The sequence below is a fragment of the Alosa alosa genome, chromosome 23 (genome assembly GCF_017589495.1).
Source record: "Alosa alosa isolate M-15738 ecotype Scorff River chromosome 23, AALO_Geno_1.1, whole genome shotgun sequence".
NCBI classification, from domain to species: Eukaryota; Metazoa; Chordata; class Actinopteri; order Clupeiformes; family Clupeidae; genus Alosa; species Alosa alosa.
Window position 1 is genome coordinate 4,044,009 of NC_063211.1, and position 60,948 is coordinate 4,104,956.

Here is a 60,948-nt window from a genome sequence, read left to right on the forward strand (position 1 = left end):
CTGAAGATAGGGGCGATTAAAGCAGAATAATATTGCATTTTCATTTTTTACCGGGAGGGTGCAAATCACAAATGAGTGATTATGGGCCAGGTTGATGTGGGCCCTTGAGACCAACATACCATAAAAGATTCTTCATCCTCAGTGCCATGGTTCAGGTAGTTATTTAGGAAAAACTGCTTTTTTTGCGGTTCGGGGGGTCCAGGGGGGGAGGGCCCCCGGGGATGAAACGAAATGTTTCCGTAAAAGTCTAGTGGGGCTACATACCCACCAAATTTCATGTGCCCCGTGGTTCGGGTGTCCCGGTATCGTTGACCAAAAATTCAGGAAGTAGATGACGGGGGGAAAAAAAAAAACTTTGACAATCCCTATATGAGCGCTTCGCTAGCGGCGGTCATAATAATAAGTTTATTTTATATAGCGCCTTTCTCAAACCCAAGGTCGCTTTACATAGTAGGAAGGCAGGGAAACACAATAACAAACAAACAAACAAACAAACAATACAACAGAGACAAAGGCAGGGAAATACAATAACAAACAAACAAAACAATACAACAAAGACAAGTTATCTGTAGGAACTATGTGTTGGGTGTGGAGGAGAAGTGATCATTAAACAGAAAGGTCTTGAGATGTGCTTTTGAAGAAAGGAAGAGAAGGACAGGCTGTAAGGGGTTGGGGGAGGAAGTTCCAGAGTTTGGGGGCCAAGGCACTGAAGGACCTGCCACCCAGGGTGGAGAGTCTGGAGCGGGGGATAGCCAAGGAGGTTTTGGTCAGAGGATCTGAGTGAGCGGGAAGGAGTATAAGGGGTCAGGAGGTCAAATGATCAAAACTGGGATACGCCTCATAACCAGGAGACTTGTAAACGCAGTCAGTGTTCAAAATGAATGACCTGCTGTATAAGCCCTCATTCATTTGTCTGTGTTTTCAGGGTCGTTCACATACGCCATATTGGGTGAGTACAGGTTGAAGGAAAATTAAGTAATCTCACCTTAGAGATGTAGTTTCATCATATTACTGAGTGCTAGCCTCCCAGAATGCAATGTGTGTGAATGCTGGTTTGTGTAATGTCGGTTTTAGTTAGTGTAATTGCGTTTTTCTTGTCATGTATGTGTTAGCTTGTGTAGTCTTTCTTTAGATTTTACCTCATGTGTTTTACCCAGTGTATTGTATGTGACTACCCTGCTTGTGTATCGTGCTTGTTTTCTTGACTTCCCTTGTGTTTCCTATGTAATGGTGTCTTGGTCTATGTGTTTGGCTGATTCCCACTTCCGCGAACAAACCTTTGATTGGACAACTGAGTGTGTCGCTATCAAATCGTTACATTGGTGTCAGAAGCGACTTTCGAACATAGCTTCCGCCCAGCGAGAGAAGCTGGGAATGGAAGACCATGCCACTGGGTGGAGGCCCATGCAAGAGGATCCAGAGAGAGCCCTTGTAAGGGCTGCTAAAAAGCTTGGGGCCTTCTATCGCAGACGTGATGTCTACCGTAGTGCTAAGTCCACGTTGTACAGTAGACAGTTTGGTTCTCGGATTGGCCCAGAGTCTACCTTCACTGTAGACTCTGAGCCAATCAGAGAGCCAAACTGTCTACGATCGCGGCGGCCAACGTAGACTACCAGTTAAAGTAAAGGGGCCTGACTCAAGGCCCAGCGGGCTACGCTTTTGGCAAATCATTGGCCCAGAGTCTACATTCATCGTAGACTTGGAACATACCAGAGAGCAGAACTCATCTTTGGCGGTCGTTAACGTTAGTTAATAGTCAGCCTCCGATTGCGCCAGAGTCTACGTTTATATCCAATCCGATAGCGAGACTGTCTATAAAAACATTTCAGGCAGGTGCGCAAACCCTTTCATCGACCCAACGGACGAGAACCCAAGCAACGGCAAGACGAGTCAAAACAGCAATCAAATTCTACAAACACATACCGCAAGGTAATGACTATTATGAAGCTAATTCCTTCTAAATGAATGTTTAAGTACAGGAATGATAACTTAATTTGAAAGAAAGGTTAGCCTACCTGCATGCATGCATCCAATGTAGCTTAACGTTAACGTTAGCATCCTGCATCTTCTCAGCATAGCATTTATAACTCTGCTATTACATGCTCGACATGCTCAGTTAAGGGTTTAATTTGTTTAATCTCATTTATGTAGGTATTGATTTTTTCTATAGTGTTTGCGTTGTAATTCGGTTTTATGCTTACCTTGGTGAATTAGACCAATTTCAAAGCCAATTTCGTTAGCACGGGAAAGCCATAGTTGGGGGGGGGGAAAAGTAAAACTACATAGAAATGATAAAAAATGGACATTTATTTTGTATAAAATTGTGCAAAATTGTATATTTCCTTGATATTTCCTTAGTTAGAGAACAGTGCAGCTGCCGCTTGTTCAGGCTGCGCGGGAACTTGAGTAGCAGCTAGAGAGAGATGCTCTCAGTAGGGAGAATGAGAGCGCGCACTGGTTATCTGTTGACTAACGTAAAGTAAAGCATAATGATTTTAATGTTTTAATGTTATTGACTGTTACCAAGTGATGAGTAAAGCATAATGACGAGTAAAGCATAATGGTTTTAATGTTTTAATGTTAATTGACTGTTACCAATGTCAGATATGGATCCACTGCTGCCAGTGTTAGAGATACTGGACACTAGCGTGCCAGTAGAGAGGCAACAATGCATGCTACGGGCCTCAAAAGAGGCCAAGGCCGCGCAGGGCAAAAGCCTGAGTGTTAACAAGCTGCTGCGGGAGCCAAAGACGGCCTACAGAGAAGGTAACATCATGGCATAATGACAACCTAATGCACTGCAGTAGAGCTTTTGCTGGCTTGCTCACTAAGGTAATAAAATGTTCAAAATGTTTTTTTTTGTCTCCAGCAAAAAGCGGCTGTCACATTGACAACTTAACGGAGGCCCAGTACCTGGGACAACTGGTTCTGACATTCGGCTGGTACTTTGGGAGGAGCTTCAAGTGGCTGGTCGAAAATGATGTCGGCTACATCAAATAGTAAGTACATTGCAGAAAACATTGAAGAAAACCAAACCAAACAGCGTACAGTTGTCCGTTTCTTAAACTAACCATGACGTGTGTGTGTGTGTGTGTGTGTGTGTGTGTGTGTTTCAGTGTTTTTGACCGCCACTTGGAGGAGACCCAGGACCCAAAGAGAAAAACTCCCATCAATGACGGGTGGCTGAAGGACAGCCTGATGAGCTATGTGACGCTGTTCCCCCCCGTCTCTTGTCACCTTGAGGTCAACGTGGATCGGGCCATTTACGGCCAGGGGCAGTTCAAGTCCTTCACCTTCCTTGAAATGTGGAGCTGGTACAGCCTGCATACACGCCACCAGGCTGACCCACAAGCTGGGAGTGAACAAGAAAGAAAGAAGGCGCGGGATGCTCATGCCGCTGTGAAGCAGTGGCTGCTTAAAAAGGAGGGTGACATCACCACCAAGTCCCTCAAGCGCTTCCGGGCGTACATTTTGGAGAAAGAGGTATGCTTGTTGAGTTGTCCTAATTCTCCTAATAACACTGTAACATGTGATGCATAACAGAAAACATAAAGCTGATACCTACCTGTATTTCATAGAAGTCTCAGTCGGGCGCCGCTCGTCCTGCTGCCACTCCGTCTGCTGCTGCGGCCACTCCATCTGCTCCTCCTACAGCCACTCCGTCGGCTGCTGCCGCTGCTACATCCTGCGCGTCGTGGTGTGATGACGATGACATCATGCTAGATGCCCTCGTCACCTTTGAGAGTAGTCAAGGGAAGCCAGCTGACGAGCTGTCCACCAGCCAGCCACAGCCTGCTCCTCCTGCCGCTGCTCCTCCTCCTGCCGCTGCTCCTCCTGCCGCTGCTCCTCCTGCGTCTCCTGGGCCTCCACTCCTCACTGAATCTGGGCAGCGGGCCAAGAAGTCTGCCAAGAAGAGTCAGAAACGGCAGCCTGCTCCTCCTGCTGCCGCTGCTCCTCCTGCGTCTCCTGAGCCTCCACTCCTCACTGAGAAGCGGGCCAAGAAGAGTCAGAAACAGCAGCAGCCTGCTCCTCCTGCTGCCGCTGCTCCTCCTACTCCTGAGCGTCCACTCCTCGCTGCATCCGAGAAGCGGGCCAAGAAGTCCGCCAAGAGTCAGACACTGAAGACCACACTGGCCTCCAAGTCCGCAAAGAGTCAGACACAGCCGCCGCCGTCGCCCAGTCAGCCTGCGCCCAAACCGTCCTCCAGGTCCGCAAAGCGTCAGACGCAGCAGCCAGCGCCATCCACCGAGCAGCCTGCGCCCAAACGGCCCTCCAGGTCCGCCAAGAGTCAGACACGGCCGCCGTCGTCGCCCAGTCAGCCTGCGCCCAAACGGCCCTCCAGGACCTCCAAGCGTCAGACGCAGCAGCCAGCGCCATCCTCGCCAAGTCAGCCTGAAGCGCAGCAGCCCGAGACGTCCACCAGCCAGGTCGCTCCTGACGCTCGCCCTGAGCCGCAGCCGTCACCGTCGCCCTCCAACAGCCAGTCTCAGCCTGCCTCTGCCGCCGCGTTGTCGCAGAGCGACTCTCCTGTAAGTGTAAAAATGACAGTGTGATGCATGCATCTTACAAAATACCTCAGTCACAATCTAATTATGCACTGTTTATATATATATATATATATATATATGCTGTTTGTGTTGTGTGTCTTTTAGGTGGAGCTGGAAGGCTGGGTGAGGCTATGGGAGGACCCTAGCGGCATCCCAGCGGCAGACGTCACCTGGTTGAAGGAGGACAGCGAGCGAGGGCTTTTCACCTCGGTGCAGACCTTCAAGGACGTCAGGGGGCAAATCAAGAGGCGGCGGGTCCTGAAGTCGGACCGCATGTGGTTTTACCCACCCGAGCCACCTGGCTACCTCGGCGGCGGCGTTCCCTCTCCTCAGCCCTTTTTCCGGAGCCGCTTGTTCTTCTGGCGCCCTGTTGGCGTGTGGCGGTGCTCCATCAGCTGCCCGCGTGGTGACGCGTGCGCGGGGGCCGGACGCAACACCCATCTCTCCAAATCGGGTTACCACATTCGGGTAAGCTTTGTGGTCCCTTCGCGTGAGTGCTACGTGCACGTCTGGCCCATGCCGATCTGTAATTGTGACATTTCCTCTCTCTCAGGTGCGGCACATCTGCGATGTGTCGGGGTGGTACTCCATGTGCTGCGAAGTGCTCTGCTGCGGGCCGTGCCTCAAGGCAGCCAGGGGGGGAGACGGTGGCCCCATGGGCCGTTGGCTGGCCTGGGACGACGCCATCCTGCGCCAGCTGAGCGAGGCTCACCAGGCCATGTTTCCGGCTGTCCTCACGGCCAAGCGCGGGGTCGACAAGAGCGTTCTCAACCTGTTGCGCGACCGCACAGAGGGCAACACCATGGCCAAGGTGTGGCGGCAGGTGCGGGAGAACCACATGGAGGAGCACAACCGCAGGCGGGACCTCTACACCACGCTCCTCATGGCTTTGGTGCGACCGGGCAGCATCGTGTCCGCGCTCGGCCACGGAGAGTTTCGGCCGCCTCCTCCTCCCAGGGAGCTTCCCTGCGAGCGGCTCCTGCGGCACGCCTTTCTCCTGGCGGAGGCCAACAACGTCCAGGATTACCGGAGCCAAATTCTGTCCACGTTTGGCACGGTCCTGAAAATGGACTCCACAAAGAAGGCAAGTTAACCAAGAGTGTGTTGCACGCATACAAGTACTCACAGGAAAAACACCACATCATGCAAACCTAAACTGTACTCGTATTTGTTTGTTTGTTTTGTCGTAGGTGGTGAAGAAGCTCTCTGGGAGGGCAAGGGGCTCGCCGGCCAGTGGTTCACCAGCATCGGCAACGAACTCTCCCAGATCGTGTCCTTTGTTCTCACCTGCGAGGAGTCCGTAGAGAAGTTGGAGCCCATGTGCCGTGGAGTTATGGAGAGATTCCGCCTCGCCAACCAGCCCGTCCCCCAGATCCTTTACATCGACCGGGGATGCTGCAGGGCGCAGGGTCCGACGGCTGTGGAGACCCTCTTCCAGCCTTGGGTGGACAACGGGATGGTGGTGAGGCTGGATATCTTCCACTGGCTCCATCGCTTCGACGCCGCTCTGCGGACAGAGGCTCACTCCAAGTACCCCGCCTTGAAGTCTGCGCTGGCCGGGGCGGTGTTGGCCTACAACCGCCAGGACCTGGATCTGCTCATCGCGGCCGTCAGGGCCAGAGACTCGTCCGTCATGGAGGCCGTGTCGGACGAGGATGTGGTCCGACGCTACATCTCGCGGGAGCAGCTAAAGCACCAAGTCCGACGGGTCACCCTCGGCGCCCATGAGACGTTTCGCCTCATTCACCTCATCATCGAGGAGCTGAAGGGTCCGGCTGGGCTCGATGAGAGTGGCGTCAGCCTCTTCAAGTCCACTGGTACGACAAAACACACACACACACACACACACACACACACACAAACACACACAAACACACACACGCTCAAAGTCAATTATGTGCTAAATGAATGCATGTTTGTGTGCTTACAGCTGCCATCAATGAGATGTGGGCCAGCCAGCAGCGACACCTGGAATGCATCCAGGATCCATCAGGCATGAGCATGTACCGTGTTGTCCGCACCACCACCATCAACGGTGTGGATGTCCCGTATTACAAGTTCCAGGTGACCTAGAAAACACAACAAATACTTGCACTCAACAAAAAAAAAAAAACCCACACAACAATACCGCTCATATCATGCCTGTTGTTGTGATGTGCCTGCAGGTCCCCACACCAGCGGCGCGGCCCTACCAGGTGTACTTGGTCAGCGGCATCGCGCGTTGGAACGCCGACAGGAGCTCGGCGGCTGTGTTTGGAGGTCGGCAGAGGTCCAGCGTCTACTCTGCGCCGCTCGTGGACCGCCTCAACGCTCGCTGCCAGCTGCTCTTTTCGGGAGGCCGTCGATCAGAATTTCCGCCCCGCCCAGCGTTCGATCCGGCCGAGCTGCCGGGCTCGAATACTTGTTTCGCCAGAGCACGGGGAGTCTGGAGGCTTTCTCCCTCGACGGTCTCGGCCGACGATGGCCCGGCCCGAGGAGGAGGTGTATCGGCCTGGTGAGGGGCGATCCCGCCGAGGCAGACGGCCTACCAAAGCGGCGAGGACCTGGAAGACATAGATGCTGCCCGCATCACGCTGACCAACAACGAGACGGCCACTGTCCATCCGCCAGCCTTTGTGAGTCTCACCGACATGCTGCTGAACCACAAAGACATTTTTATATACACATTTATAGACATATATAGACATTCATATTAGACATTTATTTTAGAAAGAACATTGTTTACATTTCAAGTGACACTCTCTCTCTCTCTCTCTCTCTCTCTCTCTCTCCCCCTCTCTCTCCCTCTCGCTGTTTTGCAGGAGGACGCCTGCAGTGCCAATCCCCTCCCTGGGTTCCAGGAGCTGGAGGCCTTCTGCGCTACGCTAGTGCAGCTTGGGGGTGCTGACCAGAAGCTCCAGCTCACCACCGACCAGCGCAACGCCATCCTCGACGCCTGGAATGCGGTGGAGGAGCATGACAAGCAGCCACAGAAGTACCACCAGCTGTACCGCACGCACTGGGGCAACACCTTGTACTGCCGTACAAAGAGGGATGACCTCGGCGAAGCCGCCCTGATCCAGCGGGTGAAGATGGCCAGGAGGTACGCGCCGGCCCAGCAGGACATCAGCGCGCAGCACAACCGCCTCATGTACGTGCTGGTCAGGCTGCTTTGGTTGAGTCCTCTCGAACCAGCCCGGAAAAGGCCAGCATCCTCAAGGCCTATGAACTCATACAGCACAGGGTGTTGGTGGACGACCCGGTGCTGTCCAAGGCGGGCATCCCTCTCCCCAAGATCAACGTCAAAACGGTCAGGGACTTTATCCGACAGCAAGAGAGGCTGGTCAACTTTCACGCCACGAGGCAACCTTCGGTGATCTCAAAGACCACCTCCGTATCGTCCACAGAGCTTCCTCCAGCGCCACGGCAACCCGACGTCCTCCCTCCGCCCGACTACCCGGTGATGGAGTACGTACCAACGGCCAGCACGGCCGGCACCAAGAAGCTGAGGGGACGGGCTGACATGGCGGCGCCGTCGCAGCTTCCTCCTCCTCAGCCGCTGCTTCCTCCTCCTCAGCCACTGCCTCTTGTGCGGCCGCTGCAGAGACCCCCCGCCACCTTCAGCATCACCGAGCCTGTGCCCACCCCCGCGCAGTCTGTGGCGGGCCCCTCCTCCACACAGACCGCGCCGACTGCTGCGCCCTTGGCTCGGCTTGTGCCCATCCTGCCTGCCCCTGCTCTCGCTGGGCCTTCCTCCAGCCAGACCCACGCTGCTCCAGCTTCCTGGTCCAGGTCGACCCATTACAAAAGGAAGCTGGTGGCAGACCAACCCACCCAAGTTGGGGCGAAGCTTTTCAGGGTCCAGCACATCCCCAATTGCAAGGTGTGTGGCCAACCTATACAGGGACATAAAAAATACAAAAAGAAAACGTATTGCCCTGTGAAAGACATGTCACCCTCCAAGGGCCTGGACAACAGGTTTACAGAAACTTTGCCCAATTTGTCGCCGTCATAGATGGCTTGGAGGACTGACACTGTACAAATTGTAAATACTTTTTTACCTGTAATCTGTGTTATGGTCTTACAAGTGCCCGTTATCATGGCACGTTTTTCTCTGTTGTGCACCGTTCTGTTTTATGCACTTTCTAACTTGTTATCTATGTTCTGGTCTTACAAAAGCCCGTTGCCTTGGCACTTTTCGCTGTGCTTTGCAGTGTTTTGACTGTACAAACTGTACAATAGTTTTTGACTTGTTATCTATGTTCTGGTCTTACAAATGCCCGTTACCTTGGCACCGTTCGCTGTGTTTTGCAGTGTTCTCCTATTTTATGCACTTTCTGACTTGTGTTTTGCAGTGTTCTCCTATTATGCACTTTCTGACTTGTTATCTATGTTCTGGTCTTACAAATGCCCGTTACCTGTGTTTTGCAGTGTTCTCTATTTTATGCTGACTTGTTATCTATGTTCTGGTCTTACAAAAGCCCGTTGCCTTGGTGTTTTCGCAGTGTTCTCCTATTTTATGCACTTTCTGACTTGTGTTTTGCAGTGTTCTCCTATTATGCACTTTCTGACTTGTTATCTATGTTCTGGTCTTACAAATGCCTGTTACCTTGGCACCGTTCGCTGTGTTTCACAGTGTTCTCCTATTTTATGCACTTTCTGACTTGTGTTTTGCAGTGTTCTCCTATTTTATGCACTTTCTGACTTGTTATCTATGTTCTGGTCTTACAAAAGCCCGTTGCCTTGGCACCTTTTGCTGTGCTTTGCAGTGTTTTGACTGTACAAACTGTAAAATAGTTTTTGACTTGTTATCCATGTTCTGGTCTTACAAATGCCCGTTGTCTTGGCACCGTTTGCTGAGTTTTGCAGTGTTCTCCTATTTTATGCACTTTCTGACTTATCTGTTATCTGTTTGCTGGTCTTACTGAATAAAAATGGTCAATCAGTAACAATGCCTTGTTGAGTGTCTGTACATTTATTTTACACACACACTAGAACTAGGTTTCTAAAGGGTCAAAATCTTCAATCTAAATTAGTTTAAAGCCTTAAAAGTCTTTAATTGTGCACTAGGTCAAAATACATTTAGTTTAATTTAGTGGTTTTTAAGGAGAAATAAAGTTGGTATTTGTTGTCTATACCAAAAAGCGTATGCTTAGAATTTCAATCACAATGGTCTTCAAAAGTCTTACATTTAACTTCTTCAAACCTAAATTTAAACACTTTCTTTCTTTAAATGTAAACACTTTTCATAATAGTTGAAAGCATAAAGGACATAGGATGGGGGAAAAAACTCATCTCACACAAGCTGGCATTTGTGATAAATCCAATACTTTATTGAAAGAAAGGGAGCAAACTAACTACAATTTTTTTTTTTTACTAAAAAACTTTTCAATAGCTTGGAACTTGTGTACAACAAAGGTGAATAAAAGGCATTAAAATGAATGCGGGGGAGCTTATGCTTGGTGAAACTGTGTGATTGTGTTATAATCTAGCTATAAAAATCCTATTTGCAACAGCACCTTTTCAGGTGATGTTCAGTAAAACACACGGGATTGCTGACACAAGTTTGTTTGTTTTGGATGATGTCAGAGCCACGTGTAGCGCTCCCTGCGGGATTCCTCATACTTCCTGGTCCAGCAAACCTGGGGGAAGGCATAAGATAATCATATGCTAATCAGGATTTTGACACAAGCATCGATTTCACATCTGTAGACTCTCTGCCAATTACCTGTCTAATCAATTGCACTTCAGTCCTGCGCACCCCCTATCGCTGCTGCCGACGGAGGAGAGGTGCTATCGTCTGGACCTGCCTGCTGCCATGGGAGATTTTGTGATCAAATTGTGATCAGAAGCGGATTGCTTCTTTCTAGTGATGGGACAACCGACTCTTATACGCAAGTCGGTTCAACCGGACAGTCGTTGGTTGGCCTACCGAGTTAATAGATTCGGTCACCGGTTCGGGCGACGGGGGGGGGTTATATCGCGCGTTTCTTTCCCCGCCATAGTCGCTCCAAGACATGTAGCCTCAAGCTGCAAATGTCATGCTCTCCATGTCTCTGAAATTAGCTGACATACACACTCATATTGACCTACACTAGACTCAAGCACTGCCCATGGTTACATTCGGTCTTGTTCTGTAGGCTGTGCGCGGTCTCCTTGTGAGCCTACCTACCAATATTCACTTCTAACATTTAACTTCACTACCAAGATAACATAGCCTATGTCATATAATATTTCCCCCCTTTGTAATTTAGGATATGAATTTCAATGAACAATTCCAAGATGCACGAAACATAAAGGCTTTTGGGATCAGTTGATCTCAACTTACCAAGAACCTAGACACCCGTTTGATTACTCATGCATTAGCACGGTTACGGTCTCCAACCTGTAGCCTACAGTCTCCTCGTGACAGCCTACCTACCAACAGACATCTCATTTAACATAACTACCAAGATAACGTGACGTGTTTTGTATTTTATATCCATCGGTAATGTAGCCTATGAACCTCTATGTAGGCTACACAATCACCTAAGATGCACGAGAAATAAATAGGTTTCTGCGATCGGTTGAAACTTGCGATAACACCCGTTTGATTAGACTCCTCGATTACGGTCTCCTTCAGTAGCCTGGCGCGCGGTCACTTCGTGAACCTATGAAGCCAGCAACATTCACCTCTCTAACATTGAACTTTCTAACAAAGATAACATGACGTGTATTTGTAGGCTATGTAATGAACTTCCCCATCGATATATGAATGGCCATGAACACAAGCATCTACGATGCACTAAAAACAAGGCATGGTTAATAACTTGCCGCGAACCTAGACAACCGTTTTGATTACATACTCAGCCTATACCTCGGTTACGGTCTCGTTTAGATGCGCGGTCTCTTCGTGACAAACAAAGCCAGCAACATTTAACTTTATAACTAGGCTACCCAGATAACGTGTAGCCTATTTGAAGCTTGTGATGTAGGCTACTTCCCCATCAATAATGTGTAAATTGCCATGAACACAATCATCTATGATACTAGAATAAGGTTTGGTTAATAACTAACTTGTCGAGAACCTAGACCGTTTGATAACATTTTCGGTGCCGTTTAAGTTGTATAGTCTATAGTATACTACTTAAATGGCACCGACAATCAAAAAATCCAGTGGAAACTAGATGGCAGAAGTGTGTAGGCCAATCTGCCCACCAGCTTTTTCTACTTCGCTACCTACAGATGTTTTACCGGTATGATATTTCGAAACGCCATGTTATTTCCCATAGACAATCGACGCCCGGAAGTTGGATGGATACGGAAGTTACGGAGGCGGGACTTATTCTGGAGAGGTCTATGAGGCCCAGAGCCATACAGGCTCATCATGATTTGACTGATTATTCAACCACTCCAGTAGAGGCGCCAATACGCGATACGATGACAGAGTAGCGACGAGAACACTCGAGCACAGCCAATCAAGCCAGTGTTGGTCTGTATGTGAAAACGAATGATGTTAGGAACACTGAGTCGGTTTTTGACGTTTGGCCCTCGATTCTCCTGGCTCAGTAACACGAACCAGGTTATTTAACCGACACGGTCAGTTCCTCAACACTACTTCTTTCAGCATACTATTCACAATCCCCATCAATACCATCCCCTCTTCAGCAAACTTGTGTAAACTGCACGGACTGCAGACAATCCCCACAGGCGTTTAAATATTACCATTGTTATGAGGTGACTAACATTTAAACGCGTCTGTGATAGTCACCTTTTCCTTTCATGGGTTTATTACTCACATCAGACAGCTGATCTTCACTTGCACCCGCATGGCTTATGATGGATCAGACTGCATGGCCAGATAAACAGGTGCTAATCACTCGTTATTTGCACTCATCATCTCTGTTTAGCTCTGTTTGTTTCTGTTCAGGGAGTGTACACATTCGGTTACACATTTAAGACTTGTGGTTTGGGGTGTTACCCCGTTAACAGCAATACTGTGATGTAGCCTATGACGGGTGAAGTCTATCAAGATTGCCCTAGTAAAGACAATCTTGTTAGTTAACTCTGTTATTGTATCTTTGGCAGACTAGTGAATTGAATGGCTATTATAGACTTATGTTATTCAGCAGCAGTGCACCACCAACATTAAAGGATTAATGACACATTATTTCCGTGTTCCTCCTGTTGTTTTATAAATTAAACTGAGTCTGAGCTATTTTCTCATGTTTTGCTGTGCCCCTCGGAATACTCCGAAATTCACGCCCTTCGTTCTGAGAATTTTCAAGGATGCATCTGTGGATCCTCAGGTGAACATAAATACCCAAAATTCTCTGCGTTGACATGCATTGGAGCAGCACCATTGTCAAAACGGAAGCGTGCAGTTAAAAGTGGAAGTGCTCAGGCAGAACCGTGGTGATGTGCACGTCCACAAGCTAGTCTGTTCCAAAGCAGAGTCCGAAAATGCTAGGGACTCCAGTCAGATCTTCGTAGAACCAGACTCACAAGGAAATATTCTATCAGGGAAGCATGCGCGACTTTAGGACACAGCAAAAGTGTTTCATTCCCTACGTTCTAATTCGCTACACCGGTGACGGAAAACCAACTAGCGTGTCAGAAAAAAAGGCTTTAACATGGGGCTTTATGACATCATTTTAATTCACTAGAATCGTTCTGTTAATGGAAAACCGTTTTGATGCTTCTTATGTAATAATCAAAATTAAATGGATATAAGAGTTAGTTCGCTTGAAACTCTGATGGAAAAGGGGCGACAAGGGATTCATGCTCTACTCATTTTAGAGAGGAGAGATTTAGTCTGCGTGTGTCAAATTTTTTTTAAAAAGCTTTTGCTCATTAGGTACATGTAAACATAGACTTATACCAGTTTGTAGGTGTTCTTTTTAACTTTGTCCTTCAAAGTTTGGTTTAGTTTTCAAAATTTCTCATGTGTCATCATGGTAAGGACAGATGGTCAAGTCTCGCTACATCTTTACTGGAGAACCTCATTGCTTGTTACTTAATTCCCTCTTCTTTCTTTTGATAAAAGCATCTGCTAAATAAATAACCATGATTGAAAGTTATTGCTGTATTAGATTGAAAGTTCCCTAATACAACTAAAGTAATTCAGTTCTAATTTGTTCTTATACAGCAAAATGTAATTGTTCTAAAAAAGTGCACAGTGGTTTGTTAGTGCGGATTTATTTGTGTGTATAACTTTGCATAACTACTTAGTATGCGTTCTGCTTGTGCCTGCAGGATCAACCGTCTATTTATGCTTCATGGTTGTGATTGATTGATTCTAGTTAATGAAAATAATTATGCTTCTAGATTATGCCATTTCCAGACACTTCCTTCTGCACCCTTTTCGCACACTTCCCTCTGCACCTGCTTTTCACATTTGCTGTCCGACAATTGTATAAATCTGCCGCCCACTGCAAGCCAAATTCCACCACGCGAACTTTTTTTTATTTTATTTCTGTTGCGCACCAGAAACTTTCACATGCTCACCAGAAACTCAAAGCCCCTAAGAGGACATGGGGAAAACATTTCTTTGTTGAGAAGTGCGCACCAGATAGTTTCTCGTGCTCACCAAAAATTTTCCTTTTAGGGGCTGCGTTGATATTGTGTGAGTATATTGTAATTCTTTTCCCGAGCAAAATGAAGCCTTTTATCTCATTCAGACCCATGATGATGGCAAAGGTGTGGGCAGCAACGACAGCTCCCTTGGACTCCAAAACTCTGAGGCGAATTATTCGCGACAGGATGACCCTCCCAGGAGTGCGTGCCGTTCTGGAATGCCTTCTACAGTACCTCATCCAGGAGTTATCCAACAGAAACAACCTGCAGAATGACAAGAAGAGCCAAGAAAGGTCGGAACCAAAACACATCATCAAAGATGGAGCACAAGAAAGCAGTGACATTAGACATATAACATCATTCCAGCTCCTTCGAGCCAAGTAACTGCAAGTGAACTGTCAGGTGAGGATGTACAAGAGAAAAGCTCAGATAATTGCAGGCACATCTCACCTCAGACAGCTCAGCAAGTGAAATGGGCCAATGTGGAGGAAGATGGTGTCTGTGAGGTGGTTCAACAGAACAGCTCTGAACCTCACAGTAATCTGTGCATCACTGTTGAACCACAGAACACACAGAGGGTTGCCATTCTATCGTATCCCCAGGTCTGGTGGTTGCCCACTACTGAATTGCCATTAGTGACACCGCTGAGTATAGATTCACAACATTGCACTACCAATCATCATTAGTATTAGATTATTTGGAAACCCAATCCACAGATCTTACTGGGGAGGCTGATGGAAAGCAAGTCACTAAATGTTTACATGCAGCAGAGTCACATGACTCCAAACCTTGCCAGGACCTCTGTGAACAACCACAACTCTGTGAGTCAGATCCACAGGAATTCCTATACGAGTGTCCGTCTGTTCCAGGTGGTTCCTTCCACCCTCAACCAGATTTACAGCCCCAGGAATCAGAATTCCAGAGCGAGGCTTCTGTCTCACAGAAAAACCTGAATCACAATTCAGACTCCGTAGATTCCAATAGACTCCTAACTCAATCTCAAAATGATCTCATCACAAAAGCACAGCTATCAGAATTCCAGAGTGAGGCGTCTGTCTCACAGAAAAACCTGAATCACAATACAGACTCCGTAGATTCCAATAGACCCCTAACTCAGTCTCAAAATGATCTTATCACAAACCCACAGCTGTCAGAGTTAGAGACTAAGGAGTCTGTCTCACAGAAAAACCTGAATTGTAATTCAGCCTCAGTAGAACATGGATGCCAATCAAATAGACCTCAACCTCAGTCTCAAAATGAACTCATCCCAACTCACGCTAAGATGTCAGAAAGTGATGAAACGAGTTCACCTCCTGAAGCCGCCACATCACAATCAGAAGGACCAGACACCAAACACATGTGACGTGTGCTGAACTATCTGACACTTCAACAACCCAGTTGTGTAGACAGATAATTAATAAAACATTTAATGCCGGTTCTCCTCACACAGCAAGTCATGGACAAGGTGAATGCAACAATAAGCCAGCCATTGTACATACAAACGAAGGTGGGAGGTTGTCTATACCAGTGGAAAATAAGACATTGCAAGGGGATGAGCATGAAGGTATCATCCTATGCCAAAAGAAAGAGGATCATTTGAAAACAGAGATTCCGACTAAAAGTACTTCACAGAATGAGGAAGCCGAAAGCTGCCGTCTACAAGCCCGGTCTGGTAGAGCAAAATATAGAACATTTCAATATGAAGATCCATGCAAGGAGAAGAAGTACATTCTCAAGACAATTAGATTCACAGACACATTTTCATTTTTAAATTATATTTAATGATAGTATACATATCTTAGAAGCTATTATTGTCTAACTACACATTGTATTTTGTGACATATTTGTTTTGTAATACAATTGATATGCTTTAATTTAATATATGTATGTTCAATATTTCATGTGGACCTCATTTATCAAGATCAGAACACCCACTGTACAAAAGTGTGTGTTTGCTGTATGCTGTGCCTAACTTGTGATTCCCTCAATTGTTTATATGATTGTTTTTCCTCAACCGACTTAAATGAATAGCAAGCTTGCATCCTGACGGGAAAATCCAGGGCAGAACAATGCTAATCATGACAGATCCTGGAATTAAAAGAATTCATGGACTTGCATTTCCACCGTAGAGAAACTATTTAAGCTTCTTTAGCCCCCCCTTCCCGCTCTCTGCGCATGCGCTACCGAACCTCCCGTGTCAGAATCAGAACAACCAGACAGAAGCAGCTTCTTTCCCATTGCCATCACCCTCATAAATAGCTGACCAGTATACGCCATACACCTATTTTTGGTTCTTCTGACAGCTATTAACACTCTGTTTCAATCTACAAATACTACAGTATTACACAGGCACTCACACATCTCATCCTATTTCATTACATGATGCATGAGTTGCAAAACATTGCACCTTATGTACATTGTTTGTATATAATTTGCTTATTTATTGTGACTTGTTTAAATGTCTATACTTTGCTTTGTATATTGCATGTTTATACAGTTTTGTATTGTCTAGTGTCAGAGTGACACCAACAGCCAGAACCAAATTTCTAATTTGTGTGAATGTACTGTACTTGCATTAAAGGTGCGATTTGTAGGATTGTTACCGAATGTTCTGTTGGCCAAAATCAAAACACTGGTGAACGTTCTCAAGACTACCAGACGCGAGCCTCTTCTGGGTTGCCAGATGCAATGAAGACTTAGCTAACGTTAGTTGACCTGCAGCTGCTTTAACGTTTCTCCAACCATGACCCAGCTACACATTACGGAAACAGTGAAAACAAAAAATACCTCTCTAACCAACGTAACATATTTAGCTGAAGTTAGCGATGCAGATGAAGTTTAGCATAGGCTACCTGTTGTGGAGAAATATGGCCAGCTCTGCGTCAGACTTGATACTCTTCGTTTGACGAAGACGTCACCATCTCAGGAAGCACCTCCGATGTCCACTTAATTTGTTTCTTGTTTTAATTTTGGAAATGTGCCTGCCTCTTGTAGGCGTTCATGACTACAACTGACAGCTGTTGACAGTTGGCCTTTGCTAATTTGGCAACCCAAATAGGAGGATGCGCTAGCCCATTATTCTAGAATGAATCGTTCGAAATATAAACGAAAATTCCAAGAGATTCCGCCCCGTAACTGATTTTTTTCATGGGTTTTACGGGGTTTCACGGGTTAGAGTAATGTTGTCAAATAAGCCTTTACTTCAATTCATCGTGTTTCCTCACTCTCTGACAACATATGGTGATCATTTTTGGAATGGTTACAGTTTATTTTCCATTATTTCCTACATACTGGACCTTTAAAGCTGATTCCGATTCTCATAGGCATTACAGCCATCAAGGCCAGGGCATTTAGTAGACTCTTTTCTCCAAAGCGACTTTCAGAAATTCACTAGCCCAATCGCTTACAAACTGGTAATACAAATCATGAGCTCAACACCTCATACCATTGGACATGAAGAACAATAAGGCACGGATAGAATCATGGAAGTAGACCTGGGGAGAGTGAGGAAGCTTCCACTACCATTCATGTCGATGGCCGATGCTAGGCTAGCTACTTAAGCTGAATAGTTGGCTGCCGTCATTTTTGAAGGTGGCGACCCACTTACGGCCCCATTTTTACAACTAACCAGTCAGGTGCCACATTAAAGGTTGCCACAAATTATATTGTCCATGTGCATTGGCTGATTTCCCAGCCAATCCACATACCTGGTGGTGGCGACCAACTTGGAGACTAATTGATGCTAACCGCCCAATTCTGACCCTCTGGATAGGATAGCTCCTCTGACATACTCACCAACTGATAGAAATCATTCCTCAATGCCTGTTGCACACTGTTTCTGTCACTGCGGTCCTCTGATGCATGTTCTGTGACCAACATATTTGACATGTTTCTGCCATATAGCCTAGATCAGTGTTTTTCAACCACTTATCTAGGCTATAGAGGCTATAGTGTGCCGTGAGAGATCATCAGGTGTGCCGCAGAAAATTACCCAAATGTCACTCACTGGTCCAGAAAAGCAACTGTTGCATCAAAGAATGTATAACCACATGCTCTCATTGATTGTATGATTGCATTTGTGGTATGCAGGCATTGTACAACGGGGGGCCCCATTTCCAGTATTCACAGAATCATCACATATCCAGTTTATAACAACAATTAAATTAGATATAGTCACCTACAAATGAAACAGAGGGCGCTTGTTTTATTGAGCAGGTCTTGCATAGAAGCCATAACAAGGCCATATCTGTGTATTATTTGAAATTTTAGGCTATGGTATGTTTATTTTTTCTTCACACAGGATGTTAGTGTGCCGTGGGACATTTTAAGTGTCAAAAGTGCCGTGGCACAAAAAAGCATGAAAAACACTGGCCGATAATGATAATGATGTTGAAAATAACGTGTCACAGAGACAGGATCATTATTTGTCTGAGTTTCCTGTCGGAGTAAATCTGTGGTGCACTGTGCGATGTCCGTCTTGGCCCATTTCTGCGCAGGAGTTTTTTTTTCCAAGTTCAAGCTGGGTTCTGTGAACTGAATTTAATTGATAAATGTTAATTAAAGATGATGAAGTCACCTGTGTCTGTGATAGCTCTAATATCTTTACTGGAGCTGATAAAACCTAATGTACAACAAAATTTCAACATGTTTGTCTTAATACATCTATGAAATTTTATCCATATTGAACAAAATGATGAATGGAGAGGGAGCAAGAAGCTGCAACATAATTCCTTCAAATTTGCTTTATTCAATACACAACTTATTTATTAAAGGTGTTCTAAGTGATGTTATGCGGTTTCTAAGCTAAAATATTTTTTGTCACATACAGCAAACATCACCATCCGCTAGCTGCCTATGCCCCGAATACACTGTAAAAAAAAAAAAAACATGGTCTCTGTGGACAGCCCAGGCTCCAAAAGCGGCAACAAAAACAACTTGTTCCAGCTTGGGGGGCATTCCAAGTACATTTAGTGACAAACCTAGGTAAGTTAACTTGGTGTCCTCCTACAACAAGAGCCCTATGGCATTGTTTTGTTAGGAGAATGAAACCACAGCTCTTCTATTAGGAGGTTTATCCCTTACTATGAGTTAACTTACCCAGGTTTGTCACTAAACCACGTACTTGGAATAGCCTCCTGGACCATAAAAACATAACAAACTGTTCCAGCCAATCACCGACGAGATGTTGCATTTAGAAGAGTTTCAATTGCACAGGAGGGAGGGGGAGGGAGTAGCGAGCTAGCTCTCTGAGGTAGGACCAAGTCACTGTTTGGCAAGTCACAAGTAAGTCCCAAGTCTTAGCAGTCAAGTCCAAATCAAGTCCCAAGTAAATACAGAGAAGGGTAAGTCGAGTCCAAGTCCAAGTCACATCAAAGCCAAGTCGAGTCCAAGTCCAAGTCCCAATCTTTTCAAGTCCTGAACAAGTCATCAGGTACTCTTCATTTAATAATGCCATTATTAGACTATCGATCATAATTTTAGCACTTCCATCTAATCCACAGTATTTTTTTATAAATACATATTAAAATATGTTCAAAGTTTCTGTCTTCTGTAATCTTTTACGACATATGCATGCGCATACCCGTGTAATATACACATGTGCATACCTGAGTAATCTGTACAAAACGGATAGCTACATGACACTCAGCACAGCTGCAAATATATATATTGTTTTTCCAAATTGCAGAGCCCACTATAAGGATGAGTAATAATTTGACTGGCATTTCACTGCGCTAGGCCACAGATTTGCCTGCAAACAATGTATTAGGCTGTCTGCCAGTGGCGACTCATAAGGGAAGCCAAGGTCAACACTTTTATATTATTTAAAAGATAATAATGACACAGTAATTTTGTTTTAAAGTATTCATTTCTTAAGAAATACTACACATTTGATGCTGTTTATCTCATTTGTAAATGGTGCACTGTCACTTTAAGCCCATTGTGTGCCACTCTCCACACTTTCTCATAATGCATATAGCCTATGGCTAGTCCACAAACTTAAACATTGTTTGTGCCACATGTATAGCACAATATTAACAATGATAAGCATGATATTAAAGTTGGCACAAACAGCTTTCATTCCTTTGGAAAGAGAAGCATGTATGACATGATGCTTGCTTGACATTTTCTGTTTGCAATTAAAAGTGAATTATGAGCCTGGTAGCCAGTAGCCACCAAGCTAGCTAAGTGAAATGCTTTTCAATCGGCATATCATGTGCTTCATGTAAATAAATGATTGAAGACTTCAAGACTCACCAGTTCCATTACACAAAGGCAAAGACAATTCTTCATATTCTTGTCCACTTTCCAAATCACAGTGAGTGCAGCTAGTATGTCTTAGTGACCTGGATCTTATAGTTTATAACAGTATAGGCTAGTGAGAACCGGGTAAATTCATAATCTCCTCTAATCAGTATTTGTTGCCTTCACGATTTTTTTTTTATCGTTTCTTATATTTAAAAGAAGATATCGATCATCATCAACAATGACAAGCCAGCTGGAACCTACTCGTTTTCTCTCCCTCTCGTGCGTGCTTAGATGTGTTCTCAATTAAATACAGTAGGCTAGCATAAGTTCAATTTGGATCTTAATGGAGAGGACTCGTATCATCTATGTAACATGCTGTTGGTGCATTTTGACATTAAACGTTCTCTAACAAGAGTGCAAATCAGTTTGCAGTAAAGCTACTAGTTATTGGCTAAATGTTGGTCCTTCCTCTGTCTCTTGGTGCCCTACACACAGTGTGTAACGCGTGTGGGGGTAGCGGCAGCACTGAACTGTGCTCTGGCCGCTTGTCTCCGCTATTTTTTTATTTTTAGTCGTGGAGGGAAAGCGTCTCTGGGGTGACTGGTCCACGATCAGAACATTTCGTTTTTGATTCGAGACATGTCAAGTCATCACAAGTCAAAGAGGCAAAGTCCGAGTCAAGTATCGAGTGAATAGAATTCAAGTCCAAGTCGAGTCCCAAGTCTTGCCGAATTTTATCAAGTCAAGTCTGAAGTCATTAAAATCATGACTTGAGTCTGACTTGAGTCCAAGTCATGTGACTCGAGTCCACATGTCTGGATGTTACCCAACATCACTTAGAGCACCTTTAAAGTTAATTTACAATAATGAAACTTCTTGTATTGGCATTAACTTACATACTGGTGCTGTAGCCTACTATTCGACTTATTCAGGCGGCGGCCATTGTGTAAACCAAAATGAGGCTACAGCAAAGATGGTTGATTACGAAGATACTTCCTGAGAGGCCATTTCCTGTCCCCGGTAATGTATGCAAATAGGGTAGCAGTAGTACACGCCCCACACAAGGGTGCACTATCCCCCATTTATGCAGTGATCGGGCACCCAATTTCCCAGAATTTGTCAAAGCCTTATTTTTCTGAGCAATGGATGCACATTTCGGACACGGTATCATGATCTCCAAACCCTCCTCCCCATTTCAAGAGAATGTTGTGACAGTATGACCCTCCAGTTGGGAGAAAATCAACATTAATGAAGGTGTACACCAAGTTTGTTTTGTACTCCGGCTTATGTCTGGCGTGGAACCGAGTCTTTCAAACGTCAGTCATACGTTAGTGACACGCCCCTGTGCAGGCGGGGACTGAACCAGAGCCAGTCTCTGACTGAAACACTTTGCCCTCATAGACATGAACTAGGACGACCCATCTTGCTATGCATTAATTATCTTTGGCTACAGGGTATAATGATCATTAATGCATTTTCGCCACCGACTGGGGAATACATAGAACTCAATAATCCTATGGTTTGTGTACCCTGTAGCCTCGTTTTGGTTTACAATGGCCTCCACCTAAATAAGGCAACTAGGGCCTATATGCCACCAGTGAGTAAATATAGGCTAAACTAAGATTATATCATTGACATAAAATTGTAAATGCCGAAAACAAAAATGTCAATAATAAATTTGCAGTGTTGATGTTTCAATCACTGTGATTGAATCTTTAGAAGTTCTACTCAAAAGGTTTTACACTGGTTTGACATTTTTCCTGATTGAATGACACAGTGTACAATGGTGTGGGCTTTGTTTTCTTTCGTTTGGTGGTGTGTAGATCTACCAGGGTCTGGATTTTCCAGGCTAGTGTAGAGGTGCAATCCTATCAGCAACATAGGTGCAATCCTGAACATTTTGCTAAAAAATGTATTCCCATCGATTTGATCAGGCTCGGAAAAAATGCGAACAATGGCAAAAAGCAAACAATGGCAAATGCCTTTTCCCAAACAGTCTTCGGTACATCAATACACCACTGTTAGCATTAAATCAAACATTTTGCAAAGTGTTATCCGTCTTGAACTCACCCAAGGTTACTTGGTTGGAGCATGAGCTCCGTGTTGTCTCGAACGCTGCAATAGTGCGCAGCTTCCGTGTTTTGCGTAGTAGCCTACGGTAGCCTACAACGTCCATACACGACGTCAAACTGCTTCCCACTGTATGCAGGGACGATTCAAATTCAGAGGTGCAAATGGCAAAGTCAAACGTAATTGCTCTCCTGACCATTTATTTTCAGCGTGTTTGATTGCATAGGCTAAATAGATGCGTGAATTGCTAGGATATAGCCTACACAATCTATCAGTGAGGTGACGTAGGTTGTTGTTTTAGTATCAAGAAAATGAGGACAAACGTGACATTTCTGACGTACGTTTGGAAATGCACATCAAAATATGTCACGTTGAATAACAGTCACACTCGTCACTCTTGCAAAACCATAGTTAGACCACACTGTGTTAGTACTAGTCGGTCTAGTGAGAAAAAATGGTTGAAGCCATCGGGATCTGATACAGGAATAAAGGTATACAACAGCCTAACCAAACAGAAAGAGCCACTTATATTGGCTGATGAGGGGATCGCCAAATGGTATGTATGTAGCTTAATGTGTAAGAAAATCTGACCCCATTAAGTTTTCGATTGACGTGTTGCTGTTCCTGCATTTATCATGTACATGTTGTACTTTGAAGGTACTCCTGTGGACCTACTGTGTACGACCATGCGCATCTTGGACATGCGTGGTAATGATTCGCCCTTTGCACTATACCAAAACAAAACACTCTGATAATGTTCACAAGTGCTGGTGTTTTTCATTACGTACCCTAATCATGTGTGGGAAACTGTTGTTGACTATAGTTAAACATTATAACCTGTCTGAATCTATTTATGACTGTCTTTCTTCATAGCTCCTATGTTAGATTTGACATTCTGCAAAGGATTCTGTCAAAAGTTTTTGGAATAAATGTTATCCACGTCATGGTCATCACTGATATTGATGATAAAATCATAAGGAGAAGTGCAGAGGTAAGCTACTAAGAAGTCTGTTGGGCAAGTTAATTGTTTAATAGAGCTGAACTTTAACCTACCTAAAAGAGCACTCCGTTCGAACTGCCCAAGCTCATTTCCAGCTATATTCATGGCACAGCAAATGACCTGACTGAAGCTTCTAAAACATCCCCCACCTTTGGAGGTCTGGTATGGACTCTTAGACCTCAAGTCCTGTAAGTTGTGATGGGCCCTCCATGTATCAGACTTCCCACACAGCTCGCTTGGATTGAGATGTGGGGAGTTTGGACTGAAATCATGCAAGGCCTTTACACCGTCTCGGTTTATTACAATACAGTAATTCTCAAGCATCAGCCTCTGTGTGCACTGCAGTTTCCCTTTTTCACCTGCCCACTGGAGCTGCCTTTGGATTCCACCAGGCAAAACACTTTTGTATGCAGACTTGAATATAAGGAGCAGACACAACTCTTGCACTAACATCCACATGATGTAAAAGAAAATGTGATTCATCAGACCAGGCCTATTGCAGCAGGTGCTTTTCAGGGTGCACAGAGATCAGTATGGGTCAATTAGACCCTTGTGAAAGTCTCTCACATCCTAACACTACCCATTTGCCATGCCTCCAACACATCACTTCGAGGACAAACAGTTGATTTGCTGCCTAGTATATTCCACCCACAGGTATATTCCGTCCCCGCTCGTCACCAGCTCCCTCTCAGCAGCCGCCCTCAGGCTGCACTTTCCGCTGCGTGTCACCGCGGCACTGCTCCTCTCCTGGCGGGGCCCTAAGTGGCCTTTTCAACCGTCGACACTGTACCAAGCACCGGGGTTCGAGGGGGGTCAGATGAAGCTGCACCAACGCCACTCCGCTCCGTCGATTCACAGACCAGGACAGACAGGCACCGACTCCGCAGCAACCGGACCGCGCTGAGCTCTCCCGCTGCAGCTACCGTCTTCGGCGTCCCTCCTCGTGTTGCCTCCTCGCAGAGCCGACCTGCTCTGCTCCCGGCCCGTTCCACTCCCTCGCGGCCTAAGCGAAGGCACGAGATGGCCATGTTATCGAACTCCACACAACAAACTCTTTTTTTTTTTTTTTTTTTTTTTTTTTGAAGGCGCCGGCCAACTAGAACGGGCGCCCACACAGCACGGTGCCTCTCACACGCACCCAAAAGTTTTAAAGTTCAGAGGGCCATTCCGTCGAAGCTGCCCCACCGTCGTGAGTTCGCTGCCCCCAGCGCCTCTGCCAACCGTCCGTCGTCCAGGAACCTCTTCCTCGCCGCTCTCCCTCGGCTCTGCTCACGCGTCGCGGCCACCGCCAGCTTCAGCCTCGAACTGCCCGGCGCGGAGTCACTGCCCAGGCCAGCGTCGTCTTCTCCGCGAACGCTTCTTCAGGCCCCTCTTCCGGCAAGATCTCCTCCCAGGTCCAGACGACAGCACCTCTCCTCCGTCGGCAGTAGCGATAGAAGGCCTCAAGCTTTTTAGCAGCCCTTACAAGGGCTCTCCCCAGATCCTCTTGCGTTGGCCTCCACCCAGTGGTGAGGTCTCCCACTCCCAGCTTCTCTCGCTGAGCGGAGGCCATGTTCGAAAGTCACTTCTGCAGTCTTCTGCAATCCATTCTAATCCATTTGGCTACATTTTATTAACCTGACTCTCGCCAGATGAATTTTGTTCCGCCTAGCTCCACTCACATCCATCTGGGATTGGTTCCGTTGAGAGTGATTTCGGCACCAGATTGTATGGTAGAGCCAATCAGGGCCTTAGGCGGGAGTTTCATAGATGTGGCGTAAGCGTAGAAGCGACTGTGAGATTGTTCTCAGTGTCGCGGGTTGGCCGATGTGAGTGGTTGAAGTATACGTCAATAGATGACGGACAAGTAGCTTATCAATCATATGCAAGGATTTTTTGATAAGGCCCAGCCTTCTGAAGCACCACTCCAATGGATCGATCCCAGATGGATGAGTGGAGCTAGGCGGAACGAAATTCATCTGGCGAGAGTCAGGTTAACATGTTATGTCAGATTCAACAAATTGCTTGTCATGGTTCTCTAGCTGTCTGTTCTGTTTGGGCGCTGAAAAACAAAACTCTGACCTTGCTTTTAAAACAGGAAACACAGCTTGATTGGGCTGATCCATACACTACTAAAAGGGTTCAACACAGCAGGATGTGTATTTAAACAGAGGATGTGTGTTTAAACTGAGGATGTGTATTTAAACAGAGGCAGTGTGGTTAAACTGAGGCTAGGTGTGTTTAAACTGAGGATGTGTGTTTAAATTGAGGATGTGTGTTTACACTGAGGATGTGTGTTTGAACTGAGGATGTGTGTTTAAATTGAGGATGTGTGTTTACACTGAGGATGTGTGTTTAAACTGAGGCTAGATGTTTTTAAACTGAGGATGTGCGTTTAAACCGAGGCAGTGTGTTTAAACTGAGGCTAGATGTGTTTAAACTGAGGATGTGCGTTTAAACCGAGGCAGTGTGTTTAAACTGAGGCTAGATGTGTTTAAACTGAGGATGTGCGTTTAAACCGAGGCAGTGTGTTTAAACCGAGGCAGTGTGTTTAAACCGAGGCAGTGTGTTTAAACCGAGGCAGTGTGTTTAAATTGAGGCTAGATGTGTTTAAACCGAGGCAGTGTGTTTAAACCGAGGCAGTGTGTTTAAACTGAGGCTAGATGTGTTTAAACCGAGGCAGTGTGTTTAAACCGAGGCAGTGTGTTTAAACTGAGGCTAGATGTGTTTAAACTGAGGCTGTGTTGATTTACAGGAGAACATCTCTCCCACCGTGCTTGCCAGAATGTATGAGGAGGACTTCAAACAGGACATGTTATCCATGAAGGTAAATACCTTAGTAGGCACCTAGTTTGCAAATACTCCATAATAAGGACAAGTTTGTATGGCATTGGGTTTAATGTGTTCCTATGCATGAAGAAATTCTAAACATAACTGATCATGTTTTCCCGGTGTCTGTCACCTGTTACTAGTCGTAGGACTTTCCCCTCAAATACAGCAGATTGTTTAGATTTAGAAGGTAATAGATTGCTAAAGCACCAAAATCAGGTTAAAGGTAGACTATGCAAGATTTTCACCTTAATATAACCTTTACGAAGCCAATTTGATGGTAAACAAACTTGTAATAGGGGAATCGTTCACCTAGCATAGCCATTCAGCATAGCCGTAGCAAGAGAGAACCAGCCATGCAACTTCAAGAATAGTCGACCCAAAGACATCTCGCGAGAATCGTGAAACATTACCTTGTCAGTAGTTATAGCTCTTTGGCTGTTGTTAATCCTTCGCCTCCACAACAAAAGCATTTTCATTGTGTGCAGGGGGAACAAGTCGCGAGAAGTAGGCTATTTACAATGGCAGAGTAAAATATAAATATATTGCGACTCTAGGGGGAGCTCTACAGTCTCTAATACCTTAGAACATTACTTATTTAATCTAATATTATTAGATAATACTTTTGAAATGTTGTGCTCCTAGGTTATTCCTCCTGTTGTTTATATGCGTGTGACTGAGAACATTGCCCATATTGTGGCATTCATCGAACGCATCATACAAAATGGACATGCCTACGCAACAGCGAGTGGTGAGTCCTGTCAGACCAAATTGATCACACTGTGGTTGAAAGAATCCCAAAATGTTGCATTATCCCAACATTTCATTTTTGTTGTTGTTTGTACAGGAGATGTTTACTTCGATGTGGGTTCTATAGGTCACCGCTATGGCAAACTTATGAACCTAGGAGACACAGTTGGAGAATCAGGTATTTCTTTGATTTTCTTTCAGTGTTTTGGCTGAAACTGGATTTGATACTGTGGAAGTTCACCTTGGCAGTGCCATCTATCTGTATGTACAGTATGTCTATATCTCTGTCCATTCTTTGCATATCTCTCAAATGGGTGTCAGACCAACTTCAGAATTGGCAGGCATCTTCCCAAGGGCTCAATTGAGAGCAGTGTTGAGTGTAGCTTGACATTGTTTGGATTAGAAATGTGAAATATGTTGCTAAAAGAATGATTTATCGGCTCGATCGGTGTAGGCTAGGCTTTCCAGGGGCCTCTCACAGTCTTAGACCAATGCCCGCGGGCCGTGTCAGCTTGGCTAGTTTATAGTATTTAAAGTGAGAGTTTGAGGTTAACATAGAATGTCTTTAACTAGAGGAGATGTTATATATGACTCTCATGTGTGTACAGAGGGGACAAATAAACGGGATATCAGGGACTTCGCACTATGGAAGGCATCTAAACCGCAAGAGCCTTTCTGGGAGTCACCATGGGGACCTGGAAGGCCCGGGTGGCACATTGAATGTTCCACTGTTGCTAGGTAGGTTATCGATATCAAACATCACATCTTTTAAACTCTAAAGTACTGTATGTAGGGCTACAAATTTAAGTGCAATTATGGCTGAACAGATTAATGAGATGATTTTAAGAAGTCATCTTGTTTTACTTTTGGGGTTCTAACTACAGCTGTGATAAATATATCTGTTTGAATAAGTATATAAAAGTTTGCACAATCGAGCTCCATTTCAATGACGTTTCTAGCTTTATGCTCTTCTTCGGACTGTATTGTCTTCTACAGTAAACAATAGAAAGTTGGCATAAATAGTTTGCATAGCTCACAGTAGCTTTATATGTACACACGGTTGCTATATTTTTATATTTATTTTATTTTTTCAGCTCTGTATTTGGGAGTCAGCTGGACATCCATTCGGGAGGAATCGATCTCGCCTTCCCTCACCATGAGAATGAGATTGCCCAGTGTGAGGCTCATCATCTGTGCCAACAGTGGGGCAACTACTTTCTGCACTCCGGTACTTGCATCAGCCTTTACATTTAAGAGGGATAGTGCACGCTGAATTTGATCAGTTAGCTTTGAGCCACAGTATGCTACTTCAGATGTAGACAAGTATTACTTATCAATCATACAAAACAAATGCGGAGATGAAAATGGTTATATGAAAGTTTGCATGTGCACATTTGCCCTTGTCTTACCATGAATATTAAAGGAGTCATGTCGTAGGAAGCCATTTTTTCTTGTTGGCTGTGATATAAGATAGGTTAATGTGATTATATAAGTAAGTATAAGTATAAGCATATATACTCTTTTGATCCCGTGAAGGAAATTTGGTCTGTGCATTTATCCCAATCCGTGAAATAGTGAAACACACTCAGCACACAGTGAGGTGAAGCACACACTAATCCCGACGCAACAGCGCAATCAGAGTGATCCCAATCATGTCTGTAAATTTCAAAATATTGAAATGAAAACTCAGCTGCAATATCAGCTTATTTTGTGCTACAGTATAGGTATTTCAGAGCATGTAAGAAAATCATAACACAATCATGAAATCATGAGATATTTTTTTCAATAAGTATCTAGGGAATGTTATGACATAATTAAAATGCATGGTATGACTTTAAATACTGTTAATTATGGTAATAAACAAACAAACTAACTAAAGCAACCATTTTTTGTGCCTTCCAGGTCATCTTCATTTAAAAGGAGGTGTAGAGAAGATGTCAAAGTCTTTGAAGAATTATATAACTATTAAGGTAAGGCATTTAGCACTTGCATAAAACAGAACAGCTGTGCTCTTCTCATTAAATAATTTTTTTTTTTGTCTTTTTGTGAGATTTCTAAAGTGGGAAATAATTCATCAAGCAAAAAATAAGAAGTTGAGACAATGTAAAAGTGGTTAGTTAAAGGAGAATTCCGGTGTGATATTGACCTAAAGTGTGTTGAAACATCCAAAAATAATTCCGTGGAAATGCATGGATTCCAGTTGCTGCTACTGGAAGAAACTGGAATCCATCCATTTCCACTGAATTATTTTTGGAATCTGATCCCTTATCATACCTGTTCATTCTTACTTGTCGCTCGACTTATCGTGACTAAATTCAAGATGGCTGCAAACGCTAAACTTCGTGAAGATACTGTCTGCATAAATAGTCTTGTAAGTAAACTACCAGTGCTTTTTCAAAGTTCTCAATGTCTCGTTTTAAATGTCAGGGCCCTCGGAAGTCTACCAATGAAGTGTGGAGATACATTGAGCCTCGTAAATGGTGTAAAACAGTGATTTATTTGCATGGTTAGCCCGATGCCGAAGCACCACCATTGAAAAAGCTGTTGGTAGCATCGGCTAACTAGCGCCAGATTTTGGAGTGCAGGGGACAAGCCGAGATGGGCTATGAGACATACGTTCACACTCGGTATCATGTTTCAACACACTTTAGGTCAACATCACACCGGAATTCTCCTTTAAAGGTTTTTCACATACTGTAGATCTCCGTTTCTCAAAGTCACCGAAAAAAAACCCGAAAAACAATCTACCTAGCTCAAGTTGCAGCTGCCAGGTAGAGAAGCCAGGCAGCTACAGTGCTACACTCTGGGGGCATGAACATGGGGCAGCTACAGTGCTACACTCTGGGGGCATGAACAGGGGGCAGCTACAACGCTACACTCTGGAGACATGAACATGGGGCAGCTACAGTGCTACACTCTGGGGGCACGATTTTAAAGATGCCCTTAGAGTGTAGCACTGTAGCTGCTTTTTCTTGTACCGGCAGGACTCATGACCTCGAGAAACGGAGATATATGTGAAAAATGGCCAGAGTTCTCCTTTAAGGACTGCAAAACATTAATAAACATGGCAGCATGCTTCCAACTGCACCAAAGCACACAGTCATATGCAATAGTGGTTTATAACATTATAACATGTTGTAGATAGGAGGGATGTCTTGAAGGACAGAAAACTGGAGCCTATACTGATATGGCCAAGAGCACGAGACGCCTTGACTCACACATGATTGCATTAGGAGATGGAGAGGCACCTCTTGGTGTGGCTGTGACGCCTTGACGCATAAACTAGTACATCTGTATCTTACTGTTTGATTTTGCACATGTAATGTGCTCAACATATTTAGTGTCTGGCTTTAGCTGAATACATGGCCTGAATTAGTGAGACTAACCCCCGTGCTCACATTTTTAGGTGCATGTGAGATACATTTGAATTCTACAAGATCAAAACACATTAATACACATGTCTTATCTGTCTACATACAGGATTTTCTACAGTCCTATACAGCAAATGAATTTCGTGTGTTCTGTCTCTTAACAAAATACAGATCAGGTAAGTTAAATTACACATAAGCTAACACAAACTTGAGTTCAAAATCCAGGTCTTTCCAGATATAGTCCATGTAAATTCAGTCTGTCCAACCTGAGTGAGTGTAGGCAGCCATTTTATCTCAATAATCCCACTGGCAACCTGACTCTGTAAGAATATCATCCATTCACTATCTGTCTCAGCCATAGCCACATACTCTGCTTATGAATCAATTATGAGACAATAAAAGCTTACCTCTGTGATGGCACCTCATAGGATGAGAATGTGAATAAAAGGTTTGTATGTTTGTTTGTGTATTTTCTACAGGAATAGAGTACAGTGATGAAAGCATGAATGAAGCACGCAGTTCAATGGCCACAATCTCTTCTTTTACCCATAATGCTCAGGCTTACATTCTGGGCCATTTGTTGTGCCAACCTATAGAGGAGACAGTGCTTTGGGAGAGGTACACTTTCCAATACCTATTTCCTGATATTTCTTGTTTTCCCAAACAACTTTGTGCACAGTCTAATCAGTAATTACGTAACGGATAATGGACAACACGACGTTCGGGTATCAGAGATATAATGCACTCCGAAGTGTAACGGCTGCGCGTCGTGGCCACATTGCCACCTCGAATGTGCATTATTTTTCTGATACCTTAACGCTGTGTTGTCCATTTCATTCCCTTGCATCATAGTCTGTCTGTTCTCTCTTGAAATGCTACCATGCTCAGAAACGTTCTAATGAGGAGACACAGCACTCAAAAAATCCTCCATAGAAATGCATAGGGCTAGTTTGTAATGCCAATATGGCAGTTGTCTACACATATCCCGCCCCTTCCGCAGCAAAAAAATCGACATTTGAATACATTGTGCCAATCATGTGGTGTGTTGTGAATACATTGTGTCAATCATGTGTTGTGATCTTGCTGCTGGAGCAAGGTTGGTGTAGTGTAGCCTTGCACACGCGCATTTCGGGCGAAATAGATGCCCGATAAGTGCCCAAAAAGCGTTACAATCCATCCATACACAAAACAAAATACCAGTCCTGTAGGTTTAAGTAAACACATTTCCTCATTGAATGCAGTATGATTGCTAATCTTACGGTACAAGAAGACACTTTCCATAATTCTATATTCCCTCCCTATTTTTAAGGCTAGCTTCTACGCAAACCATTGTGCGGGCTGCTTTGGCTGATGATTTTGACACACCAAGAGCAGTGGATGCCATCATGAACCTTATTCACCAATGCAACTCCCAGCTTCAGACTGTCTCTAAGGTAACCTCCTGACCAACACTTCATGCATGTCTCACTGTGAATAGCAGTTTATTTTCCGAGTGACATGACCTGTCTGATGAACATTCTACACAGGCTACAGACTAAGGGCCATGTGCAAGTGGGAGAATATGGCCCTAAGTGAATAGTCATTTTTATCCTCACTGGCTGAACTTGTAATTGTTTAAATATGACCAAATTCAGATTTAATGTGCTTCAGGATTGATGCAGGTTTTATAAATGTGTCATGTACCCATCCTTCCAATAAAATCTTCTTACTTAAGAGCAGGATACGGGACTGCAATCTGGTGGATTTAAATTGTTAAAATATTATATCATATATTGAAATGGTATGTATTTTTTTTTCTATGGTAAGACTGCAGGACTGTCAAGGAGTCCAGCTGTGTTTGGGGCCGTACTCTCCTACATTAGGGAAACAATGGAGGTATTTGGAGTTGACCTGCTGGACAGAAAGGTATGAGCTTTGCTTGCACAATGTCTTCCCTAAAGCGTGATGATCAGGGTTGTTATGTACAGCCATGCAGTGATATGACAATAGATAATAGATACTACAAAATTTCCCAGAGAGGTTGTCATTAGCAAAAAAGCATCATCATAATCAGGTGTATTCTTTCCCCTGTTCCATAGGTCTCTAGCAGTGAAGATAGCTCCAGAGTCCTTGAGAATGTGGTGGAACAGTTGGTGCATTTCCGCAGAGAAATACGCAACTTTGCTCTCGAGCCTGTTGCTGGTGGCTCGTCTGGTACGCCGAACAAGAAGAAGCGGTTACATCCAGATCGGTTACCTCTGCTGACAGCATGCGATGCCTTACGGAACGACCTGACTCCATTAGGGGTTCATATCAAAGTAAGCGTCTGTACCTTCAATTCACTGACAGACATTATTGCCTCTAATAATTGCCCTGATATTCAGAAAGACTTTGAAATCGATAACATATACGGAGAGTTTTGAGGGACTTTGATGTAACAAGTACCAGTAGGCTGAGTTTCATACTTTTAAGAAACCAGGATGTGGTTAATGTTGGTGCACATAATTAGCTTGTGACCAAGAAATAGATTTGCTTCAGTATCTGATTGATGTTTATTCTTTCTTTCCAAATGTGTCTAAAATCGGTGGAGGCACCCCTCCATCCTTCCAACATTAATAACTTGGGGTGTTTTGCTCTCATTATAGGACAGAGGCACCACCTCCACTTGGGAGATCACACAGTTAAGAAGAGGCAAGGAAGAGAAAAAATAGCTGTCTATTGCTTGTGAACGCGTTTTAACAAATCTTGTGTTATGTTGGGGTGATGTACATAACAGCAACAGATGACTGTAGTAGTTGTCTTTTTCCTGTGTCTATGATGTTGTTGGGACAGCCGTTTAGTGAAACAGTGTTTTTCCGGTCCAATAAACTATTTGTGTCATTAAACTACAAGTATATATACTCTTTTGATCCCATGAGGGAAATTTGGTCTCTGCATTTATCCCAATCCGTGAATTAGTGAAACACACTCGGCACACAGTGAGGTGAAGCACACACTAATCCCGGCGCAGTCAGCTGCCTGCAACAACAGCGGCGCTCAGGGAGCAGTGAGGGGTTAGGTGCCTTGCTCAAGGGCACTTCAGCCATGCCTACTGGTCGGGGTTCGAACCGGCAACAATGGCTGCTTCACCAAACCGTCAGGTTATGGATTCCTAGTACCTTTCTCTCTCACACGGTCCCAACCATAGACATAATGGAGAGTAGACGCCGCATCGACCGCTACTGCCTACTGGCGCTGAAGAGCCATGGGGGCCGCCGTCTTGGATCGGTCCCCCACTCCACTCAGTGTAATCTGTTTGGCCGGTGCAATGAGCCGTCAGCGCATTTAATTAATCATACCTCACTGAATACCGAACTGATTTTCAGTTTGTTTTGCTGCAAAGGTCATACATGTAGCTGATACAGGACACATAGTTCGGCGTATTTTAATATTCATAGTGGGCTTTCACAGTAATAGAATATTCTGATATATGATATAAAGTGACCAGACGTCCGAGATCAAAACTGGGAACATAATCCCCGAAAAAAGGGGACATTTCTAGTGTGACCATAAATCTGATGGAAAAAACCTAATGCTGTGTCTTCAAAAACAAAACAGGGACAGAGGTATTTTTTTTCCTGTATTTAGCCAGGGACAGGCAATCAGATATGGGGACTGTCCCCTGAAACCAGGGACGTCTGTTCACTATGATTGTGATGTAGGCTACGAAAGGCATTTTGCAAATCACACACTATAATAGAACAGAATAGAATAGAATTCTTTAATTTTATTGCACAGAATACAACGAAACTGGATGGCAGTCCTCTTGGTGCTGATAAAAAAAAATAGAGTTCTAAAATATATTTCTAAAATAATATAAGACAATACAAAACATACATGTCCAGCTGTTGACAGACAGCCCCCCCTCTCTAGCCTCCCGTTATCCCCACATACATTCATATAAATATGATAGAGAAGCAGAAACAGATAGTGGCAGTAAATTCAGATATTTTAATAAGTTGAAGAAACAATACATGATTATATTAGAGTCTACTTGAAGCTTTTTATATTTGCCTCTCTGTCACACACACACACACACACACACACACACTGTACTACCACATTCTTCTGCAACCATCTCCTCCCTGCCCTTGACATTTAGCAGCCACCCTCCCAACACACACACACACACACACACGAAAGCTTTGAATGAGGACCGTTTTGTAGAGCTTTTCTCGTGCTCCCTTTCTGCAGTTCAAGAGAGGGGAGTTTGGCAATGTGGTGCAGCCTTATCTTGAGAAACACAGACACAACCAATGACAAGCCAAACTGTCTCCTCAATGTGTTCCCCAAGCAGAAAAACATCCTCCGTTCCAACCTTCCCATACGATGTGTGTGACTGTCAACACTTTAGGAGATTAAAAAAGCAAGATAATAAAATCAAACCTTCACTGTGCCTTGTGTTGGAATCACTAGGCCGCCGTTGTTTTTCAGGGCTAGAAGGTGGTAGCTCTTGTCAAATGAAGATGGTTCAGCATCTCTGACCAAGCTCGCACGGCACATATCACAGGACAGCTTTCATAGAATCTGCCGGACTACAAACCCTGCTATGTAGACCAAAACATTTTCCACCAGACCATTAAACCGAGTGGGGAGATAACTGTGGTCACACACAAAGGGCCGAAATGTTGGCCAATGGAGATAGGTGCTCTTCAGCAGAGGACATCTCCACAGCAGACAGGGACACAGTGCTGTCTTGGGCCGCCACATTGCTTGCCTCACCAGGCGAGACACCACACCGAACCTTCAGACGGCGGAAGATGGTCTGGAACTGGCGTGCCGATGGATTCCAGCCGCCTTGTATGGAAAACATGCACACAATACATACATTACTCACAAGACATAACAAAGATATTCATTAGGTATATTTTCAGAATTTATTGTAATTAAAAGCACACCAACCCTACCTGACGCTCTGATTGAATTAAATAGGAGCTCCAAGTGACCCTGGTGGAACCTGTAGGTGAGCATACCACTGAACTTGGAGCAGTTCAGGAATCCGACAAATCTGATGACCGACAAAGTTTTATTACTCTGATCATGGCGAAACAAGACACCCCAAGAAAGCACCATGTCATTTTGTTCAATTCAAAGCAGTAAAGTGAATTTTTCATCACATCCATCGGCAATGTGTAATCACCCATTCTTGAGTGCCTTCCTTGGTACCTTCATTGACAACCTTCGGTAATGATGTTCTTTAAATCCCCCAAAAGACTCTTCACCGCCGTCTTTGCCCTCTTTTCTCTGGCCACAGCATTCTTTTTCTCTCGCTCCAGACTTTCCACTCTTGCCAAGGCTTCATTGAGTCTGCTCTTAAGAGCGCTAGGAGAAGCAGGCAAGGCATAGCCATGATCCTAGTAGAAAGAGAGATGAACATGAGTAATGTTTCACTTTGACACCACTAGTTTATGGCCCACATTTTATAGTTATCACCTATCAAAGCCACTGCCAGCACTGTGTATTTGTGTGTGTGTGTGTGTGTGTGTGTCAGGAATGCATGTTCAACGTGTCTTTAATTGTGTGTATAGGTTTATTTGTGAGTGTTTAATATGAGTGGCAGGAAATAAGTGAGATTTTAATATGTCCAGGAACGTTATGATATGATGTTTAAAGTAGAAATATTCACATCGTTAGGCTGAGGTTGTGGGTGTGAGGTTGCCATTTCTTGGGAATCCTGAGAGGCAACGGGCAGCCTTTCTTTAGCTCTTCTGTAGGTAGATGTAGCCCTGCCCTTTTCCAACAAAAATGAAGAAGCATAATGCATAATACAATATATATAAAGGGATAAGTATTTCACCCTGCCCTGTGATTGATAATATTTACATTTATGAATGCTAATAGCCGTATGATGATACACCTACTCTTTTGAGGCGAACCGGGAAGCTGAAGACGGATGGAATAACACCATCTCGAAGTCGGACAGTCTGACCCGTCCTATCAAAATCGCCCTGCTTAAAATGCTGAGAGCAAAGCACTGATGAAGCACTTGCAGTGAATCCTTCTCTCCTCAAAGCCACTTCCCACTTTTTCCTCACATCTTTGTCCTTGGGAAACCTTCAAAATTAAAACAGACGATTTGGGAGTCTACACAAAAACATTTCACAAAGGAGGTCAAGCTTCCCTTACAAAAATGAAGTGTTTGCCGCAGATTTGCAGCAAACTTGTGGGTGATAAAATTAGTTCACTACAATATATTGCCAGACGTTTGCCAATGTTGTCCAGCAATAATGGCAAACTTCAAGTAAACTTCTGGTTACAAACCTAATTTGTATATTACATTGCTGCAAATTTGCTACAACATTGCCAAAAGTTAATCACAACTGTTTGCCAGAAACTTAATTTGCATGTGAAAATATGACCTTGCGGCAACTGTTCGCCAGAAACCTGACATTTCTGTAAGGGTTATTTTCTTCCGTCACACATTTCTTAGAACCTTTCCTCAACAAAACTCTAAAAATATTTTGATGCATATCTGTTGATAATAAACCAAAGTTGCTGAAATTGTGAATAAGCTTGTTTGCAAATCATTCTACAGTCAGATGTTCTGTTGCCTTTAAGCAAGTGGGGTGGGTATGAGACATGATAGGGTGAATTACATGTAAACTAGATGTACCGCCGAGCGGTACAAAATTTGAGCGCCGCCCAGTCCAGCACATTTTTTCCACAAAAAATAAATCACGCTGAAAGGCCTATATGATTCTAACTGTCTCACTAAATTGCATTATCCACACTCAATTCTCACTGGTATCTGCTAGACAACAAGTACCAAAACATGATTAGTTCATAGATTTCACATGTAAAATTAATTTTATACAACCCCACCCCCATGCCTGTTCATAATTCTGAGAAATTCTTGAATTGTGTGCATGTACATGTTTATGTGTGTGTGTGTGTGTGTGTGTGTGTGTGTGCGTGCTTGTGTGTTTGCCTGCGTATGTGTGTTTGTGCATGTGCATGCATGCGTACATATGTCTACTGTGTGAGTATGTGTCATACGTATGATTACTGTGAATGTATGTGTGTGCATGTGTATCTGTTTATGCACATGTGTGCACATGGAATGGGTTAACATGACCCCTGGAGGCAAACATACGGAAAAAAGTGGTCATCCTAGGCCCTACGGTTCTCAAGATATTCACAGAAAACTGTGTCTGCCCTACCCTCATTTCGGGGGGTCCAGTACAGCGGGGGGGCTACACAGATCAAAACAAAAAACGATGGTTCCATGCTATCCATGTGGGGTTACATGCCCACCAAGTTTCGTGTACCCCAGTCTTTCAGTGTCCCGGGAATCCTTGTTGGTGTACGGTCACTAAATGTACACATAAATTATTTTATTGTAAGGCCCCCCCATGAACGAAAGTTCACAAAACTTGGCATGCATTCGGAGGGTGTCATAATGATCCTACACTTTCAATTTCGTGCAGTTTTGACCATGTCAGCCAGAGATATTGTGGTGAAAACACCTCATGTTTTGCTTTTTAATTTTTAACTAGGTGGCGCTATACATGAAATAAGTGGTAATGGGATGGGTTGACATGGCCCCTTAAGACCAACATACAAAAAAAAGGTGGACCTCCTAGGCCCTACGGTTCTCGAGATATTCACAGAAAACTGTCTTCGGCCACCTTCAGGCCAGTTGGTGTATAGTAACATAAATTAATTTATTGTGTGGCCCCCCATGAACGGAATTCCACGAAACTTGGCGTGCATTCAAAGGGTGTCATAATGATCCTACACTTCCAATTTCGTGCAGTTTTGACTATGTTAGGTCACAGATACCTGCGATTACAACACCTCATTTTTACTTTTTTGTATTTAACTAGGTGGCGCTATACATGAAATGAGTGGTTATGGAATGGGTTGACATGGCCCCTTGAGATCAACATACAAAAAAAAATGGTCCTCCTAAACCTTACGGTTCTCGAGATATTCACAGAAAACTGGTGCAGTCCAGCGGGGGGGCTACAGATTAAAACGAAAAACGATGGTTCCATGCTATCCATGTGGGGTTACATGCCCACCAAGTTTCGTCTACCCCGGTCTTTCAGGGTCCCTGGAATCCTTGACGGAAATTTGGGACATGCGAAAAAAAAATCTGACTAAACCGCTTCGCTGCGCGGCGATCCTAATAATACCAGAGAATGTCTAATAAACGGGCTCTGATTATACACAGTGCTGGGAAAGCTGTGCCACTTAAATTCGCTGGCCAATGTTATAGGCCTACCAGTAATAGTTGTTTTATTTCTACAATAACATTGTGTCAGTTGTAATTTAAGTCAGTGTTACTGTTATGGAATATGACTTGATCAAGTGTCTGAATTCATAGCCGTCTGGGTGAACACCAGTTCAGTTCAGTAGTCTAGAACTAATATAAGAGATCTTTGCTAGTTCTCAACTCTCTGGTAATATTCTATTCACAAAATACAACGAATACGGTAATGTTAAATCTTACTTGTGAAAAGTAATCCCCCGAGCCCTGTTGGCGATGGTACGCCGATTTGAGCAGGAATGTGCTGCACAGTGCTCTGGCATCTTGCTTCTTCTTCTTCTTCTGCTACGCAACTAGGACGAGAAAATGTCTAATAGAATGTCTAATCAAAGAGTATAGAAGTTACTCTTTGGTCTAATAGGAAACGGACTCTGCTCATAGACAGTAAAAGCAGAAAATGTCTAATAAAATCCGTAAACGGGATCTGGTAAAAGAAAGACTCTGCTGGGACTATGACCGGTCAAAGATGGCGACCACATCAAACATCCTTGATTACTAGCTCCGCTTTAACCCTCTCTGACCACATGTAGCACATAGCAGCCAGGAAGTGACGTCAATTCCGGAAATAAGTACATCATTTACTTTACTCTTTATGTAAAATACAGTGGGAGAAAACGTGTTTTCTTTTACAGTTCATGGAAAAAATAGTCACATTAGGTAGAAGCTTTTTATTATTATTCGTAATTCACATTTATTTATTAAATAATCGATCGCGACTGACTGTCCACGTGATCTGCCAGAGTCAGCTGGGGGGAGCTCGTGACTATGGTGCTTTCTATTTGTCTTGTAAATCATCGTACACCCACTCGTACAACATGTACGAATGAGTGGCTATAGGGAGGGAAAGTAATCTCATCGCCATCTAGTGGTTGCGTTCCTAGAGTTTAGCGGAGTGGATGGGATTTTTTTTTTTTTTTAGAAAAAATATATCTCGGTGCACATTGGGATCTTAATTTAATGCCTTCCATATGTTAGGCACTGAGGTGACCTCTATTGCTTCAAGTGGTCATACCTTATTTTTAGGATCAGTTGAATTGTTTTGAGTTTTTGTCTTAACATGGCAGGAACTACAGCTGCATGTGACGTCACATGTTTGGGCGCTTAATCTCTAACTGATCAATATGCAATTTGCTTAACTGGCTTAACATATTTTTGTAATAACGGAACGTGATGTAAACCGCGTGGATAACCTTTATGTCAGGATAACTGGTGTGCTTCTACTCACATGAAGAGCTAGCTGTAAGTGTTAAGTGTCAATGCTAACCAGGCTAATAAACAAACCATGCTACCAGAGAGAAGGTTGATAAAAATGTATATTAAGGATCTTTGATTATTAAGGATCTTTGATGCTACCGTGAGTAACGTTGAAGGGTAAAGTCACGTGACTTATTTTGTAGTTCGTTTATGAAACAAAAGGAGCAATTTCGATTTTCTTAAATAAGGCAAAATAGGGTCTGACATTTTCACAGTTAGAATATTATTATTGTATAGACACTGAAAAATATTTTTGGTGGATAACATCGCTGATTTGGCTTCACAATATTTTTTAAAATAGGTCTATGGGACTTAACATTGGAGCTGCTCTTCGATAGGAACGCAACCACTTGGGGCGCTGGTTTTCACTTTCCCTCCCTACAGGAACGCGTTTCTCTCGAGCCACGAGGGGCACTAGCAGGAGGTTAGTCATTGTTATTGTTTTGTGCTACATGTAGCCTCTAGCTCAGTGGTCCCCAAACTTTTTCTTCCGAGGGCCAACTCACTATGCCTGGCACTAAGAGAGGGCCAGAGACTCGGAGTATATCAGTAACCATAAATAGTTTAGCGCTGTGAACAAAGGCAGTCTACCTTAGTTGAATATTCCATTACATTTAATCTATAGGCTATTGCAATTTAATACCATTGTTATCTGTGTTTATATTGCCATCATGCCATATCAGTGTAAAATGTAGCTCAAATGAAATAATACTAATAATAGCATTCTCAAAACTATAAGCAGGGAGTCCCAAAAGTATATTTTGAACTCTGAACTTTGCATACACAGCTCAAGTTGTGAACAAGCAATATCCTACAAATAATTTAAAGTTCTCAAACCATGAGTTTTATGAAGTGGTGGCAGAAACATCTGAAATGACCACCATTCTAACTTTCACTCACCTGATGAGAACTTTGTGAACTCAGTATGAACATTTGAACGAGTGAATAGAAAATATAAATAATTATACCAGAAAGTTCCAGAATTATGACTTGAATAGAAGTTAGTTAGTTATTAACAATTAATTGATACATTTTTAGAATACTTTGAGCACTGATGCAGTCAGCAGAGGCCTCTTACATTGTTTGCAGGTAGGCCTACTATACTATGGGTTGAACACAATGGAGCTCTCCGACGACTTAACTCCCTCTCCCCAACTGGTTGCAACCATGGTTGCAACAACCACTGACTTTCAAAAGTGGTTAGTGTACTCAGTAATGAAATAATAGAAAGAAGTGAATGACACCAAGTTTTTTTTGTTTTGTTATATAACTAGATAGGGTTAACCTTACTCGTTATTATTATTATTATTATTATTATTATTATTATTATTATTATTATTATTATTATTTAAAACCCATATTTACATCGATCGCTTAGGAATTCTTCGAAAAGAAAGGTATGCGCACCACTGTGCCGAACGTTTTGCCGAACGTACCCCATATTTGCTGTATCCTGTGTCATAACTGCTGCAAAATTATAAGTCCTATGCATAAATAAAATGCATTTCAAGTTGTTTGGCTTGGCTAGTTTTTATTTTGTAACCTTTGCGTCAGTGTACCTTTTTGAAGCCATGTTTGTTAGAAGTCTGTATTTTTTCTTACTTGATGTTGTATTTTGTGAAGCTTAAACTTTTATTTTGAAAACTTAAAAAGCATGGCTTAGCGATGGGTGCATTGGCGGGCTAAACATATGGGCCACCACACATTTTAGTGCTCCGTAAATTTCACTGAAGTACTTTCTAGCATGGGTACTGTTCTTTCAGAATACATACAGAAAGGATAAGAACCACTGCGAGTGTTTGAGGTAAGCAATGTGATGCGTATGAGTATATAATTGGTGCGTTTCACTTCTGTAAAATGCTAATGTCACGTTAACTTGCACAGGAGTATGTTCAGTTCAGTTTCTCCAGTGCACACCTAACATTAGCTATGTGGCCTTGTTTACCCAGTGATTTTAGTTAACGTAGTAGTATACGAAAAGGTGGGTTCTTGTGGTAGTTGCACCAGAGAGGAATCTTTGGTTGCACTGTTGTAGCAGAGGGTTGGAGGATCTTTGGTTGTAGGCTACGCTACTCTTAGGTGGGCCTAACTAGTTTGTAACACTAATTGTTATTATAACACGACTCGGGGCACGTATAACTACACTGTGGCAAGTTGACCGGTGTGTCAGGCACACCAACGCAGATTTGCCTTCTGATGGATAGTCAGACGCGGAACACCGACGTGTGGATTCGTAGCTAGCAACAAGACCAACAGATAGCCTAGAGATACCTTGTCTCTGCTGAATGATTGAAGATAGGTTAAGCAGGTGCGGGCTTGGCAAGTACTTTGAGACCTCCTGAAAAACGAAAAACTTAAGATCCTGCTGGAAGTGGTGTTGAACTAGTCGGGGGCAATCTTCCCCCTGGTTAAAGACCAATCTCAATCACTCATACCAGTGACGGGGACACTGCTGTAGGAGATGCGTCCTTTGAGGTCCTTTGGACCGCACCGAGGTAATAAAAAAGACCCTGTGACACTCATCTCAAACACTAGGGAAGGGGTTTCCTGGTGTTATGGCTAAATTCCTAACCAGACCCATTCCGCCTGGCCAAATAATCATGATGTTAACATTAACCATCTTACTGTTTTTCAGGTTTAAACAGACACCCTGAAGAGAAACATGGCACACATAACAATTAACCAGTACCTACAACAGGTCTGTGAAGTAACTTCTTCTTGTGTTTAATAATTTGTAATGATAATGTAATGTTCACTGATATGGCTTTAAGTCGCTATGGACAAAAGCAGAGAGCATTTGCTTTACAAGGAGATGTTAACACATTTTTATTTTGTTTCAAAGGTGGTGGAGGCTATCGAAACACGTGATGGGGCATTCTGTGCAGAACTGCTGTCTTTTAAACACCCACATGTAGCCAATCCAAGGCTTCAGGTAATACTGATGCATGCATGGCCACTTACCTGATCAAGGAGGTTTAGAAACAAATCCACAACAACAAACAACAAGCCCTTTTATACTTTCAATTGTTATTTTAAGTTTAATAAATGGCAATAACAAAGCCAGATTGGAACACAACAGTCATCTTTGATTTTGTCAGAAAGACTAAATCGGCAGACCAACACGTTTGTAGGGTTTTTCATATTGTCACTGAATATGGTGGTTTCAATTTAGTTTTCCAAACTTGTTACGTATAAAATTATGTTTTTTATTCACAGCTTTCAACTCCAGAGGAAAAATGCCAGCAGGTGCTTGAACCGCCATATGATGAGATGGTAGCTGCTCACTTGAGGTATATTATGTCACAGTAGCCACATTTACATCGACAGTTTTGTTGTCGTTCCGATTAACCTATTCCGATTGAAAAATGTTTGCCATCTGTTTACATGGGGTAAAACAGAGTTCTATTCCAATCAGGTGCTCTCAAGCATTTTAGAGTCTTTGATCGGAATAGCTTTTGTGGCATACTTTTCAGAAGATACAGCAGGCGATATACATAGCTGTTCAATCGGAATAGGAACGGACTACACCACCTCTATATATATATATATATAGCTGACTAGTGTGAATTTAGGCTTCAACTAGTTTACTAGGATACATTTATGACCTCACTAGTTAACTAGTTTGGACAAAGGATGCATCAACTAGTTAACTAGTGAGCCTGCTGCCACCACCTACAGTAGCACACAGCTATATATATATACTTTTTTGATCCCGTGAGGGGGTCTCTGCATTTAACCCAATCGGTGAATTAGTGAAACACAAACGGCACACAGTGAACACACAGTGAGGTGAAGCACACACTAATCCCAGCGCAGTGAGCTGCCTGCTACAACGGCGGCGCTCGGGGAGCAGTGAGGGGTTAGGTGCCTTGCTCAAGGGCACTTCAGCCGCGGCCCACTGGTCGGGGCTCGAACCGGCAACCCTCCGGTTACAAGTCCAGAGTGCTAACCAGTGGGCCACGGCTGCCCCAATCACTCTTTCATTCCAATTAAAATTCTGATCGGTGTTTATATGAGAAATTTTATTCAGATTGAGCATTTCTTCGTTTCTAATCGGAATAGAAGTGTCCATGTAAACGTGGCACAGTTTTATGATTGAATGTTTGCATGATATTGTATTTGAAATAGAAAGAGCTCAATCATTTCAAAATCCAATTAATAAACACATATTAAACAGGCTTATTTACCACAAACAAAGCATTTATAACTGTATAATCAACATGTCCTAAGTTTCAGTTTGTGATCATGTCATTTGTCAGGTTTTCTAAAATATAGAAATCTCCTATTTCTGTTTCTGAATACCAGATATTCAACTAGAATGTTTTTTGTTGTTGTTGTTTTGCTCTTCTTGATCTGTTATTCATCTCAACTGGAACTTAACCCCCAAAAATGATTATTTATTACGATTTTTCACAGGTGCGTATATGCGGTCTCCAATCATGATTTTGTGGATGCTTACAAATGTCAGACTGTGGTAGTCCAATATCCTTTCAGTAAGGCAGAAAAAATAATCTGCATATTGTGAGAATTGTGCCACATTGCTGAATGTGTTGTGTGAGTGGCCTCTTATCCAAAAATTATCTTTAACATCTCACATCATTTCTGAAGGCTTTCCAAGCTCACAAAGAAGAAAACTGGTGAGTTTCTAAGATATATTATTAGAAGTGTTGTAGTTTACATTTTAGGCTAAACTATGATGAGACCTGTCTTGAGGTTGAGTCACAATTAGTCACAAAATTCACTTTGTTCACCCATCATCACATTCCAATTTGATGTGCGATGTACCGCGTTGTGTATACTGGTGCAGCTCCTAACTAAGGGATAACAGCCGCTGAGGTAGCAACACATTTCAAGTTCAAGTTTCAAGTTCAAGTTTTATTTAATACTCACATGGCAATTTTACCATGTGCGCTTTTACGGTCTGACCTATAGAGTTAAAAGAAAAATAGGTTAAATGTATACATAAGTTTAGGATGAGATACAAGGTATTTAAAACTACTAAAAATAATCGCCAGTACACCTTTTTTTTTGCGACCACTTCTTTACCTGTCAGTCGCCAGTGGTGACACAAAATACTTCAAACTTTAATTTCTTTTCAGATCAGGGTAAACTTAACAATGACCCTAGCTGACGAAGTACCTGTTTGAGAAGACATGATTGTAAACATTTACCAGAATATCCCATAGCATCTGTGTCTCCAGTCTTCTCTTGTGACGTTGATTTGTGATTTTGCTCTAAGTAATACTGTCTGGTATTTGCAGGGCGTTGCCAATGATGTTTGCCGTTGCATTGGACTTACGGATATTTGCCAACAATGTGAGTTATCTTTGAATAATTCAGTTGTGGGCTAAAGACATAAATTCCTGCACTTGTTGTTATGCGGTGTTTTCATCTTGAGCCAATGCATGGTCTGAGGCAGCATTGAATAAATGTAGATCTGGACAACATGCGGATGCTGTGTCAGCAGCAGACCCTGGGTCACTTCAGATGACTGAACCCTGGGAAAATGTTCTCCTTCAAACAGAATTTATGGTCAAATCAGTGAATGCTCAGTCTCAGTCAATGTTCAGTCAATTATTGCACAATGGACAGCAATTGGCAAACAGGTTTGAACAGGAGCAGGCTCTGCCTTGATTTTTGTTATGTCTGTGCTGTTTGTTGATGCTTAAGCTAAAGTTTGGATTTTTTAAATTTATTTCTTTTCAGTTTTTTGAGATTAACCATGTAGCTTCATTTGGTCAGGCTGAACAGCAGCTGCTGAAGAAAAGCAAAGGAAAGCTGGGAGACATGCTGGAGAAAGCTGCTGAACAGTTGATGAGCTGCTTCAGAGTGTGTGCCAGTGACAAGTAAGAATACACACTGCTGATCTCCAAGGCCAAACACACCATGCACAGGGTACACACACCATACACAGGGTTCCCACAAGTCTGTTCCAGTCATGGAATATTTATTCATATTTGGAGCAAAGTCATGGAATATCAGTGAATTTTGTTGTAGCTGTTTGTACATGTACTTTCCAAAATACATGAATACAAATATATTTCCACACAGAATTTATGTACAGTCTATCTGGTTATTAGCTTCACTGCTTGCTTGAGTGGTTGTGGTAAGCCCAACTTTGTTTATTCAATGCCCATTTATATTCATCTTTCGCTCTAAAAGAAGTCAGATTCTTGAACGCTATACGACTGCTCAGAAATCTTTGGTCAGTATATTGTACCATTCATTATAGGTCATGGAAATTATTTTTTTTTGTCAGAGAAAGTCATGGAATTTTATTTGACTTAGAGTGGGAACCCTGCATACATCACAATCCCCTCCTCATCTCTCACTGCTACCAAGGTTGCGAGAAACCTGGATTTTATGATTGATGACTATCTTGCCTTCTCTGACCATGTTTCCTCTGTGGCGCAGTCGTGCCAATTTCACCCTATTCAACATACTGTAAGAAAAAGGTCGTACCTAACTCTGTATACCGTTCATGTCTAGGCCATGGTTATCTCACATCTTGACTGTTTAGTCGATCTGAAAAGGCACATGTTCACCCGAATCCTCATTGAGATCCATTGGCTACATATAGCCAATATGTGTGGGGGTGGTGGTAGTGTAGTGGTTAAGGAGCTGGGCTAGCGTGCAGTAGCCTGAAAGTTGTCGGTTCAATTCCCGGCTTCCACCGTTGTGCCCTTGAGCAAGGCACTTAACCCCAAGTTGCTCCGGGGACAATGTGATCCCTTGTAATATAGCTGACATATGTAAGTCACTTGGTCAACAAGTGTCTGCTAAATGTAATGTAATGTAATATAATATAGCTATCGTGCATAATAATGCAAGATGCCATATAAAATATACAGTAGTGATTTGGTTATGTTTTTGTTTTTTATTGTTCAAGTACATATTTTTGAACTTGAACTCATGTCTTTAACTTTATAAATACACATTCAAACATTATAAAAATGTGAACACACACACGTCCAAGTTTCAAACTCAGTGGCAGCAGTGGTTTCTTACCCCCTCTAACACCCCAATAATTAATTCTCTAATGTTCTCCAGCCGTGCTGGCATTGATGACTCTAAGAAGTGGGGCATGCTCTTCCTCATCAACCAGCTCTTCAAGATCTACTTCAAGGTGTGAGGTCTATTTATCATAGTTTTTGTTCCCATGTTGTTGTACATATTAGGGCTGCATCATTTGGGGAAAATATCTAATTATGATTTTTCTGGAAGATTTTGTGATTTGCGCTATGATTTTTGAATGTCAATGTCAAGATTCAGTTCAATATTTCAAATGTCAAATATCCCAAAAGTTGTGCCAGAATCAGAAGTGCATGAGAAGCATGTCACTTTTGAATGGTGAGTTTCACTGTCTGTCATGTGACTAAATTATTTGTAGCCAAATAATTAGTTCACATTGCGATTGTGATACTTTTGCAGCCCTAGTGCATATAATTACCTTGGAGTGTTTTTAAGAAGATGCATACTTTTCTGAATATTTCTTCTTTGTATTTGCATTCATCTTTGTGTTTTATAAACCTTCCATAGATCAGTAAGCTGCACTTGTGCAAACCTCTTATTCGGGCGATTGACAGCTCCAACCTTAAGGATGAATACAGCATGGCACAGAGGATCACCTACAAATACTACGTTGGAAGGAAGGCCATGTTCGACAGCGACTTCAAGCTTGGTAAGAGGCCTTTACCTCTGCCAATAACTGTTTCCTAAATGGTTTCATCCAGTACATATAACTGGGAATGGAACACAATGCAATGTGAGAACCTTAGTTATGTCTGAGAATAGCCAAGTACACTTTTATTGTGGTGACCAAGTGTTTGTTATTTGCTCCTGTTTGAAGGCTAGTATAAGTATAAGTGACTAGCTGAATAGGCTAGTATAAGTATAAGTATACTCTTTTGATCCCGTGAGGGAAATTTGGTCTCTGCATTTATCCCAAGTGGCACACAGTGAACACACAGTGAGGTGAAGTACACACTAATCCCGGCGCAGTGAGCTGCCTGCAACAACAGCAGCGCTCGGGGAGCAGTGAGGGTTTAGGTGCCTTGCTCAAGGGCTCTTCAGCCGTGCCTACTGGTCGGGGTTTCGAACCGGCAACCCTCTGGTTACTAGTCCGAAGCGCTAACCAGTAGGCCACGGGTGCCCAAGGCTACTCGAAACGTTAATGAAGGAGCACACACTTTAAATGCTACTGAATGCAACAATACAAAACACGGCCTATGACATGAATGAAGTGTGGAGAAATGTGCTTAAACTATTATTTCAACTTTTTTATTTATTTTCCAGCGGAGGGTTATTTGTCTTTTGCCTTTCAACACTGCCATCGGTCCTGTCAGAGAAACAAAAGATTGATCCTCATCTATCTACTTCCTGTCAAGATGCTCTTGGTAAGACAGATAATGCAGGTTATGCATGTGGCACATATACAGTGAGTAAATAAGTAAATACATACATCATTTAGTTTAGTTTAACAACAATGTACAAATAAAAAATTTATGCATTTGCAGCGTTTGCCAGTCCAGACATATTTGTCACACAATATGTAGTGCCCTTGAGTACAACAAAAAAATATGAACTCTCTTTCCTTCCTCTGTTTCTGCTATAAACGTAAGTTTTTATGCTGAAATACCCTGCCATGTCAAACTTTTAATAAGTTAATCTGAATTGATAAGTAGAATCTCTAACTATACTAGCCTTACAGTCAGGCCACACCAGATAACAAAGTAAATCGTGGAGATAATATTCGTTAGACAGGCAAAGTTATCAGCAGTTTACAAAATGCATGTAAGAGCCTAGATGGTAAGGTAGCTGTGTTAGAACACAGCTGGGTCTCTACTCGCAGACACTCCTCGCAGTCACTGTTAACATTAGGTTATCAATTCATAAACTGTGACATGAAATATAGAGCCCTGATTGTCTCACACATATTTTCCATCCTTTCCTCTCAGGGTCACATGCCAACGCACTCACTCCTGCAGAAGTATGACCTTATGCAGTTCACAGACGTCACCAAAGCTGTTGGGTAGGTGAACCTGGCCCTCGCTAACGTCGGCAAACATCTTTTTATGTATCAAGAGCAATGGTTATCATATCAGTCCCTATTATTTTCTACAATTCCAAATATTGTTTTTTCCCCTCTCCTGCTACTCTACCATTTTACAAATGACAATTTTCTTTAACAAAATATTTTTTTTGTTTACATTTTTTTTTTTTTGCTATTCTTTCTTTTCTTTTTAACGTGATTGAGTTTAACCTCTTTCTGTAACAACCACAATTACTAACATTTTCCTCCAACATTGTTGTAAGACACTAAAAGGCAGTAAAGTATATCTATATATATGCTTTCTAATCTAAATTGCATCTGGTCTCTGTCTGTCCAAAACAATAACTTTCCCCGCCTCGTCCCGCCTTGTGAAAAGTGAGGGAAACCTGTTGCTGCTGAATGAGGCGCTCACCAAACACGAGACCTTCTTCATCCGGTGTGGCATCTTCCTTATCCTTGAGAAGCTGAAGATCATCACCTACAGAAACCTCTTCAAAAAAGTGTATGTGTCCTTGTAGATCTGGGGTGCGTTTCCCAAAACCATAGTTGCTAACTAAGTTAGCAACTTGGTTGGTTGCAATGCAATTTCCCATTGTCAACCAACTAAGTTGCTAACAGGTTAGCAACTATGGTTTTGGGAAACGCACCCCTGAGCAGCTATTTTAAAAGCTGAATATGTATGTGTGGGCATTGCCATTGAACATTTATATACATGCCATTGTTCTAGCTTTTAAGAAAGAAAGTATGGTTAAACTGCACAATAAATTATTATTATTATTATTATTATTATTATTATTATTAGCTCAGTTCAGAATTTCACTGTAGAATCTCAATTTGCAGGTACCATCTCCTGAGAACTCACCAGCTTCCCCTAGATGCGTTTCTTGTGGCTCTCAAGATGATGCAGGTGGAGGAGGTCGATATCGATGAGGTGCAGTGCATCCTGGCCAATCTCATCTACATGGTAAGACCACAGTTCACAAACCCTTAATGCGATACCCTCTTTTGTCTTCACTAAATTTGATAGGTTCATTCATAAAAACATGAAAGTACATAAAAGCTCTACTGAATTTGACACAAGCCAGCCATGTCGGGGTACTACAAGCCAAACCTTTATCTTTTCTTTTACTCTGGCATAGCTTAGTCCATATTCAAAACTCGATGTGCCTCATCCTTAATTTCTACAAAATCCAGCTTTTTCTTAATTTGCCCGGTTAAACAATAGGCCAGCTGACCACTTGTGGCTATCTTTCATGTTGATATCTCTTTCGCAAGTGAAAATACTTTACTGGGGCCGTATTCACAAAGAATTTTAAGGCTAAAAGTAGCTCCTAAGTGGCAAATTTAACAACCGGCGTGTCACTCCTAACTTTAGGACTCTTAGGATTCACTAAAAGTAATTCACGAAGCATTTTAGACCTAAAAGTAGCACCTAAGTCTGGGACAGCTTAAAAGAAGTCGAGAGGACTCCTAACTCACTAAGACCTATTCACAAACAGCTTTTTGTGGCATTTCACGTTAGCGATGTTTTGAAAATGTAAGCCTATCTTGACAACAGGAGCTTATTATGAGGGAACAATTTTGCATTCATAAAAGGGATGCAATTACGCCACCAACAACAATCAAAACTACTCATTGTTCACATGTAAATTAAATGTAACGTTTCATTGTGAATCAAATTAAAATGTTCTCCTCTTTGCAAACGTAGGCATAGCCTAGGGTGACAGATTCATTTAATAATGTTGCAAAGATACTGCATCAACCCGTAGGCCTATGTTTCATTAGGCTACTAGGCTATTTGTTTTGCCTTACTCTTTATTAATTTAGGCTAGGCCTTTTTATTCAGTTATTCATCATCTTACGTCCTTCGCACTACTTGTGTAGCGCACGCATTCTCAGACCTGTCACCTGTCACTCATCATTGTAAGGGAGGTGTTTGGAATCATTCCCGCATTACAATCATCAGCCAATCAAGGTGGTCACTTCAGGCAAGCTCGTGCATGAGTAATGACGTCATCCATAGCAACAAAGACTCACTCTTAGTTTAGGAGTTGTCATTTTTCCTTACTAAGATTGGGTCTGAAAGGCTAGCTAAAATCTTTTAGTGCGATTTAGGAGTACTCATAGTGGTACGATAGGAGTACTCATAGTGGTACGATAAAAGGCTTTGTGAATACGGCCCCTGATCTTTACATTGTTGGACAGTGGAAAACCCAGGGTTTATATGATCAGCCTTGTTTATGTTGTTTATTTTGTACAGTAATTGTTGTCGTGGATAACACTTACATGTATCTGTCATAGGGTCACATCAAAGGCTACATCTCTCATCAGCATCAGAAACTTGTCGTCAGTAAACAAAACCCCTTCCCTGCTCTATCTACTGTGTCCTGAAGAACTGATGATGCAGTCCTGTTGACTCATTCCCTTCTTTTTTACTGGATTTTACTGATGTCATTGAATTAATTTGTACTGTATCTAAAATACCCCCATTCATTTTTAATGATATAATTTCTGCTAAACCATTTTGAATCTATTATCCTGATTCAAAGTGAGTTTGAAGTTATGATGTTGACATTCTGTTTTTTTTTTTTGTATTGTTGATTGATTAAATATTTGGGAACAAAATTGCTGACTTGACTTCATTAATTGACCCTTTTTTGACAAATTAAGTGTGTGATGTAGTTTTGGTTTACCACAAAAAATAGGACATTTCCATGGTAACATGTCCACATGTTACTATTTCCTTTCTAGGTGTTTCCAAAGGTTCACAAGAAATATCTTTAGACAGGTAATTCAGATTGGTAGCAACTAATTGACCCACAGAATGCATCCGAAAAATGGAACCGATGCTTGCATGCTACGCCTACAAAAATGTAATATATTTGCCATAGCTCAGACCTCAGGGAGAAACTCCTACAGAGGTTATTAATTGTCTACGTTTTAAAGACATCTCCGTTCCATATGTCACGCAGACACATTGGGCCTTTTCGCTGTGTTCACATGAGTCAATTCTCATTCTTCAATGCTTTTTTTTTTTACTGCTTAAAACAAATTTGCCCATTTTTGACTGTCCACATGTATAATTACAAGTGACCTGCATTTCACTATACTGTGAATGCGCCTGTCCTTCAAAATGCCTTGCATGTGCAACAAAAATCAGGTATTTGAAATGAACAGTGTTGATGCCTGACAACTAGTAAGTAAGAACTCTTGAGTAACTGCAGAGTGTGAAATCAAGTCAAACTTGGCGTGTGATGTAATTATTTGTGTAAATTGTCTCTTCCAACGTCAGCATTTCCAGCTTGGTTCCAATCAATATTTTGGCATCGTAATTCTGCTATAGTTAAAGAAACACATGTCAACAATAACCTGTTGTATTCTGTAATGTACATATTGACAAACAAAGTGTTGAATTTCCGATTCATGCTAGTTTGATTTGTGTCAAACTGAGGGAGAGACAGCTTAACAAGGGAAGTAAGTAATGAATCACAACTAATAATGAACGTGCTCTTCACAAAACCAGTAGGCATGTACACAGAATACTTACATATGATAATTATTTTTATGCTCAACAATAGAGTGAACACTGTCAGTGGGGATAGATGTAGAATGATACAAGGAATAATGAAGCTTCTTTTCTACCCAAGCTTAAGGTCAGGTGCTTTCAAGCATGGACTCTATCCATGGCAAGAAGCGAGAGAGCTTAGTGAACACCAGACCCTGACCGCAGTCGTGGGACAGCATGAGTCCTGTCACAAAGACAGTTTCTCCTTTCACACTAGCAACAGGAGTCCCAGAGAGGAACCTGCAATCACCTCTTCTGCTTATGGTGGGAGCTGATTTTTCAACATTTGTGGGTTTTTCTGATGTGGGCTTTGTTGTCTTCTCTTGCATAGAATTCCTTATGACTGCATCAGCTGTGAGGTACGTTTTGTTGTGTGTATTAGGTGTCACAGTGGACTTAACGTCTTCCGATAAAGGTGCTATGTCCGTTGGTTTTTCGACCTTTTTGGGACCACTTTCTGCTGTGGGCTTTGGTGTCTTCTCTTGCGTAGAATTCCTTATGACTGCAGCAGCGGTGAGGTATATTTTGTTTTGTGCAGTTGGTGTCACGGTGGACTCAACATCTGATAACGGAACAATGTACTCGGAGTACTCAAACAAATCTTCTTCGGTCCCCCACACAGTCTGTTGTGTCCTAGGTCTTATTCCCTTCTTTTGAGTAATCGGACTTGACTGCAGTATGGAAGGTGTTTTTCCTTTTCCTTTGTGCTTTGTCTCCAGATTGCGCTCCTTCATGCAGAACATCTTATTGTTCAAAGTAAAGCTGAGGTTCAGGTGGACGCGACAGTCGTCCAATGAGACGTAAGAATGGCGGACGGGTCCTGGTGAAATCACACCCTCCTCGCCATCTTGCATTAGGATGTTTTCACTGAAGTCCTTCTCTGGAAGGCAGAGGGGCACAGCAGAGTCCCCTAGTGGTAATCTAGAGCGTAATCGCAGGAAGCAAAGGTCATATTCTGGCTGACCAGGCCTATAGCGACTGTGAGTCGTGGGGTCAGCCTCCAGTGGCATCCTGATGATCTTTGACCCTGGTGAGTGGTTTTTCCCTGTTGAGTACAAGTTGAAGTCAGCTACCACCAATACATTTCAATCTTCGGTGCATTAAAACATAATTTTACGCAACTTAAAAGGTGGCTTTATTATAAAAGATGGCTGAAATTATGGTATTATACCTGTAAAATTTGTAAAAATAGTATGTTGGTCATGTTAAAATCTTACATTTAATCTCTCCTGTAACTACTTGTACCTTGAGACGGAGAAGTAAAGGTGTCTTACCAATATGAATGTGTGTTATATTTGCGTTTGAACTCATGCATGTTGCTGTGGTAAGCACTTCACGTGGCCCCAGAATCACACCACCACACACAGACTCCCCATTCTTGTCCACCAGAATGACCTGCACAATTGCACCAAATACAGGGATAATTGGGGCTTTCAGGGCTGTTCACACCAGGAATAAATAAATATATAAATATAAAAAGTATTCAGCCCCATGCTAAAGTTGACTAAAAAGAGGAATAAAAAATCATCTTTTGGACATGGATAATAATGCCTTAATTGAAAAAATGAGGAAAAATACAACCTTTAAGGGCACCAATTTTCTTTGTGAATGAATAATGTTTCGTAAATAAATAAATGTTCTTCATTAAAATACAGGGTGCATAAGTATTCATACCCCTATGTTGAATTCCCATAGAGGCAGGCATATTTTTTATTTTTAAAGGCCAGTTATTTAATGGATCCAGGATACTATGCATCCTGATGAAGTTCCATTGGCCTTTGGAATTAAAATAGCCCCATATCATCACATACCCTTCACCATACCTAGAGATTGGCATGGTGTATATTTCAGTTAGCCTATTAGCTGGTTTGATGCTCATTGAGCTCAACACAAATCAAACCAGCTAATAGGCTAACTGAAATACACAAGTGTGTTTTTAATTTATCAATTTAGTTTAATTTAGCTTTGTCTATTAAAATTCAGTAATAGCAACATAATCGACCAATGATTCTTTTGTTAACATCCAGTTGTGGGGGTGACAAGGGTACCCAATCAAATAGGTGGCAGTCCCAATCTCAGAGGCCCCCTGGGCCTATTCCAGCACTAATTAATCCCTCAATTTACTGTATATCAGGGGTCTCTAACAGGTAGTTTGCGAGCTACCAGTAGCTCCCCACCTGTTTCTGAGGTAGCTGATGTTTGCAAATTTGATAATGTCACTTGGTGAACCTGATAAAATTCCTATCAAATCAAATTCACAATCTGTAAAGACAGAAGGTAAAGGAATTGTAAGGAGCGGTAAAACGCATATAAAACTTATTCATCTGTTTTGGGTGGAGATAGCTACTAATAGCCTATAAAACATTAGTTGCTCTCTCGGCCATGTTCATTTTGTCAATGTATCTCTTGGAGGAAAAAAGGTTGGAGACCCCTGCATTATTTGATATGATCAATTAGACCTTTTAATCAGTGCACATACTGTATGTTCATCACAAGAACCTAATATGGTTGTTGCAATAGGCTGCTGTGGACCAGAGGTTGAACAGATTAAATGTTATTTTGCACACACAAACAGGTAATACTCACCTGCCAAGGGCAGTGGCCCTGGGGACAGATCTCATTGTCACTCTGCATTGGTGTGCTTGTTAAAAGGGAGATTTTTCCACAAGGATGTTTCACTTAAAACAGAGAACACAAAATAAGAAACAAAACAGGTGTTTGTACAATTCTTATAGTACCATTATAATTATGGACTTTCTTAAAGGAGAATTCTGGCAATTTTTCACATAGATCTCTGTTTCTCGATGTCACCGAGTACTGTCGGTACAAAGTTGCTCAAGTTGCTGCAGCCAACAGCTAGAGCAGCCAGGCACCAACAGTACAGTGCTACACTCTGGGGGCATCTTAAAATCATGCCTGAGTGTAGCACTGTAGCTGCCTGGTTGTGGAATTTTGCTTTAAGTAGATTTGTGCTGAGTTGTATTGTTTGTCTGAGAGTACTGCTGTATGTAATAATAATTATTGTGTAGTGCGTTTGTCATTGTGTACCGTGAGGTATGCATCTCCTCTCATCTGGATGTAGTCTGTACCCTTGAGCACAGCGACAGCTGTAGGAACCATGTCTGCGATTGACATGGCAGAAGTGTTCACAGGCGTATGGGCCATCGACCGGACACTGAGAGCTGTCTACCAATAAATAAGCACATGTGGTCATATGACATTATGCCCATGCACGTACATTAACATACTAACACTGCGGGCACTAATTTGGCTGATGGGCAAACTGCAAAGTCTTAAAAAGTCTGACTAAAGCTACTTTTAAAATAACCAGGTATTTGCTAATTTAACACCATGGGCAAGACCTTATAGCTGCAAACATTGATGAGTCAGCTCAAAGCTCCCAGAAGCCACGCCATGATGATGGTTCATGCACTAGAACTTTGCTTGTTGATAAACTTTGATTTAGTATCTATTACACTTTGCACCTTGCCTGCCATTTGAATTAGTATCTAATAAAGCAGTCACATTGCATCACAATTTCAGTACAATAAGCACACAAATTACTATGTTGAATCGGCTTATCTCAGACACCCTAGATTGTAAGATATGAAGAAGACAGAGAAAGGGGGAAAGATAGAAAATAGATAGATACAGTAGGTTGGCTGATCGATTACCAGTGGGAAGTAGTTATGTTGCAGCAGCACTTTACATAAATCACTGAACACACATACCGTACACACATACAAACTACTACCCCACTAGATAAGCGATGTTTCCATACCTCTCTCACAGCTGTGGCCGACATAAATATCAGCGCATGCGCAGTTATAGCTCCCTATTCGGTCTGTGCAGGTTCCTCCATTTTGGCAAGGGTTGGACTCACACTGGTCCCCATCTGCAGACAGAGGGAGGAACCAACGTGCGAACCCACACCACATTAAACACACCCAATGGATATGTTAAAAAGGTTAAAAAGCTTTTCTGCCAGAAAGTCTTTAACATCTTATCCTGTGTAGAACTAAAAAACAACCCACGACACTAATGAAAATGAATAGAATGAATAGAATGAATGAATGAATGAATGAATGAATAGAAAAGCGTCAAGCTATATGACTAAATGTAAATGTGTATTGTCTGTCAATAGCTAAATACAGTAAGTACAAGACAGTCCTTGTGAAACCCAAGTGTAGGCTATACAGAGGCGGACAGACTACACAGCTTCATTACTTGAGTAAAAGTACAGATATGCTTTGCTAAAAATTCTGCCACAGTGCTTACATTTATGTACAGAAACGTCCCACATGGAGTTATGAAAAATGTCAATGTTAATAGCCTTGGAGAATGTAAAAGGAATTGAAAGTAAAATCAGGTCATTTTCATCTTTTTACCATGTTGCCAGGGATGGGCAGTATTTCTAATACATGTATTTAAAATACGTATTTCAAATACAAAACACTACTTTGTAATTGAAACACTTGAAGCGAAAACTATCATTAACTTGAAATAGTCTTGCCAGACTATTGAAATAGTCTGGTGAGGTGGGGCCACGGGTTGGCATAATTCCCGGGATGGACCTGCTGCGTCCATTGTTTCATCCATGGTTTCATCTGTTATCTAAATCTGACCATGGAGTTGACTTTGGCGGAAATCAGTGGCGCCTGCACAATCCAATCACGTTTGAGAGGGAAACAACAAATTGAGGGTTTCCGAGATTTTTCTTTTTTCCTTTTTTTTTAGAAGAAGTAACGGGTAGCCTACTCACGGTTATGGATAGAAATGTAGTGGAGTAAAGAGTACAATATTTGCCTCTCAAATGTACTTGATTACTCATGTCTTGTCATGTCATGTCATTACTCAGTCATGAGTACTCCCCAAAAATGATACTCGAGTAAAGTACAGATCCCTCAAAACTGTACTCAAGTACTGTACTCAAGTAAATGTACTCCGTTACTGTCCGGCTCTGGCTATATACACTGTTTACATCATGCAAAAGGAGATTTATACATTTATGCTGATCACTTACCAATGTATTTATTCCAGAAGGCTTCCTTTCAGGACAACAGAGACAGTAATTAGCAAAAGTCAGTGTAGAGATTAAATGAGAGAGCACAATGTGTTTGTCAGAGCTAAAAATATCCATCTAACATAATATCTATCCATCAGAGTTTAACATGAGAGATCCAGATCTAGACTATATGCAATGCAGACAAACACGTATGGAATCCCGTTTGCGCCACATACAAAAAAAATCTGATCTATGATATCTCATTATTGTGAGATACTATCTCGTTATTCTGACATAGTATCTCATTATTGTGAGATAGTATCTCATTATTCTGACATAGTATCTCATTATTCTGACATAGTATCTCAATGAGATACTATCTCGTTATTGTGAATTCTTAATGTAAGTTATTTACTCAGAACCACTGTATTGAGAGTGTTGTCAGAACCGTGATGTTTACCAACACGTAATGTTTTCAATGGTTTCCTTAGTTCAGGTGCCTCGAACAAACTCCAGAGCTAATGTTAGCCTGCTCCTGCTGCATGGGGTAGGCTAGTGTAGGTTTGCTAACGCGCATAATGTGTAGACTTGACGGAAACTGTATATACATTTCATATAGTCACAATGGGGTAATGATGTTAAAAACCCCTGTACTGTTCCTGCGATGTCACAAAATCATTCAAATGTAGGCTAGGTTGACGTTGTGTTGCCTTCAGCCTATGAGGTGATGTTAGGAGTATCATGGCATGGACAATAAAGGTCAGAAATCGGTGGACAACACTCAATACAGTGATTCTGAGTAAATAACTTACATTAAAAATGGCAAAATGTGCACCCCATCTGCTCGTCAACTGTGGCATGCGTGCGTGGGCAGCGAAACTGAAATTAATATGCTGCCTAATCCTGGTCTATGAACGAGATAGTATCTCATTATTGTGAGATAGTATCTAATTATTGTGAGATATTATCTCGTTATTGTGAGATAGTATCTCTTTATTGTGAGATAGTATCTCATTATTCTGAGATAGTATCTCGTTATTGTGAGATACTATGTCAGAATAACGAGATACTATGTCAGAATAATGAGATACTATCTCACAATAATGAGATATCATAGATCAGATTTTTTTGGTATGTGGCGCAAACGGGCTTCCATAAACACGTTTAAAGAGAAGTAAATAAAATACATTTTATGCACCACAACACAAAAAACGTTGTCAAAACTTACTGTTTGCGCATCATTCTCAAAGAACTCCCTGGCTTCTTCTCTGGAGCACCTCTCCTCAATGCACTCTCTTTCTAGATTCCCCTGGAATATCTCCTCAAACATTATTGCGTTTGCCCGCCTTGGACGTAAAAAGATGGCTGCCTGAAGCTGGGTCTGGAACACTGAGGACAAACGGGCTGATCAAAGGGTGCTGTTGTACAATACCTATATATAGGGGTAGGGGTGTGTTGTCCCCCTTTTGTTCATAACCATCTGGTATATTGTGTTTTGCTTGGGAAACGGTAAAAACAAAGAATACTATCTTTTGTTATTGCACAGTTACTTAGTTACTTGCCAGTTTTTTTGTAATTTAAACTATAACTATGTAGAATAATAGTGAAAGTGTAAAAAGTAGACACATCAAATTACTAGGCTCTTAATGAAAATAAAATACAAATATTTGATAGTTATGGCTGTCCTAGCTAAAAAGGCTCCAGACCCCTCCACTAGGGGTACTAATTTGTTTCTGCAGCATGCTGCGTGCTCAGCTGTGCTGCGAAAATCACACGTGAAAACACGGTCTGCCTCCGGCCGAACCCCCGCCATGAGTAGGCCTACATCCTTGCAGCCTCACTCTCACTCGTGCCATATTAATCAGTTATCAATGATTGATTTTTAAATATGCCCATTTTAAAGGTTTATTATATTTTCAGAGCAAAATATAATTGGTTAGCATACTGGTCACATTTCAAAATGTATTTATGCATATGCATTTATATCAAAATTATGTAACTGAAGGCAGGTTTAAAATACGGTTGGTATTGTTTGGCTGCATTTATTATCACAAATACACATTATGATTTCATTTATATAACTGCATGTTTAAAGTGATGTTCACAGCATTTTATCATTAACTGCTAAAGTCGGTAAAATGTAGGGGATTTTTTTTTTATTATTCATTTTTACATTTCCGTTTAATAGTAGGCTACTTAAGTCACCAAACTGACAACTGACATGAATCGGGAGATGTGGGGAATTTAATTTCACCCACAGCATGGACATTTTTAGCAAAATTGAGTGTATATAGGCTAAGTCAACTAACAAGGAGGGAACATTTACCCGGCTTGTTCGCTCTTGTTGGTTGCAAGTTGCTCAACAAAAACCAGCAGAATAAGAAAGTCCGCCTCGACGATCCCATGGCGAACCCCGCGCTTTTCATCAGCCACACTAGAGATTTTCGGGAGATTTTCTGCGTGCCCTTCGCTAGTCTGCTCTCACCTCTCTGTGCTCCCCTACCCCTGGTAAAACGGTCTGTCAATCTTTACATGTACATGTATATTTACACTTTACATATTATATGTTAAATGATATGTTTCTACCCCCTTTTCATTGTGGCTAAATTATCTGGCATTAAACAATTACTAAAAATGTTGAAGACAAATGTGAAAGAGAGATAAACTAGATGCCTGGTCCTGTTATGATAAAATGTCTGAGAAGAATGATTTATCGCAAACATACATATTTGTTTTGACGTTGTTCTTCACTCTGCTGTGAACTTTAATCTGTCAACAGTAGCATACATGAGAAAACGTTCTCATGTAGGCTAGTATACAGTATGTGCTGCATGGTTAACTCCAAATGTTCTTGCTGAGTCGCTGAATGATCAATGTTTTATTCCTCTACTGATATTCTATAATGTCTTTTATAGAATAAGTTATTTCACAGTGCCCTCCACAACTATGGAACAAATTGGTAACAGTTGTGTGAAATTCAGCTTTTAGTTAATTTAGTTCAACTTATCTCACCCTGAGTAAAACTAACAATTTCCAATCTTAAATGGAAGACCAGTTTGTTTTGAGGGAATATACCATTATTTTAAATAATATCACATATGCCACCATTATTGGCTCTCCAAGAAACAAAGTAACTACAGCCTTTCCATTTGTATATTTTACGCTCTGTACACAGAACGAACCTTTAACCATGCAAACAAAATAATCAATGACACCCCCACCCAACCCACTACTTCTTCCAGCTAATTGGTTTTTGCTTCTCTTGAGCTACCTTCTTTCTGTATTTACCACCAACACTGTGTTGCAAGACAATAAAAACGTGTCTTGTCTTATTTATATTTTATTAAGTTGATCAGAGTATCTGGAACTTTCTAGCAGTCCAATCCAGTTTCACTGAGGTAAATATGAGGTGAGACAAATACAGTCATCATACCATGTCCTAACTGTTTACATCAT

General features: G+C 42.4%; 5 protein-coding genes and 1 long non-coding RNA gene across 12 annotated transcripts; 3 read left to right on the plus strand and 3 right to left on the minus strand.

Annotated features, from left to right (window-relative positions):
• The first annotated feature begins 2,926 nt into the window (after positions 1–2,926).
• Positions 2,927–8,940, plus strand: LOC125288932. Its single transcript, XM_048235648.1, has 11 exons — positions 2,927–2,999; positions 3,117–3,483; positions 3,579–4,529; positions 4,653–5,015; positions 5,101–5,635; positions 5,738–6,364; positions 6,478–6,611; positions 6,713–6,970; positions 7,067–7,162; positions 7,349–7,836; positions 7,934–8,940. Exons 2-11 carry the CDS (start codon positions 3,199–3,201, stop codon positions 8,046–8,048), a joined length of 3,852 nt encoding a protein of 1,283 aa, XP_048091605.1. The 5' UTR covers positions 2,927–2,999; positions 3,117–3,198; the 3' UTR covers positions 8,049–8,940.
• A 9,421-nt stretch (positions 8,941–18,361) lies between these two features.
• Positions 18,362–23,073, minus strand: LOC125288194. Its single transcript, XR_007192464.1, has 3 exons — positions 22,989–23,073; positions 22,398–22,526; positions 18,362–18,614 (listed from the first exon to the last, which is right to left on the minus strand). It is a non-coding gene; the product is annotated as an uncharacterized LOC125288194 (long non-coding RNA).
• cars2 (cysteinyl-tRNA synthetase 2, mitochondrial) lies at positions 22,521–33,206 on the plus strand. 2 transcript variants are annotated; one of them, XM_048234348.1, is made up of 15 exons: positions 22,521–22,953; positions 23,055–23,105; positions 23,271–23,388; positions 26,132–26,203; positions 26,851–26,956; positions 27,053–27,133; positions 27,564–27,693; positions 28,050–28,183; positions 28,858–28,925; positions 30,436–30,502; positions 30,806–30,944; positions 31,636–31,759; positions 32,133–32,231; positions 32,405–32,623; positions 32,951–33,206. In XM_048234348.1, the coding sequence occupies exons 1-15, from the start codon at positions 22,709–22,711 to the stop codon at positions 33,014–33,016; spliced, it is 1,719 nt and encodes a 572-aa protein (XP_048090305.1). In that variant the 5' UTR covers positions 22,521–22,708; the 3' UTR covers positions 33,017–33,206. The 2 variants fall into 2 exon arrangements, with proteins under 2 accessions (XP_048090305.1, XP_048090306.1); XM_048234349.1 differs by lacking the exon at positions 23,271–23,388 and having other exon boundaries at positions 22,815–22,953.
• Positions 33,207–34,052: 846 nt separating this feature from the next.
• On the minus strand, positions 34,053–38,989 carry LOC125288522 (THAP domain-containing protein 6-like). Of its 4 annotated transcripts, none has more exons than XM_048234958.1 (6): positions 38,800–38,989; positions 36,206–36,398; positions 35,971–36,075; positions 35,511–35,698; positions 35,252–35,301; positions 34,053–35,141 (listed from the first exon to the last, which is right to left on the minus strand). In XM_048234958.1, the coding sequence occupies exons 1-4, from the start codon at positions 38,877–38,879 to the stop codon at positions 35,513–35,515; spliced, it is 564 nt and encodes a 187-aa protein (XP_048090915.1). In that variant the 5' UTR covers positions 38,880–38,989; the 3' UTR covers positions 34,053–35,141; positions 35,252–35,301; positions 35,511–35,512. The 4 variants fall into 4 exon arrangements, with proteins under 4 accessions (XP_048090915.1, XP_048090914.1, XP_048090913.1 ...); XM_048234957.1 differs by having other exon boundaries at positions 35,252–35,352; XM_048234956.1 differs by having other exon boundaries at positions 35,252–35,352; positions 35,485–35,698.
• Positions 38,990–39,082: 93 nt separating this feature from the next.
• pcid2 (PCI domain containing 2) lies at positions 39,083–51,410 on the plus strand. Of its 3 annotated transcripts, none has more exons than XM_048234952.1 (15): positions 39,083–39,185; positions 42,506–42,568; positions 42,713–42,802; positions 43,087–43,160; positions 44,287–44,352; positions 44,466–44,507; positions 45,132–45,186; positions 45,613–45,716; positions 46,921–46,996; positions 47,410–47,551; positions 48,166–48,266; positions 48,828–48,901; positions 49,299–49,424; positions 49,763–49,886; positions 51,224–51,410. In XM_048234952.1, exons 2-15 carry the CDS (start codon positions 42,533–42,535, stop codon positions 51,311–51,313), a joined length of 1,200 nt encoding a protein of 399 aa, XP_048090909.1. In that variant the 5' UTR covers positions 39,083–39,185; positions 42,506–42,532; the 3' UTR covers positions 51,314–51,410. The 3 variants fall into 3 exon arrangements, with proteins under 3 accessions (XP_048090909.1, XP_048090908.1, XP_048090910.1); XM_048234951.1 differs by lacking the exon at positions 39,083–39,185 and adding an exon at positions 41,533–41,674; XM_048234953.1 differs by lacking the exons at positions 39,083–39,185; positions 42,506–42,568; positions 42,713–42,802; positions 44,287–44,352 and having other exon boundaries at positions 43,096–43,160; positions 44,479–44,507; positions 51,224–51,405.
• A 235-nt stretch (positions 51,411–51,645) lies between these two features.
• prozb (protein Z, vitamin K-dependent plasma glycoprotein b) lies at positions 51,646–60,179 on the minus strand. Its single transcript, XM_048234950.1, has 8 exons — positions 59,819–60,179; positions 58,721–58,881; positions 57,511–57,535; positions 56,269–56,382; positions 55,536–55,673; positions 55,074–55,165; positions 53,762–53,882; positions 51,646–53,532 (listed from the first exon to the last, which is right to left on the minus strand). Exons 1-8 carry the CDS (start codon positions 59,916–59,918, stop codon positions 52,577–52,579), a joined length of 1,707 nt encoding a protein of 568 aa, XP_048090907.1. The 5' UTR covers positions 59,919–60,179; the 3' UTR covers positions 51,646–52,576.
• Between the last annotated feature and the right edge of the window lie 769 nt (positions 60,180–60,948).

Coding starts and splice junctions, on each gene's coding strand:
- LOC125288522 (XM_048234958.1), bottom strand. CDS start 38,879: ATGCCAGAGCACTGTGCAGCACATTCCTGCTCAAATCGGCGTACCATC. Junction 36,076..36,205: donor TCCCGGTTCGCCTCAAAAGA/GTAGGTGTATCA, acceptor TTGTTGGAAAAG/GGCAGGGCTACATCTACCTA. Junction 35,699..35,970: donor CACAACCTCAGCCTAACGAT/GTGAATATTTCT, acceptor TCTTTCTACTAG/GATCATGGCTATGCCTTGCC.
- pcid2 (XM_048234952.1), top strand. CDS start 42,533: ATGGCACACATAACAATTAACCAGTACCTACAACAG. Junction 46,997..47,409: donor TCTTCAAGATCTACTTCAAG/GTGTGAGGTCTA, acceptor AACCTTCCATAG/ATCAGTAAGCTGCACTTGTG. Junction 47,552..48,165: donor CGACAGCGACTTCAAGCTTG/GTAAGAGGCCTT, acceptor TTTATTTTCCAG/CGGAGGGTTATTTGTCTTTT.
- cars2 (XM_048234348.1), top strand. CDS start 22,709: ATGAGGACAAACGTGACATTTCTGACGTACGTTTGGAAATGCACATCA. Junction 28,926..30,435: donor AGAATTATATAACTATTAAG/GTAAGGCATTTA, acceptor GTCTACATACAG/GATTTTCTACAGTCCTATAC. Junction 30,503..30,805: donor CTTAACAAAATACAGATCAG/GTAAGTTAAATT, acceptor TATTTTCTACAG/GAATAGAGTACAGTGATGAA.
- LOC125288932 (XM_048235648.1), top strand. CDS start 3,199: ATGAGCTATGTGACGCTGTTCCCCCCCGTCTCTTGTCACCTTGAGGTC. Junction 4,530..4,652: donor TGTCGCAGAGCGACTCTCCT/GTAAGTGTAAAA, acceptor TGTGTCTTTTAG/GTGGAGCTGGAAGGCTGGGT. Junction 5,016..5,100: donor AATCGGGTTACCACATTCGG/GTAAGCTTTGTG, acceptor CCTCTCTCTCAG/GTGCGGCACATCTGCGATGT.
- prozb (XM_048234950.1), bottom strand. CDS start 59,918: ATGAAAAGCGCGGGGTTCGCCATGGGATCGTCGAGGCGGACTTTCTTA. Junction 56,383..57,510: donor CTTCTGGAATAAATACATTG/GTAAGTGATCAG, acceptor CTCTGTCTGCAG/ATGGGGACCAGTGTGAGTCC. Junction 55,674..56,268: donor CGGCCACAGCTGTGAGAGAG/GTATGGAAACAT, acceptor ATTTATTGGTAG/ACAGCTCTCAGTGTCCGGTC.